General features: G+C 40.9%; 1 protein-coding gene across 11 annotated transcripts; it reads left to right on the top strand.

Moving 5' to 3' along the window:
• Window positions 1-16101: 16101 nt before the first annotated feature.
• Window positions 16102-43734, top strand: LOC147611845 (cyclin-T1-3-like). 11 transcript variants are annotated; one of them, XR_015263609.1, is made up of 7 exons: window positions 16106-16720; window positions 28262-28343; window positions 39089-39223; window positions 39319-39494; window positions 41914-42610; window positions 42707-43107; window positions 43314-43734. XR_015263609.1 is itself a non-coding variant. In XM_086783720.1 (6 exons), the coding sequence occupies exons 1-6, from the start codon at window positions 16299-16301 to the stop codon at window positions 43346-43348; spliced, it is 1002 nt and encodes a 333-aa protein (XP_086639846.1). In that variant the 5' UTR covers window positions 16117-16298; the 3' UTR covers window positions 43349-43734. The 11 variants fall into 11 exon arrangements, 2 of the variants coding, with proteins under 2 accessions (XP_086639847.1, XP_086639846.1); XR_015263606.1 differs by lacking the exons at window positions 41914-42610; window positions 43314-43734 and adding an exon at window positions 39630-39821 and having other exon boundaries at window positions 16102-16720; window positions 42673-42978; XR_015263605.1 differs by lacking the exon at window positions 43314-43734 and adding an exon at window positions 39630-39821 and having other exon boundaries at window positions 16102-16720; window positions 41914-42978.
• The last annotated feature ends 28355 nt before the right edge of the window (window positions 43735-72089 follow it).

Below are 72089 nucleotides of genomic sequence, written 5' to 3'. Positions count from 1 at the left end.
CAGTGGTGCAAACTCTTAAGGATGGTCAAATTTTTATTTTGATTTTGTTTTAAGGTTTGGGTCCTAGCAAAAAGCTGTAAATTGGACTCGCGCGTGAGATCTCCTGGTCCGATACATCATCCCTGAATTGAGCATCAAGATTTACATCACCAAACTCGAACTCATTCAATCTGTGCTCAGATCTAATAGTGTATTCTCAGCGTCTATGCTCGGATCCAATAGTGTATTCTCAGCGTCTGCAGACTCGTCGACTTCAGTGGGGTTGTGTTTAGCCTCTACGGATGGAATTATGGCCGGCCCACGTTGGATATAACAGTCGGCCAGTGTTCACAGAAAACCCGCAATGAAACTGTGAACATTTGGGGTTCGCTTGTAATTATAAAATTTGTAATTTTTAAAAAATTACATAGGTTATGGCAAAAAGTTAATCTACCTTAATACTACTTAATACTAGATAACTCAAAGGTTTTAGATATCAATAAAAAAATACTAGAAAGTTTTAAATAGTATCATATATTAATTGGAGGGTTTTCTAAGGTGAAAATAAGGTTCTTAAGGGCTGCAAGATATTTTTTTTAAATAGTTTGCATATTAAGATCGAAGGCTTTTTAGTTAATTCAATTGTGTTTTTTCCACTCTTGTTTGTTGGCTGCAGAGCCTAATTAAATTATGGTTTTATTCAGTTGTTTTTGTTTATGATTAGGGGGTCGCAGAGTCTAATGACTCTAATCAATTGTTGTTTTAACTACGCACAATATTTCATCGTTGCAGCAAGTAAGGGGTAGGTAAACTAGGTAATTTGTAGGTAAACCAAGTAATTTCTTTTAACCGGGCGCTAATATATATTATGTTGTTTCATCATTGTGCAGCATGTAAGGGGTAGATAAACCAGGTAAATTTTTCTCAATAGTTTGCTAACTTTTTCGATAAGGGGGCACTGGCTGCCGCGCAGAGTTTAATCGAAAGTTTTTTATTCAATTGCAAATTTTGGTGGTCAACATGGTTGGTTGTGGACCATGGGCAAAGCAATTAAAGGTGATATGTACTATGGGGTAAGGATTGAAAGATGTGATGTTGGGAGTGACTTGGCTGCACTGCAGCTCTTGACTTTCAAATGGAGTTTTGCAATGAAGTGAAGAATAACTTGAATACTAGATTTGCTGATTGTTCTATAATGAAAATTTTTAATATTCTTACTCCTCTTGGATTCCGTCATCCAAAGAGTTGAAAAATTATGTCATCCAAAGAGTTGAAAAATTATGGTGCTATTGAGTTGGATGCCTTGGTTTTGCATTATGGATATGCTGTCACATTGCAAGATGGTACACACATTGATGCAATGTTAGATGAGAGATGCTTAAGGAAAGAGTTTCATCTGTTCGAAATTCAAGGTGCGTCAGATTGGAAAGGTAAGCCACTCAAGGACACTTGGAGTTTGATTGGGAGAAATGATGTGTGGCGTCAAAAGTATCCTACATTGTTCTCTCTAGCTCAAATTGTAATGTTGCAATGTAGTAGTACTGTAGTGTGTGAAAGAGGTTTTAGTGTGCAGAACATCATCAAAAGCAAGTTGAGGAATCGGTTAGAGACGAAGAGCATGGATGTACTCATACACATTTCCGTTGAAGGATTGCCACTTGTGTCCTTTGATTTTACAAATGCTATTGGTTTATGGAGAGCACGAGCAAAGACCTCAAGACATGTTTATTCATATGTGTCTTGGGATACTTAGTTTATTGAAAGTACTTTGTAAATGTTTTGTAATTGTGTCATGATAGTCCAAATCACTTCTATGGTTGACCAAAATCAATTCTATGATTGTTCTTAAATTGGCTTGACCAAAATCAATTCTATGATTGTACGAATTGACAATGTAATGCTTCATCAAGTATCAAGATATATTGTTAGATACTTTTATACATCATTGTGTAATTTTTTAATTTTTCAACATAAAAATTTTAAAGTTTTGTTTTACATGTGAAAAGGTTTTGTGCTATTGTACTTTAAAAGTTAAAGTTTATTTCTCTTGAGAATATTAAAATAAGAAGTTTTGGACTGTGGAAGATTGGGAATTTAAGGCAAGAAAATATGCTCAAATATTCGAAGATATATCTCGTAGGTCAAAATTTGCTCCTAGGCAAATGACAGATTAGATTCGGGGTGCAAAATTTAAAAGAAAATTCTTTCAAGGCGACAAGGGGGAAGTTATCTAAAAAACCACAAAAAATTGAGAGAAAAATTCTACAAAACTCCAAAATAGTAGCAGTACACGAGAAAGCAAAGAAAGACAATATGTGCTTTCACCGCTTTGAGGCAGGGCATAGTAAGGCAGCTTGTTCCAAGCTGCTTGTTCCAAGCTGCTTGTTCCAAGCTGGGTGTTAAAGCTGGAGGTAGTTCTAGCGATGCCAACAAGAAGGATGGAAAATCCTCTCGAGACGAGTGACAAGTTTATACGGTGCAAGTGTTACCTCTCTGAACCACAGAGTTTAGATTTAGAGAGATGACAGTTTGCCATACGGACAACAGCCATGCTGTTGTGTTTTATAGGCAATGTGGCAACCATCTTTCAGGCCACGTGACTTGGTTCATTTATATGGAAATTTTTGGTGGAAGTAGAGTCACCATTATGATCGATGATGTAGCCACACACAACTTTCTTAACTTACTCATAAGTCAAAAAGTTGAAGCTTCCCAAGACCAAGAGTGACCATAAGTACACAGTTTCACTTGCTAATGGCTATGACAAAACCATAACTATTTAATAATAGAAACTAAAGGAAAATCATGATAGAAAATTAAATGCATGAGCATATGTATTAAGGATCGAGCAATTGGGGAGTGCCACTTGTTATGCAGGGTTACGAGACTACACTTGATTTCCAGGTCATGCATTTAGCTAGGGCAGATGTCTATCTAGGTAGGGAGTGGTTGTATAACAGCCTAGAGTTCATGCATGAGGGTAGATGCATTACTTTGTATGGTGAGCATGATGTGCTAACTATGCCTTTTATATCGTCCATAAAGTTGTGTCATGCCTCTATGAGCTCGATACAATTCAGTAGGTGTACATTTATAACCTTCTACACAATTTTGTACAAAAGTGAATAATGTTTTCGTAGATGAAGCAATAAATTTAAATGGCCTAGGATGAGACCCCTCTTTTATGAACCCTATTTTGTCTACATGTGAGCAAAACTTGAAAAAATCCAAGGCTGAAAACGAGACAATAAATAATGGTAAGTAGAGTATCAAGATGTTTTCCTCAAAGATTGTCCTAGGATGAAGATGAAGCAATAAATTGCCTTTTATGAACCCTATTTTGTCTACATGTGAGCAAAACTTGAAAAAATCCAAGGCTGAAAACGAGACAATAAATAATGGTAAGTAGAGTATCAAGATGTTTTCGTCAAAGATTGTCCAGATGGTGTCCCACCATCTAGGGAGGTGGATCATTCCATTGATGTATTGCCAGGTTCCAAGCCTATAAGCAAGCTTGCTTATAGACTTAACCACTCTGAAGCACAAGAGGTGGAGCAGCAATTGGCTAATTATGCGAGAAAAGGTTTCATAAAACCTAGTTCTTCATCATGGGCTTCGCCTATTCTTTTGGTAAAAAAGAAAGATGGTTCTATGTGCATGTGCATAGATTATCATAATCTTAATCAAATTATAATTAAGAACAAGTATCCAATGCCCTGCATTGATGAGTTGTTTAACTAACTCAATAGTGCACGTTATTTTTCTAAAATTGACCTTAGGTCGAAGTCTGGATTAGGGAATAGGATGTTCCCAAGACCTTGATTTGGACATTATGAGTTTTTTGTCATGCCATTTGGTTTGACTAACATGCCAGTGACATTTATGATGCTAATGGACAATGTTTTACAATCCATACTTAAGAAAATTCTTAGTGGTTTTCCTAGATGACATACTTTTTTACATTAACTTAAGAAAGGAACACGTAGAGCATTAGTATTCAAATTAGAATAAGTTATTTGCAAAGGAAAAAATATATGAATTCTTTGCTGTAAGGAAATTCATTATCTAGGCCATATTATATTTGTTGAGGGAATGCAAATGGATCTTAAGAAAGTGAATGCTATTCTCAAATGGCCTAAGCCAAAAAACTTAGAACTACAAATTTTTCTAGGTTTCTTGGGGTTTTAGTGACATTATGTGAAGAACTACGCGAAGATCACAGTCTCACTAAGACAGATCAACTGAGAACCAAAGGCAAAACTGTCCATTGGGAGAATCTACAATGAAGTAGTTTTGAGAAACTCAAGGATACAATCGCAAACTGCATCTATCTTGAGTATAGTGGATCCTAATGAGCCATTTTTCCTAGAAACAAATGCTCGTGGGGAGGCCATTAGGGTTTTTTTAATGCAAGGGTGATGCCCAGTTACATTTGAAAGCAAAAATCTCAATCGTGCCCAGTGTGACTACTTGACCGTGCCCAGTGTAACCATTCTTTAACCTCACTCTTACTTGTAAATATGTTTTGTTATCCTTACATCTCTTAATAAATCTATATATGTTACAGGTGCATTAAGAGATTGCTTTGTGCCCTATCAACAGTGTGTCCAATTAAAGGCTTATATGATTCAACTATTAAGGATATTGCAATGCCAGTATAGACATATGGATATTCTTGTGGCTAGAGGAGTCTGTATCATGCAGAGTTCATTCTTGATAATTTTTACAATCTTTCACCTAAGTGGTGACCTACACTCTTCCTTGATGCTAAAGAATTTGTAAAATGTTGTGTGAAGAGTGTTAATGCTCTAGATTCCCAACCATCTAAACTCATTTCCCCTGGTGTCATAGTAGTGGTATGACCATGTCAAATTTCATCTTCAGGAGACCCTTTACATTCTCAACCTCTTATTCACTATCACCCATGACATTCAAATCATCGACATAAATGGTAATGACAACAATTCCCTTATCACTCATGCACACATACAAGGAGTGATCAACATAATCCATACAAAAACCAATTGTGACAAGGTATTGTACTATCTCTCATCCCATGCTCTAAGCACTTGCTTCATCCCATAAAAGGCTTTATGAAGCTTATATACATGATCCGAGTGACCCAAATCCTCATACCCAAGTGGTTGCTATAAATACACTTCCTCTTGCAACTCACCATGCAAGAAGGCATTCTTTACATCCATCTGATACAACACCCAATCTTTTGATGCAAGCAGCAGGATTCCATGTCTCCTCATAATACATTCCATGAGTCTATGCATAGCCTTTGGCAACCAGCCTTGTATTATACCTGCTAATGCTTCCATCTAAGTTGTTCTTTATCTTAAACACCCACTTAAAACCAAGCAGCAGGATTCGATGTCTCCTCATAATACATTCCATGAGTTTATGCATAGCCTTTGGCAACCAGCCTTGTATTATACCTGCTAATGCTTCCATCTAAGTTGTTCTTTATCTTAAACACCCACTTAAAACCAATGGCCTACTTGCCCTCTGGCAATGTAACCAAATCCCAAGTCTAATTTATATCTAATGTAATCATTTCCTCATCCATGGCATTGTGCCAATGTACATTATCGATTGCCTCCTTATAACATGTGGGCTCAACATCCTACACAACTTTGGCCATGTATGCATAATGGTGAGCTACATAGCCATCATCATAAGTTAATCTTTGAGCTGGATTTCTAATATGTCCAGACTTGTGTGGACCTCGATCTCTCCCTAGAGCTTAACTTACAACCTATGATTTCATCACACCAAGAGTCTTGAAAGCTGGAAAGCCAAGATCCTTATCTAGGCTTTGCTCTAAGCCGCTAGAATCTCCGTCAACATAATCATGTCCAGCTAACAAATGAGGCATATAACAACACCAAGTGTAGATAAAGATACCGTAGGCTTTGGCATGAGTGATTCGGGCACATCGGTTTCACTGTGCCAAAAGAATTGCAAAAATCAGAGATGGTAGCACACTTACCTGCATTTTCAGAATTGCAGGAACCATGGGAAGCTTGCATGATGGGCAAGTAATAGAGAAATACTTTTCCACATGAGAATAGTAATCAATCAAAGACTCCTCTTGAGTGAAAAGAAAGAGAGGATAAGAGAGCTAGAGCTCTGACAACAAGCACACACACAAAACCCTAGAGAAGAACACACACAAAGATGGAGGCTGAAATCTTCTTATTCTTCTTCTCTATTAACAAGATAAGAAAGGTCTACAAAACATAAAGGTAAATACAACATAAGTATGTACAATGGTCATAGTATGAAACTGCTAAGTGAGTGAGCTGGCAAGATAAGTGTGCCATCACTCTTAGTAGGTAGACGAGTCGATGTAGTCCAACTGTCAAACCTACTATTGCATGTCAGTGATGTGAATGCGATGCGACGTTCATGTAGGTGTATAGTGGATGCCAACTCATGTTGAGCTTGACATCTCAACACTCCCCCTCAAGCTCAATGCCATCTCATGTATGCCAAGCATCACTTGAAACTGACGCAGATGTCATTGGCCAAGATCCTCTCTCTAATGAACTGGTAGCGGACCTTAATGTGTTTCTTCCTCACATGAAACACTGGATTACATGCCAATTGGATGCTACTAAGGTTTTCACAATATATGACAATTTTCCTGTCAATCTGCAGCCCCAAATCTCCAAGTAGATTGCATAGCCAAGATACCTCACATGCTGCCACCCATAGCAGCACCCTTGTACTCTCGCGGGGGGGTGGCGCATGTCACTTATAAATATGTAAGCATAGCACATGGGTTCAACAGAAGGGATTTTTAAAATCCTTTTTTAATACATTTTTTAAATACAGAAGGGTACCATTTAAAGGGGGTATTCACGGGTTGAATAACAAAAGGGTGTGTTTTATTCATGAAAAATTAACAAATAAGGGGTTATTAAAATGGGCCTTGAACGCATGTGATATAGAGGGTTTACATATAGTGAACCCCCCAAACCTGTACTCTACCTCTATACTCGACAAGGCCACTATAGGTTGCTTCTTGTTGTTACTCCATGTCACAATAGCACTCCCAAATGAGAACATAAATCTGTTGGTAGATCGTCGATCTGAGACACTACCAGCCCAATCTGCATTAGTGTATCCCCATATAGATCCAAACCTGCACCCACAGCATAGAAGAGACCATATTCCAATGTAGCACTCACATAACGCAAAGTGCATCTCATAGCATCCAAGTGTGGCTTCCGAGGAACCTGCATAAATTGACTCTCTAGGTCCACAGTGTAGTTCAAATCTACTCATGTGATAGTCAAGTAGATCAGCTACACACAATCTTCGTGTACATTGTTGGATTCTCCAACCCTGCACCTACATGTGCACTCAACTTCAAATTCTAATCTAAGGGTACCAAAACAGGCTTACAATCAGCCATATCATAATTGGACAGCATGTCCAGCACATACTTTCTCTATGTGATTGCCATATGCCCTCATTAGTGTGTATCACCTCAATTCCCAAGAAGTATCGCATCTCACCGAGATCTCACCCAAATCCTTTATTTCAAATTCTTGTTTGAGGAGACTCTTCACACTTTCCACTTCTTCTAAACTATCACATCCAATGATCAAATCAGTGATACTATGGTTTCATTAAAAGATTGTTTTAAAGATAGATGAATATGTGAAACAGGAAATTTCATATTGGGTGTATAAGTGGTGTGACTATCTTGAAGTTTGCTTGAAGTGCCGGCTAGGGGGCCTGGGAACTCTTTTCCCTGGTACCCGGGGCAAAACATAACCAAATTCCTAAATGGATCCTATCACTATAGTGCTTGGGCGGTTGGCTAACCCATGGGACTGGATGGGGTTAGGCTGGACTAATGGATCCCTAAAATGAGACTCAATTTTGTTATGGTATGATAGATGAAGTAAATGCCGGATAGTCTTTGTTCTATGGAAAAGAATCAACGGCTGTGCCTCTTGATGTAGAAAAAAGCATTGTTATGGTATGATAGATGAAGTAAATCCCGGATAGTCTTTGTTCTATGGAAAAGAATCAACGGCTGTGCCTCTTGATGTAGAAAAAAGCGTTGGTATCTATGATCCAAGTGTAAGTATTTTCCTTGATCTGATCATGTGCATTACGGGTTCGATCGGATCAGTTTAGTTAGTTAAGGCTCTTGACTACGTTAGAATAAAAATATCCTGGAGGAATCGCCCATGCTTTCTGGGTGCGGGAAGTTTTTTTGAGTTTGGTTTTGGAAGAACCGAGGGATTAGTCTCTTGTCCGGATATCCGTGGACGAGGCCCCGAGTGAGAGGCTCTGCCTTGCACAAGAAGTGCTACTTCCGCTACTAGCACCCCCGATTTCGTTGCGCAGAGGGGGCAGCGATCTTTCAGCTGGTATCAGAGCAAATTGACTAAAGTGGATCAACCGAGAAGCAAGAAATGTCAAGAATTTATGAAGTACCAGTAAAAGATTATAATTGTGTGATGAAATTCATACAAATTGATATTCAAAATAAAAATTCATAAATTGGTAATTGGGTGTTCAGATGGAAGTACCACAATTGTATGGAATCCCTGACTTGCTTGAGGCCTAGATATGATGGTATTTACCTTATAATAATACCGTTAATCTCGTGGATATATCTGCAGCTCTTTACCGATAATATATACGAGCAAATCTAAGACCTTGAAATTATAAGCAAAAATGCTATCCAGATAATGAATTCGAATGTTGGTTGATATGATTTTAGAATTCTTATTGAGAATTGATGAGTTTATTTGGATTCTGATTGAAAGATGATGATTGAAAGATGATGATTCCTTTGGATTCTGATTGAAAGATGATGATTCCTGAATTCTGGTTGAAAGGAGATAAGTTGAACAAAGCCACAATGAGGATGAATGGGACAAATCCCAGTGATGATATTGGTAACTGGAATGAGGATTATGACTTCAGCAAATCACTATGAGATTAGTGGATTGTGCTGAAAGATTGCTGTTAATAACCCTTGACCTAGTGGATCTAATTAAGGGATGACAAATTGAAAACCTGCATAACTGAAATTCCCGTGGAGAAATGATCAGATGGAATTTTCGGTCTAATGGACCATTACTATGTTAAGAATATGAATGAATTATTCTCTAATAATGAGTTTTGTATGTTCTTCTATTAGAAGGGATCTTTTGACCAATCTAAAGAACCCCAGAATCAATTGGATCTAAAGTCGGATTTAAATTATAAATAAAGAGACTTAACAAAAATTTTCGTATATTGATAGCATCATGGATCGAGGTCATCGTGGTAGGAATGATAACCCCCAACTCGATGAGAAAGAGATCGACTTGGATGCTCGTAAACCCTTCATAGATCGTAGCCTAGACCTTTCAAGGGTGAAGGGGAAAACTTGGGCGAGGCTATGGAGATGGAAGAATACTTCGATGTCACTGGGTACAATGAGAAGAGTAAAATGGCTCTTGCAAGATTGAAGATAGTAGAAATAGCTAGAGTGGCATGGAGAAACCACTGCGAGACAAACCGTCTGGATCAGAACACCCAGACATGGAATGATCTCAAAATTTACCTAAGGAAGAGATTCTATCCTCCCGGCATTTTGGAAACCAAGATGAACGAATTCTTAGAGTTAACCCAGGGGAGCATAACTATTGAAGTGTATCGCCAATCCGCTCTCCTCCTCAAATACTCGCCACCGCTGTGGATAAAGAACAGCTGATGGCCAGGTTCATTTGGAGACTAAACGAACCTTTGAATATCCTAGTGAAAAATGCCAAGCCAGTTTCCATGGCCAAAGTAGTGCGGATGATGAAGAATTTCGCCAAGGCCTTTGATGTCAAGGTCCCGCCAGCACCATCATCTTTCAAAAAATTTCTACCACCAGAAGGTGATTCCAACTTTCCACCGCCTAAGAGACAACAAGGTCAAGCTTAGGATATGGAAAGTTCCAGAATGGAAGAAAGATCCTTTTCCCGGAACTCAATCCCCTAGAATTTAATTTTAGAAGTTTCACCCTGGAACAAAGAAGTGAAATGCTATAACTATCAAGGATTTGGACATCGCAGTATGGATTTCCCAACTCCTTTGGATCAAGGTTTTCAGGGAGGGGAAATCAGGGACCAAGATTCCAGACTCCAGCTCCTTCCTTCCAGAGTAATCAGGTTCCTTTCCGTCAAAATCAGGGAAATCCTAGAGGTAGACCCTCTAACCAACCCTCAGTTTCAATCCAAAGTAATGCCAGACCTTCGTCCTCTCATAATAGGGGAAGTCAAAGAGAGATGTTTCCAAATCGGCCGTCCACTTCCAAGGCAGTAACGCTGAAAGTGATTGAAGAAGAAGAAGATGAAAGAGAATATACTCCACCTGCGAGATGAGGACATCTCGCATTTTTTAAGTGGGGTAGGATGTAAGATTCCTCCCTCCAGCTTTTGAGGTGTAAAGGTGTAAAAACCTCCCCTTCTTCTCTTGTAATTATTCCCCTCTCTGAAATAGAAGAAAGATCTTGTTTTACCCTGTTTTGGCCTAGAGAGAGAAAAAGTCTAGAGAGAGATAATCCTAAATTAAGATATTTTTGGATATAGAAATCCTCCTAGTGTCTAAAATGGATTCCCCTGAAACAGAAATTAAAAAATAACTTTCCAATGTGCATTTGGAATTAATTGACAATGTGTATAAAGGACCTTAGCCTAAGGGTCTACATTTTTAGAAAATTTTGGATTATGGTGGTCCAATTAAGGCTCCAATGGGCCAATTGGATTAATCCAAGTGTTGGGATGAGATAAATCCAAAGAATAAGATAAAATACCCAAAAATGAGTAAATGCTCACATAAGATGAAGAGTTTAGTGAGTACAACGTTTAGTGAGTACAACGTTTAATAGTTAAAAACTAAGAGATATTACTAAAAAAATGAGATATTTTGGAATAATGATGCATTTTTGACACCTTGGTAAGGAGAGGGGAACTCCTGAGGTAGGCGCCTAATTCACACATGTGGATGAGTTTTTAATTCAAAAAAAATTTAATATTTTTATCTCTCCTGAATCAAACAAAATTAAAAAGGGAGCCAAACTGATCCAAATCTTGTCCAAATTGAGTCAAACTGAACCTGGAAAACTCTAGAACCCAGTTGGACTTGGTTAGTGGCCTCCCTCACCTATAAATAAATCCTTAGTCTTTTGTAAAAAAAATAAGTGAACTATACCATGCCAGTATTACATTAAAATAATGATATTTTAGAATAATGATGCATTTTTGACACCTTGGTAAGGAGAGGGGAACTCCTGAGGTAGGCGCCTAATTCACACATGTGGATGAGTTTTTAATTCAAAAAAAATTTAATATTTTTATCTCTCCTGGATCAAACCAAATTAGAAAGGAAGCCAAACTGTTGAAAGCAACAAGGATGAAAAAGAGGGAAGGAGGGGGGGCAATTTTATGAAGTAGGCTTAAGCATGTAAAACTCCATTAAAATGTGGAGAAATTGGTTTATATACAAGGTGATAAGATAAATGAAGATCTTTTCACACATGCCATCATCCCATAACTCACACATACCTTAGTCTAGTCTCTAATTCTTCTATTCAATAATATTATTGACAAAAAATGTTAGCCTAGGCCCCTCCTAAGGCATACTATCTTGTGCTATCATGGGCATCAATTGCTAAATTTACCTGCTACTTTGAATGGCTAAGTCAAAGTGACTTTTCATCATGTAGTTAGGTTTTGCGGATCCACGTCTAGTTAGTGTGACCTTGTACTCCACCTTGATTTTCTAACTATCACCCTATTACATTGTGCATCCTTGTACTCCACCTAACTATCACCCTATTACATTGTGCATCTGTGTACTCCACCTTGATTTTCTAGAATGTTCAATCATTGATAAGTTAAGATGCATGTACTTGAACCCCCTTACTATAGCTTCCAAAACACTTTCATTGTTGCTTCTTACTATTATTGCACTAGCATCACTAACTTACTATTTCATTAAATGCTATTCTTTCTTAAGTGGTTGGTTTTTCCAACACAATTGGTTCTTGGTGGAATTATACCTTTGGTCCCCATTTGTCATCAAATGAATGACTAATTTTAGATGATAAGAGTTCCATCAAAAAATTAGTTGATGATGTGGTTCTTAAGCTTTATTGATACATGGTTTGCATTGACTAACCTAACTAAGTTAACTAAGCTAAGATCATCGCTTTCTACATCTCTCTAGAGCCAATAGTAGGTGGTGGGAACCTTTTTTGGCACACAATCTATTTCTCTACCACGCAAGGAAAACATTTTTGGTAAGGGGAATTTTTTTCTTATATTAGAGTCTCCTTCTTTTTCTCCTCCTCAGCCAACAATTTAGATATATCATGTGGCCCTTCTTTGTATAGCAATAATGGTGCCCAAGTACCCCCATGGTTATGGTTTTGTTTAGGTGAGGCCATTACCAAGAGAAACCTTGCAGCATCCCACATGATAACCCACATGACTCACTAATAGTAGCAACAACATTGAGGTGAGGGCTCCTTTATAGGTTGTGGAATGGCTTGATGATTACTTGGTCAACATTAATTGGTCCAAGCTCGAAGGGAAAAGCATTCAATAAGGCTTTAGAGTTTATGTGATCTTTATGGTGAAGATGAAGACAAACTAGTGGAAGATAGCCATGCCTTAGTTTTATACAATGCCTATTGCCTACTTATGCCTACTTAGAGGGCAAGCTTACATGCCTAATCATTAGAGGAAGAGAATCATGTGCTACTTTTACACAATGCTACCTACTTAGGGTGAGATTGCATGCCTAATCATATAAGGCAACTAGAGGAAGAGAATCGTGTGCTACTTTTACACACTGCCTATGTACTTAGAGATTGAGTTCATATGCTACCGCACATAAAGCTATTTTTGTGTTTTCAACCAATAAATTATCCTTGTTTCAATTTAAGGCTATTATTGAGGATACTAGGGCCTTAGGGAACTTGGATTTCAGGTGACTTAGTAGAAGTGAATATGACTTTAAGAGATGTGGGTGGCTCCTGTTGAAATATACAAGTGAATAGGGTGTGTGTGGGAACAAGCTCTTGGATAGAGGCTGTAAAAGAGGAGATGTAATTGTGAAAGAACCTGTGAAAAGGTGAGAAGAATCTACTGGGAGAGAATAATGGGTAGCATGAGGGAATTTAGGAGTGTGGAGTTATTCTGGGAGATAATCAGGGAAAAGAGAAGAGGTGGAGAGAATCAGGCAAAAGGTGGAGATATTCAGGGAGTAAATCATGGAGAAATCAATGGGATTTAATGCTTGATGTAAACTCTATAAATTGAGGCATAGCCCTAATGAGAATTTGCTAGTTTTTGAGTATCCATGCCTACATTAATCTATGTGCTAATTATTCACTAATTACGTCTTAATCATTTCTTAATCACTTTGTTAATCATGTTGATTCTAGTGTATGATCCACCATAGCTCATCATTTTGCTCAAATTTCAACATGGTATCAGAGCCATGCCTAGAATCAACCAGATTTATGAGCCCATTAGTGAATTAATCAAGATTAGTAAGTAATTAGCAAAAAAATCAGTTTGTAGTGAGTTTTTCATCTTCCCGTTCACCCCCAGCCAGTGGAGGGTCTCTAGCATCTAGCACACTCAAAATTAGGGCACAAGCTTTATACACAAGCTAGCTAACATCCCTAGCTTCAAGCCCATCTACTCCACGCAGCAAACCGCCAACGGACGAAGCGAAAATCAACGTTTTAGCCGGCGCGTTTTTTCTGAAGGAAACTGCAGATTTCTCTTTGCTCCAATCAAATTACTTCAATTCCTCTTAGCCCAAGGGGTAATCAAGCATGCTCTACAAGCTGGTGAAGACAGAAATAAATTTCATCAAGTCTACAGTGAGATCCAAGCTCTTCATCAAATCTGCAGGTGACTTTGGTAAAACAGAGATTAAGCTTTCATTATTTGGTCAAATCTTGTGTTTCTTGGCTTAATCCTCTACTAGACTCATTGCTATTGATGCCTTTGAAAGCATTTGAGCTCATTTGAAGTGGAAGGCACCAGATTTGGGCTCCCCGCATACTTTGTTTTCTGCACACAAACCAGAGCATTAATTTGCTAATCAGTGATTAATCAGTGCTAATCACTGTACTTTGGTGCAATTGAGGGTTCAAATTAACCATTAGGTATCTGATACAGATCCCTAAAGCTTCAGATTGCAAATCGGAGTTGGTTTGATACTCCAACCATCCCGTACAAATTGGTTACCCTTGATTTAGTGTAATTTCTGGGAAAATTGTACTGATAAATTTGTGAAAATCATCATTTTGCATTCAACCCTTGGTTAATGCCTGTAAATCTCACTCAAATTCAAGATTATTCACAACCAGAATTGCATTTGGAATGTGCATGAGAATGAATGCTATACACATTATGTATTGGGCACATTGCATCAGTGTAAAAATGGGAACAGACACTGCCCTTGTCCAGATTAAGGCAAGAGGTAAGACCTCCCGCATAAATTTGGGTTTGCATTGCATAATGATACAAAATAAACATAAAAAGCCCAAAGGAACTGTCAGCAAAACATTGAAACATGTTGCTCACATGGAGCAAAATGACCTGACGGACGAGCTCATGGCCCCAACCATGAAAGAAGAAGAATATCTCTTTCCAAGAAGAGGATCCACACCGAGAAGAAGATCTGAAGGAAGACATGGACACGAGAAGAGAAGCTGCCACAAGAAGAGAAGCTGCCCCGAGAAGAGAAGCTGCCACGACAAGAAAACTAAAGAGAAGAGAAGATGTGAGGCTCCAAAGAGTGAGGAGCCATGTGAAAATCTCTGAGAGAGAGAGAGAGAGAGAGAGAGACCCCACAACCCAATGTAACCTGCCCCAATAAAGTAAAACCACCTCTGAGCCACCGATGATGTAGGCCACGTGGTAGATGTATGTGTGAGCACTTTAGTCAAGGTCGCGGGCACTTATAGTAGCCTTGGACACATAGAGAGAGAGAGTGTCAAGGACTATGGAGTTTAGGGACTTGAGGCACTGGTCGCGGACTGTCAAGTAGGAAAGAAACTTGATACAGGGTCCAGGTGTGCTGAGATAACTTGAGGGGAGGAGTAGACACTGGTCGCGGACTGCCAAGTAAAGGGAGGCAAACTTGGTATAGGGTCTAGGTGTACTAGGAGTATTCACTTGAGGGGAGGTGTTGAAATATACAAGTGAATAGGGTGTGTGTGGGAACAAGCTCTTGGATAGAGGCTGTAAAAGAGGAGATGTAATTGTGAAAGAACCTGTGAAAAGGTGAGAAGAATCTACTGGGAGAGAATAATGGGTAGCATGAGAGAATTTAGGAGTGTGGAGTTATTCTGGGAGATAATCAGGGAAAAGAGAAGAGGTGGAGAGAATCAGGCAAAAGGTGGAGATATTCAGGGAGTAAATCATGGAGAAATCAATGGGATTTGATGCTTGATGTAAACTCTATAAATTGAGGCATAGCCCTAATGAGAATTTGCTGGTTTTTGAGTATCCATGCCTACATTAATCTATGTGCTAATTATTCACTAATTACGTCTTAATTATTTCTTAATCACTTTGTTAATCATGTTGATTCTAGTGTATGATCCACCATAGCTCATCATTTTGCTCAAATTTCAACAGCTCCAACATCAGTGAATCCAACATAAGAGAAGAAAGTGACGTGAGAAGAGCTCAAAATTGTAAATATTGATCTTCTAGTTATACAAGTCTCTCAAAATTATACATTCATAAGATTGTAACAAGTCAAAGAAAGAACATCGATCAATGGTTAGGACACATAGCTTGTCCAACCATCAAACGCTATAGTACACATTCATATGAAGGTACAAAGTCAAAATCAACATTTCAAATACTAGATTATGCATTTTAGCTACCACATTCTATATTTCCATTTAAGATGCAATTCTAACATTTTTGCTTCTTGAAGCATGAATGCAAAGTCTGTATTTATTTATGGATCCACAAAACCAACCCCATGTGCACACCTGTTCCGGGGCCTTGTGTGTACACCTATAGGTTGGTCATAGAATGGACGGACAATCTGGCTTTACAGACTTGCCCGGCACTTTTCGGATGGGCCGTTTTGGGACAGCTCCTGACCCTCCATCGTACATCCGCCCGCCCAATAGTAGAAGCTTTTAAAGCCAACTTGGGAAAGTTCTTTTTGTCTACAACCAACACGGTCACCCCTTCTACCTGCAACCACTCAGAGGACGGGTATCTGCACGCCTCAAAGTTTCTTGTTCGGAGCTTTTGCTGATTTGAATGGCTGCAAGGGAAAGGCATCCTCTTCCTACGCCTCCCATTCCTCTCCATCTCTACCATCACGACCGTCATCAGCACCATCAACATCATCATCATCATCATCATCATCATCAACAGCAGCAGCAGCAGCAGCAGCAGTTTCTTCCTATGCTGCTACAATCTGGACAGCATCAAGACTCAACGGATGCAGCAGGAAGGTGCTGGCCGTTGATCGGATCCGCAGTAAGAATGGAAGCCCCTGGTTCTACTTCCTCTAGCAGCAGCAATAGCAGCTCTTCTGGCTTTTCCGAGATGTATTTTTCCCGAGAGGAAATTGACAGGTGCTCGCCATCCCGAAGGGACGGTATCGATGCGCAAGAGGAGAGCTTTCTCAGGCACTCTTATTGCTCATTTATCCAGAACCTCGGAATGAGGCTGCAACTGTGAGTACTTGCTCTGAATCATCAGAAAGAAAAATATGAATTTTCTTGGTAATTCTTTGAATTAGCTTTTGTACGGGGATAAATATAATTGTGTGTATATACATACGTACATACATATATGTGTGTGTTTATATACACATGTATGTGTGTGTGTGTCATACATATATATACATGTATATGCATGTATATGTGTGTGTATGTGCATGCACATTTATATGTATACATGTACCCATACATGTGTATTCATATATATGTATACATGTACACATACATATGTATTCATATATATAGATATGTACACACACATATGTATTCATACATATATCTGTAGATATAAGAATACACACATATATGCGCGCGCTTGTGTATGTGTATCTATCTACACACACACACACACACACACACACACACACACACACCAGGACTTGGACCTACTAAAGATCAATGTGAATTTCAGCAGTATACACCTGGCAAATGTGGCATCAGTCCAGATGAAGCTGTATTCCTTATTTTAGTTATAACTGTGGTGCTGTGCATGGCATGTAGAATTTGAACTGTGAGAAGAGCCTGATTGTGCTTTGAGTTTTGTTGTCATCAGGGTAGGCAAATATAGATCTCAAAAATCAAATGGATAAACAGAGTTCATGTTTTAGTAGGTTTTTATTACCATTTAAATGCATTTACTTCTCTTATAGATTAAAGTTTTCCATGTCAACAGCCAGTTCAAAATAAAAGGAGAAAAGATAGTTTGCTGTCTGACAGTTTTTGTCATGAATCTAATGCCCTAAGAACATAGCATCTCTGTTCTGAGCATTTGCGGGGTCTTAGAATTGCTCTTCTGGTCCCTGGTCAGCGTAGCCCCAAAGTAACAAGGCGCCCAGCTTTTTAGCTTTCTTTTTTGGCATAAAAGCCACTTATGGCTAAAGATGCCCGAAGTAACCTATGCACATGCTTCTTTAATGAAAAGCTGTGTGTTCCTGTAGTGCACTTATGCGCCCATGCTCTGTAATTTGGTTGAACACAATGCTAATAAATACACTTAAATACATTAAGATTTGATGGACACTTGCTCAAAATACAAGAAGTAAATTGCTGAATTGACAAGAGACACACAATGAGCCGGGTCGGCCAATACATTAAGATTTGATGGACGCTTGCTCAAAATACAAGAAGTAAATTGCTGAGTTGACAAGAGACACACAATGAGCCGGGTCGGCCGACCCGGCTCATTGTGTGTCTCTTGTCAACTCAGCAATTTACTTCTTGTATTTTGAGCAAGCGTCCAGTGTATTGATTAGCATTGTGTTCAACCAAGTAACATGCTCTCAGCCATATGTCAATCCCGCTGGCCATCTCTCACACACGTGGGTGTCTGCCATTGTACGACCAACTAAACGGCCTGTTACATAGACATCTGCCCATCGTTTGTGTGAAAACAGTGCTGACAGCACGTATAGAGCATGCCCAGCACGCTATTGTAACGTGCATCCCGCACTTGGATAAGGGCTCAATGCCCTTGCCTACTCATAGGGTAGCCTCTAGGGTCACCCTAGGCACCAGGTGCAGAGCGGGTAGCACGCACGTGCAAGTAGAGGTGCAGCATACGGACGGAGGCTTAGACCCCAACCCACTATGTGGGATAATGCATTGCCACATGGCAACGTGAGTGAGGAGGAGGGCAAGAATTCATTCCAACGACCTAATCGAATGTACCTTGTCTTTGTTGTTGTTGTTCTTCTCTCTCTCTCTCTCTCTCTCTCTCTCTCTCTCTCTCTCTCTTTTATTGTAAGCCTAGCGGGGCGTGCTATGGCAGATTCAATGCGGCGGTAGAGCTTCAATTCTTTTCGCTGCGCATAAAGAAGAGCCTGCATATGAGTAAGTTCAGTCCTTAAGGCTATGGACTCTTCTTCGTATATTTTCTCTTTGCCATGGGACGGCTGTCCCACATGTTCCTGTTCCCTAATGTGCACCACATGAGTTTGTTCTTCGTGTAAAGCATTGGAAGCATGCATTTCATTGTCCTCACCTCTTGTGTTAGCATCTCCAACATTCATTGTATGGCTGTCCATAGTGTTGTAAGTGTAGATATAGCTAGTGTTTGCAGCGATCGTCTTTCATGATAGAAGTGAGAGAACCGTATGCTCTGATACCAATGTAACTTGGTTGAACACAATGCTAATCAATACACTTAAATACACCAAGATTTAATGGACAACATGCTCAATACAAGAAGTAATTTGTTGAATTGACAAGAGACGCACAATGAGCCGGAACAGCTGGCCTCTCCCTCAAATAAAGTATCTTGATCTTGGGAGAATCAAGTACATAGTGTCGTGGACTACTTGAACTTGGACATAGAGCTTGGATATGGAACATAGAGCTTGGTCGTGGAGCATAGACATGGAGAACTTGGACGTAGAGCTTGGGCATGGAACTTGGACATGACCATGGAGAACTTGGACATGAACATGGAACTTAGACATATAGCTTGGACATGGATCTGGACTTGGACTTAATCTGATTTGGATTTGGATTCATTGGATTTGGATTTGGATATTAGATTTGGTACTAGCCCGGTGAGAGATACTTGTGGGTCATCCCCGTGGTGTGCTCGACATCAGAGATCTCGTGCCTTGACATCGACATCAACTTGGATATCCTACATCGGTATATCTATTTGTTTTGGATTTATTGATTGTATTGATCCTGGCCAGTGTGCATGTGGATTGTTCCTGAATAAATTCCTAAAAGGGGGCGGAGCCTATTCCCCGCTGAGTGTGGTGTATTGTGGAAGATCCCCATTCCCTTCTCTTTCCCTCCTCTCCCTATATCTTTATCTCTTGGACACGTGGTTGAGTCTGTCATGGCACGCCCTGCTGGGCTTACATGAATGACGATGATAGTATGGCTGATCATCTTACGAAGATCCAGGATCTTCGGGAGCAGCTGCTTAATATCGATGAGGTCATTTCTGAAAAGGAACTGGTTTCTAGGACACTATCATCTCTGCCAGAAACCTACTTCCACACATCGCTCACTCTATCTATGCGGGGAAACCCGAAACCAATCTTGTTTGAAGAGTTGGTTGGCTTGTTACTAAAGGAGGAGCAGAATAGGAAGAACAAATCTGGTAGGATGCGTGGTAGTGATGGGGCTTGTGTTGTCCAAGACAAGGGCAAAGGAAATTCCAAACATAGTTTTCAGCCAAAGGCTGATTCAGGACAGACAAAAGGCTAAAAATGATACAGGCAAGCCCAAGAAAAAGGGTAGATGTCACTACTGCAAGAAGCCAGGTCATTACTTGAATGAGTGCAGAAAAAGGCTTGCAAAGGAGAATAATAAGGAAAGTGGCATGGCTGTAGATTCTTCTTCGTCACTTGTAGGGAAAGATGACGCATCAGTACATCTTGTGCAGGAGGAATGGATTTTCCTTACTTGTTGCATCATTGGAGCATATGTCTCTCAGTGTCAATGAAAGACACGGGCAAGCGGGTAACATGTGCAAACAATTTTTCTCATCCAATTCAGGGTGTTGGTGAGGTGATCCTTACAACAACAGATGGTGTAGAATTATGTCTTCCAGGTGTATTGTATGTGCCAAGGCTTAAGACAAACTTGCTGTCCGTTTCCCTTTTTGCTAAAAGAGCATATGGAGTGAACTTTGAGAACGACAGATGCACAATGAAAGACCGTGAAGGTGGCTATACATTGGTCACTTCTGGCATGTTGTACCATGGGTTATATCAGCTTCGCAGGTTTGATAGGAGAGAGCATGATGCTCATGTGGTTACCACTCTTACACCTGCCATGTATGAGGCAAAATTGTGGCATGCCAGGTTTGGGCATGTAAATTATGGCAGTTTGATGCTATTGCAAAGGCATAAAATGGTACAGGATATACTCATGTAGAGCTGCCACCAAAACATGTATGTGAAGGATGTATATTGGGTAAGATGCACATAAATGCATTCCCAAAAGATGGATCAACAAGGAGTGTTCACACATCATTAATGATGGGCTGGACATTATTATTATTTTGGGCATGAACAGGTAGACAAAAGGAGGCGTCTAGAGGAAACTTGGGCTACAAGGTGGGAAAAGCACAAAAGTTGATATTTTGGGCACACCCAACCACTTTTGGCAAAAAGGAAAAGCCCAAGGCCAAAAGTAGGGGCTGGTTGACTTTATAAAAGCAAGGTAGGGGGGCTGTTTTTATCAGGAAGCGTTCACATCTCCTGGCTGGCGGCAGGCCTTTCCCTCTCTCTTCTCAGTACCGACCATACAACTGACCACTTGTGGTGGTACTCCTTGCACTGGCCATACAGTAGGCAGCCAGCTTATCGACTCTCTCTCTTTCCTGTGCGCTGGTTGTACACAGGCGGCTGCAGACTACTCAGTGCTGGTCGTACAGTGTTGGCCATACAGAAGACTACTGTTTTTCTCTTTATCAGTTCTGACTGTACAACGGGCAAGATTCACGGCTGATTTTGGGATTGTCTTGAGACAGTTTTGGACAGGCTTCGGTGCTGTTTTTATCTTGGCTCTAGAAAAAGAACATAAATATTTATGATTGTTCATGCATTTAATGTCACTAGCTTGGACATTTCCCAATGTTCTCACATATGGACGGGATCTAGAGAACACCAGGACACCCGAAACATCAATGAAGCACAACTTTGGGAATGGGAGGCTATCCAGTACAAGAACCAGGCCCCTGGAACTTGGTCATGGCACCCGAAATAGGACACTGGACATAGAGATGACCAATTCTCGCATGGGAAACATGCCCGCCAAGCCCCGAAGGCAAAAGGAAGGATTTGATGCAGAAACAGGCTCTTATATGGATGTCCACACTCACTCAGTGTGTGGGAGGACAAGTTATAAGTTGGGCATTGTCACTAGCCTGGACATTTCCTAGTATGAAAGGTGTCTGGTGGACTCCAGGATGTCTAAATATTTGGAAAGTACAAGCTTTGGGAATGGGAAATTATCCTAGAATACGAAGGACCACGCTGCTAAAGTTTAGGAGAGTTGCTATTTTTGGCCCGACTCCGATGGAAATTCTGTTCGCGTCATTACATCTGGAATTGAGCAGATACCAAGAGTTGGTAAAGTGCCTATGACAGAATGTCTACCAGTTGGGATATTTTTAGAGTTAAGGCAAGAAAGTGGACTAAAGTGAGACAAGTGGCCTGACACTTGTTAGAAAGTGGATCAAAGTGAGACAAGTGGCCTCACACTTGTCACTTCAGCTATTGTGTGGCTCTCCACTTGTCATTGTAGCCTTCTCTTGCCATTTTAGCTCGTGGGAGGCCCAAATCTATAAATTGGAGCCCTCTCTCTTCATTTAGAGAGGCTCTCTTGCTGCACACTAGCCTCTACCACCGTTACAGGCTGCCCTAATGATGGCTACTCTCTTTCTCTCTCTCTTGAAGGCTGCCCATGAAGAATACCGGCTGTTGGGGACTGTTTTGGAGGCTTCCATCGCGAAGAAATACTGAAGGCAAGGGTATTTAATCATTTATTATGATTTCTAGCCATTGTACTAGTTGTACCAGGCCTTGTACTTGCTGTACCAGCCACTGTAATGGTTGTACAAGCCCTTGTACCTGCTGTACCAGCCACCGTACTGGCTGCACCAGCCCTTGTACTTGTTGTACTTGCTGTACCATCCATTGTACCGGTTGTACCAGCCACTGTACTTGTTGTACCAACCATTGTACATGTTGTACCGGCTGAATGGAGAGTTGTACTTGCTGTACCAGCTCTATTGCATGAAGACCCGTGATTTTTGGTTAAGAATCAGTACCCACACAGAGGTATATGGATTTTATTGTTGGCTCGGCATTTCTACAGCCTATGTTCCGGCTTGGTAGCCTCGTGTTGGGCTGTGTTATGGCATTTGTATATGGATAATCTGGCATCTCCCGTGGGGAGAGTAAGGCCCTCAAAGCTTGTACATGAAATTATTCTCCTTGGGTAATAAAATACTCCAAGGGGGGGGGGGGGGGTCGGCTCATTCCGGCCTCTATGCGGTGTCACACGTGCAAGCTCCATTTTCAGCATTTGTGGATGTTTTATCGCTTTTATATTTTATGCAAAGTGATGGATATGTGTTAAGGCTGTGGTTATGTTTAAATGTTTTAATATGCATTGATGGTATCAACAAGTGTGTCAAAGGTCCTAGTCCCCCGGGCGGCGCCGCGAGTTACATTGGTATTAGAGCATAGGCTTTCTTGGAAGCGGAGGCTTCCTTCTATCAATAAGGAAGAGAAAAGATCTCAAGTGGGGACCACACTTACCATCATTGCTGTTAAGCATGGCCAGCCTCTTCATAGCTTATGAAGCAAGAGCATGAGCAGTAGACAGCTTGTTGATCTAAGGATTTATGAATTCACAAAATTTTATCTTGGAAGTGTGGAGTTGGCTTTATGTACACACGTTTAGCACTCTTTCCATATGGATATTGTGGATTATATTATCAAGCTTATAGGCAAGCTATATGGAGATATATCTCGGGATATCTTAAGGATATGGTGAGGAGATATTTCTTTTGGCTTCACGACCAACCTGGCAAACAAAAGCTAAGTATACTTTGAGTTTGCAAAGTTAGTGCTTTTGCTATGAAGTGTTTTTGATGTTCACTAACCCTTGTATAGCCATGCAAGGAGAAAGGTGGTGTTGTTTGCCTTGAGATGGTTTCAGGGAAACATTGTTTATGGCTCCCTTTGTTGGGATGGATTATATCTATGGAGATTTCTTTCTTGGACGAGATTTATATAGATATTGGGCTTCACAAGCAATTTCTATGGACGAATCTGTCCGAGTTTATAGAGAAGAAATCTTTGGATATCTCATGGATATGATGCTTTTATGGATAAAGTCCACCTCTACTCCAAGGTGTGTGGTCAGCACGGAGTATGCGGTAAGAGTTATGGTATACAGGTCTATGGATTCCTGGACTTCTTTTATAGGGATTTGGATCTATCCTCAGGTTTATGGATTATTCTTTTTGGCTCCCTTTATTTGGGATGCATTGGACTTATGAAACTCACGGTTCACATACCCTGTGTAGTGTTCTCTTGTTCTACGTGCTCTCCTGAAGATTGTTTCTACCATGTGAGGGTGGAACAATAGAGAGCAGATGGAAGGGAACATGGGCACTTCAGAGGGTAGTGTCAAGCACAACATACCCTGTGTAGTGTTCTCTTGTCCTACGTGCTCTCTTGAAGATTGTTTCTACCTTGTATGGGTGGAACAATAGAGAGCAGATGGAAGGGAACATGGGCACTTAAGAGGGTAGAGTGAGTTGGTGGCCGAAATGCCTATAAACTATGTGCAACACAAATGCTTATGGAACACCAGGCTATTTATGCCTGCGAGTGATTGTTTTATCTTGTTACTTGAGCCCACCTCTCATCCAAGGTGTGTGGTCAGAGTACCAACACGGAGTGCAAGTGGTAAAGTGGACATGATACCTGGTTGGCGAGGGACTTATGTGTACGCCAAGAGTCATGTGGATTGGCACATGTTTGTGTGCTTTGAGCTTGGATTATGATATCTGGACTTATGGGACTGATTTGTCTCGCCCATTTACTTGGGACATGATTATGATATCTGGACTTATTGGAATCACTATCTCCCCATACAGAGGCCAAGAGGTTCATTGTTCATCTCACCATGCATGTGGATTCATGTTGGGATTGTGAGAGGACAATTCAATGAACACTCCACCATACACGTGGATTCGTGTTGTGATTGTGGAGTGAATGTTTCATTGTTTCCACACCATGCTTGTTGATCAGAGTTGGGATTGTATGGGAGAACATGGGAACTGTTGGGATTGGGAGAAAGGATTGCCCGAACTATGGAGAACTAGTTTTTCTGTCACCATGGTTTGTCCTCTTGAATGGCACCAGTTTGTGTGTATAGCACATGTTTATGTGCGAGGCACTAGTTTCTTGTGCATTGCACTTATTTAAGTGTCTTAGCACCTGGTTGGTGATTTTCATTGGCATATGATTATCTCATTGATATTGGTAATTGAGACACAATTGGCTCTTATGCGTGTGTCTAGCATATCTTCCACGGAATTCTCACCCATTTATTTTGGGACATGATTTTGATATTGGTATTATGGAGACTTATTTAGTCTCATCCATTTCTTTGGGACATGGATTCTTCAGTTATATTAATTTTTGAGACTGTCTCGTCTCGCCCACTCGATGGGACATGATTATATCTTGAATATATGGCTTGAAGCTTAAAGTTGCGGATAACTTTTAAGAAGTTGGAGAGGATGTCACCAGCCTGGACATTTCCCAGTATGAAAGGGGTCTTGTGGACTCCAGGATGTCTAAATATTTGGAAAGTACAAGCTTTGGGAATGGGAGATTATCCTAGAATACAAAGGACCACACTCCTAAAATTTAGGAGAGTTGCTATTTTTGGCCCGACTCCGATGGAAATTCTGTTCGCGTCATTACATCTGGAATTGAGCAGATACCAAGAGTTGGCAAAGTGCCTATGACAGAATGTCTACCAGCTGGGATATTTTTAGAGATAAGGCAAGAAAGTGGACTAAAGTGAGACAAGTGGCCTGACACTTGTTAGAAAGTGGATCAAAGTGAGACAAGTGGCCTCACACTTGTCACTTCAGCTATTGTGTGGCTCTCCACTTGTCATTGTAGCCTTCTCTTGCCATTTTAGCTCATGGGAGGCCCAAATCTATAAATTGGAGCCCTCTCTCTTCATTTAGAGAGGCTCTCTTGCTACACACTAGCCTCTACCACCGTTACAGGCTGCCCTAATGATGGCTACTCTCTTTCTCTCTCTCTTGAAGGCTGTCCATGAAGAATACCGGCTGTTGGGGACTGTTTTGGAGGCTTCCATCGCGAAGAAATATTGAAGGCAAGGGTATTTAATCATTTATTATGATTTCTAGCCATTGTACTAGTTGTACTAGTCCTTGTACTTGCTGTACCAGCCACTGTAATGGTTGTACAAGCCCTTGTACCTGCTGTACCAACAACCACTGTACTGGCTATACTAGCCCTTGTACTTGTTGTACCACCCATTGTACCGGTTGTACCAACCAGTGTACTTGCTGTACCAGCCACTGTACCTATTGTACCGGCTGAATGGAGAGTTGTAGTTGTTGTACCAGCTCTATTGCATGAAGACCCATGGTTTTTGGGGAAGAACCAGTACCCACACGGAGGTATATGGATTATATTGTTGGCTCGGCATTTCTACAGCCTATGTTCCAGCTTGGTAGCCTCATGTTGGGCTGTGTTATGGCATTTGTATATGGATAATCCGGCATCTCTCGTGGGGAGAGTAAGGCCCTCAAAGCTTGTACATAAAATTATTCTCCTTGGGTAATAAAATACTCCAAGGGGGGGGTCGGCCCATTCCGGCCTCTATGCGGTGTCACATGTGCAAGCTCCATTTTCAGCATTTGTGGATGTTTTATCGCTTTTATGTTTTATGCAAAGTGATGATGGATATGTGTTAAGGCTGTGTCTATGTTTAAATGTTTTAATATGTATTGATGGTATCAACAAGTGTGTCAAAGGCCCTAGTCCCCCTGGCGGCGCCGTGAGTTACAGGCACCTCTGGTTTTAAAGGCATTCACACTCAATTAAAAGAGGCTGGCCCAGGACAAGTTTACAGCAAGAAAAGCAAGAAAATTAATGTGGGCTTCAATTTGGGCGAAAACACAAATGTCGACTTGCATTTATATGTGGCAACACATCATTATTTCAGCATTTGTCTTAGCCTAAGGTGTAAACATTAAAAATCGATCACCACCTTCTTCCTTGGCTGGAACAACTTGTGCATCATGTTCATACAGCCCTGCATTGTTTTATTTAGCCATACTGCCGTCCATACTAATATGTACCTGCTTTTCATCTTTTGTACTTGCTGTACGTGCTGAAACATCATGTGTACCCTCTGTACAAGCACCTGTACGACCCGCTGATCACCCTGTACTTGCTGTACCGCCTGGAGTACCTGCTGTACTGGCTGTACCAGTTAATGTACGAGTTGTTCCAGCACTTTTACCAGCTGTATTGGTTCTTGTACTTGAACTTGCTGTACTAGTGATTGTACCTGCTGTACCAGCTTCTAAATCTGCAGTAGCAGCCTTCGTACCTGCTGTACCATCCATTATACCGGCTGTTGGGCACTCTTTACACGCTTTGGGCACCCAATTTCCTGTAAGAAGCTGCAGCTTGGTTGATGAACAGGCTATGCCACATGTGTTTATGAGTTAATAAGCAAGCAACATGTGACATGTCCACTGATGTTGGGCTTTAGCAAAAGCCAGTTGTGCATATGCGCATATTTGTATTTTCTTTGATATGTTTGGGCAAGTATTGGTCGCCTTGTGGTATACACTCATCAACGTTGTACTCAAATAAATCTGCTATCTCCAGATAGGGACATAAGAGGCCCACCAGGCTTGTACCCATAAAATACCCCTTGGCAATATAAAATTCCAAAGAGGGGGGGGGGGGGTCGGCCGTTTCCTGTGCCAATGTGGTGTCCTTGTGCAGTATCTCTTCTAATTTCTAAACTTTTGTGTGGTAATTGGCTGTGGCCATCATTAAAAAGTCCAATTACATTAATAATTAAGTGTGCAACCCTCTTGCTTTTGTCACATTGGTATCAGAGCCAAGCTTCCTCCTAGCTAAGTTGGAAGATGGCCTTGACTTGGGCACATTGATTATTAGTGTGATTAAAACATGGCTTACCAGTCCATTGGATTGTTCAATTATCTGGTGATGCTCTTTTGGTTGACCAACCTTTAGCAAGATGCCCGAATATTTTAGCCGTTTTTGAGACGTTTTGTCATTGTGTTTCTTGACGACATCTGGGTCTCAAGTAAAGTCCAAGGAGGAGCATCATGATCATTGGGAGTTGGCCATACGGGTGATTTAGGCAAACTGGAAGAAAAGGGTTCTGTACATTGCCCTGAGAGGAGTAAGAGACCAGGGGTACCCTCCAACAATGGCTGATTTTTGGTCTCATTATTATTGTGTTGTTTGACAGCTGCCAATTCCTAGGGCCTTGTCCCAACTTTTATGCTTCCTCATTTGTCTCCAGTAAGCCTATTCACCACATTGGAAGTTCTAAATTACACATTTCACCACCTCAAAGGTTCAAGAATTGTATCAGCTGTGCAGCTTTGCTGCAATAACTGGAGTGAATGGAGGGAATTTTGTAGATTGCACAAGCAAACGGTCATCACTAGCTACTTTGTAGCAGTATTGCCTATTGATGCCACAGTTCTTAATTTTTCAATTAAAGACTTGCTAAAGCATTTATGCCACAGTTCTTAATTTTTCAATTAAAGACTTGCTAAAGCATTTATGCCACAGTTCTTAGGTGGTGCATGTGTAAATTATTTCATTTACATATACTCAGGCGCATACGTATGTTTGTGTGCATATGGAGTATAAATTTTTAAAATATAGCCAAGAGCATCTTCTTTTTATTGTTTTGACTAATGGTAATTTTTTTCCCTCTTTTCAGACCTCAGACAACAATAGCAACAGCTATGGTGCTTTGTCATCGCTTCTTTCTCCGACGATCACATGCTGCCTATGATAGATTTGTATGTTTTCTTATTTTTTATCATGTCCAATCATTAGTCATGTTTCTCTCATTGTAGGGTGTGGCTTTTTTAAAGCCAATGTTTTACTCTTGTACTTTTTACGGAAGGGGTGGCCTTGCTAGTACAAATCGTATACTGCTGTCTATTTGGTTGTGGGAGGTTAAGTGGGTTGTGCATCACTTGTGATGGAATTGATGGTCTGAAGCCCGTTGACTATATCCTTGTGAATTTTAGATTACTCCCTTTTGTATTGAGTTTGGTTTATGTGTGTGCACGTGGACTAGAACATTGAAGAACCAAATTTTAGATTACTCCCTTTTGTATTGAGTGTGGTTTATGTGTGTGCATGCACGTGAACTAGAACATTGAAGAACCAAATTTCTTTTATTCTCTCTCTCTCTCTCTCTCTCTCTCTCTCTCTCTCTCTCTCATGAATATGCACGACAAGGGAGGTCGAGACGGAGGAGCATTACATGTTCAGATGTCCATCTTACTATGAGATTCGGGTGAGATTTCATTTTCTCTTCTCATGGGTTATGCATTATGAGGACTAGAGATGTTTGAGTCCACACCTACTGGAGCTTTGGTGCCACCGGGAGACCATGCTTAGATAGCACCTAGGGAGTCAGCCAACGAGATGCCTCTCAGCAGACTTCTTCAGATTGTACTCACCCACAACAGAGAGTACAATCCAAGCTATACAGGGTCCGAGGAATCATACAGGTCAGAGACTACACCCCATTTGCTTGCGGCACCTGCGGCGTCACTACTAAGAGACAACAATCCCTCCAGAGAGCCTGATGCCTCTGCATCTTGAGACTTGGGCCTACAGTCTATTAGCAGCATATCCATGACATTCTCCGCCGCCATGGAGAGGTCACTCCACGGCAAGGGACGCTATCATAGCTCTACACTCGCTTATGGAGGAGGATGGTACTATCATGAGATGAGGAGATCTGAATATCTTTTGTACGACATGTACATGGTAATGGTATTAGGGTTAGCATAGAAGCAAGAGCTATGGGGGATGGAAGATATCCATGTTGTGCTTGTGCACTGAGAGAGAGAGAGAGAGAGAGAGAGAGAGAGAGAGAGAGCTATACACTTAGTACATTAAAAGTACTAAGTGTACTATGTACTATAACTTATGGGCTTGTACACACTATAAGGGTGGGCATAGTGCCTTTACCCCAACACTAACGTCTACTAGAGGCCGAACTCGACCTATGAGACAAATCAATGTACAACTGTCAATGTCTTTTGGATGACCAGAAAAAAAAAGGACAAAATGAACATGAAATAAACTATGAAAGTACTGAGCCCTCTTTCCGGGCCTGTAGGACTCTCGGTATGCATGTTTTCCTGTGTTCTATTTGCATCCTTGTAAGGTCGTCATCCAAATAGATGGGATCTCCCTGTAATCCTTGTAGAATCAAACCACACACATGCACACACGTGCACACACGCACACCAAACCTGTATCTGCATCCACACACGTGTACAAACTTACACATGCATATACAGGATTAAACATAATCACGCTTAAGAAAAAAAGTAAAATACTCAGTCTTGTAACATACCCCCCTCTTAAAACAAAGCAATCGTCCTCGATTGTTCATTCAAAGGATCTGCCAAACTGAAACAAAACCTAAGAGACCAATAAGAAAGCTATGTCCTGCCAACTGAAACAGAACATCTGAATAACATAAATCAAGAGCATCCACCTCGGGAATAGTCATGTCTCCCTGGATGCTTTACCTGCTCCGCTCATGGCCATCCCACAGGACCCACAATCAGCAGTACAGGAAAGGCACATAAAGGTACGAAGCCCAAGGCATCCTTTTCTTGTCCTTCTCCTAGTCCACCTTGCCACTTCTGCACGTTATGCTCCAAATCTTGGTTCTATTGATCTTTTTTTGGCTGCCCCTTCCTGACTAGCGTCAGGATATGTCCATGGGCAAACATGCACATGACAATCCATGAATCAAACCATGTGACTAGTACACATATATCATAGAAATCCCATAGCTGATATACTGTCAGTTCAGTATCTCGGGTGTGCTGATAAGAACACCAAGCGACTTCCAGATCTCATCCAAGTGAACTCTGTGACAAAGGAGCGGAGTCACCCCCCTCCTGAGTAACAAGTAGTACTCCAGAATCCACAGCCGAACCTGTTGAAGCACTTTATAAGGTAGGCTCCAAACCAAAAGCCTCGAGGTAAAGTTGTAGTATCCTCGGTGAATCTGCCAAGTCACCCTCCTCCATCCACTTCGAATCCATAGGTGAATAGTTCACAAACTTCACTAGATATCGACGTGAAACTTTTCCTCTGACTTTTCTTTCTTTATGTGCCTTTCCTGTAATGCTGATCGCTGATCGTGGGTCCTGTGGGATGGCCATGAGCGGAGCAGGTAAAGCATCCAGGGGGACATGACTATTCACGAGGTGGATGCTCTTGATTTATGTTATTCAGATGTTCTGTTTTAGTTGGCAAGACATAGCTTTCTTATTGGTCTCTTAGGTTTTGTTTCAGTTTGGCAGATCCTTTGAATGAACAATCGAGGACGATTGCTTTGTTTTAAGAGGGGGGTATGTTACAGGACTGAGTATTTTACCTCTTTTTCTTAAGCTTTGTGATTATGTTTAATCCTGTATATGCATGTGTAAGTTTGTACACGTGTGCAGGTACGGCTGGCTGCATAGGCTAGACTGCAGCTGACATGGCAGGCACAGGCGCACGTGTCGCTAGCTCTAGGCGCTGCCATGTAGGCGACTGGTGGTACGGGCACCCACATAGGCGGGTATGCGCTCTCAAGCAAAAGAGAGAGGCGAAGAGAAGGCGATGGGCAGCAAAATGAAAACGTGCCAGCGCAAGGAAAAACGCGCCGAAGAGAGAAGCATCAGGCAGCTATGTGGATCTTCAAAAAAGATTTAAGAAAAACGCTAAGCGCCACACGTGTAAAATTTTTTTATTTTTTTTAAAAAAAAGAGAGGGAAAAGCTATTCGAAGAGATTTTAATAAAAGCTCTTGTAGTAGTTTTTTTCCTAAGGGGGAGAAGCATAGCTTTTTATCCCAAAATTTGTATAAAAAGGGGGCCAAGGCTCTTGTATCCCACAAGACAAACTGGGTGAAAGACTTTAGGAGATCTCCTCCACGTGAATCAAGGAGGCATCTTCACGGGAATTGTACAAGGGCTACATCGACCTCGAGTGATAAATAAATACCTGCGGGGGCGCCACGCTTTGGGGCCAATTGGTCTTTTGTGCAGGAGCACTCTAGCTCCACTTATTCTTTTTCTTCTTCTTCCAAGTTCATTATTCCAGTGCGTAAAGAGTTTTAAGTGTGTTCACCGCCCGTCAAATTTTTGAAGGCCGGTTTCACTACCATATGGTGTTGCATTTCCCATAGCCTGGTTGGCCCTCTAGAGGCCCATCTCAGCCAAGTCAATTTCTGACAACATAATGGCATCTCCCTGGAAGTGATATGTCCGCACTTGTTTCCCTTTTGTCTGTGCATTAAAGTCTCCTAATAGGAGGACCTCTCCTTGTTGGGAGAACTTTGCAATGTGTGCAAATAATGGCGCATACGGAGTCTCCCCTTTCTCTGTCAACTTGCATGCATATTCTGATTTCTCTGGTGGAAAGTAGCATACTACAATATGCATCACTCTCAAGCCAGGCTTGGCTAATCGCATCCAGATAAAGCGAGCCTCCTCATCGTGTCTAACCATTGTGAGCATGCCTCTCAAATAAGGGCGAAACAAGCATGCCACTCCTCCCGAGCCACGCATGCCCCTAGTGGTGTGTGTTTGTCCTTTGAAAGTTGATTCTCATGTGTAACCCCCCACTTTGGGTAGCCCTCTCTCAGGGCTTTGATGTGTTTCTGTGTAGAAGATAGTATCCCTATCTCTGTGAGTCTCTTTGAAGCCTCTTGTGTCTGACCATAGAGCTCCATTGCAATTCTGTACTCCCATCCTCAAGGCATATGTGGTCTCATAGACCCCGCACCGTCATGTGGAGTGTTTATCCGTGATGATGACTCGGTCATCACGATAAACGCCCCATTTTCGTGCCTTGTGGGCGTCCATAACTCGGCTTTCCTGCGCTCCACCTGTTGTGGGGTGAGGTCATCTCCAAGGGAGGGAGAGAGAGAGAGAGAGAGAGAGAGAGAGAGAGAGAGAGAGAGAACAAAGCTGTAGAGAGAATATGTTGCACAACCCAATGAGACACTTGATTAGATATGATTTTTTGGGAAAGATGCACTGCAAACCATGGAGCTGTTAGAGTTGAAAACAAATTACAGCTCATACATAGTGATGTATGTGGTCCGATGCAGACATAGTGATGTACGGAGTTGTTAGAGGTGAAATAAATCACAGCTCATACATAGGGATGTATGTGGTCGATTGCGGACACCATCCATGGGGGCATCTTTACTTTGTCACATTCATTGATGACTACTCAAGGTTTGCTTGGGTATACCCTTTGAAAGCAAAAGTAAATGTGTTAACATGCTTTCAATACTTTGTGCCAATGGCTGAAAATGTCTGGCATAAGGTACATACACTCCGCTTAGATAGAGGGGGAGAATACATGTCTAATGCATTCAAGGATTATTTGCTTGAGAAGGGCATCAAACGTCAGTGCATTATGCCTTATATAACCACAACAGAATGATGGAGTTGAGAAAAAGAACATGTATTTCATGGGGATGACAAGATGTATGGTGAAACCACAGAAGTTGCCTCAATACTTTTTGGATGGAAGCCATCGTGTGTGCAACCCATGTGTTGAACACGTGCTCAACAAAACCTTTTAAGACCATAACACCTGTCACCAGGACGCCAATTGGATAGACGTTCACACAACGGTTTTTTAGGGAGCAAACGCAGCAAACCTTTTTCCATGAGAGGCATCACACCAGAAAGCCAGGCATCATTAATCATGCGCAGTAAAACAAGGCTCAAATCATCCCAAAACTCAGCAAAGAACTCAATTGTAAGCCCATCCCATGCTGGGGATTTGAAGCGACCCAATCGGGCCAAGGCAGCTATCAACTCCTCAACAAATTTGCCTCATCCGCGGAGAGAATAGGATGCACTCTGCGTAAGAACACATCACGTGCTTCAATTTCATCTGAGGTGGAGGGTCCAAGAGCAGCAAACAAATCAGAAAAATACTATTGGATAACACCATGAAGCTGCCGCTTATTGTCGGTCTAAGTCCCATCATGTTGTGGCACCCTATGAAGGGAATGCATACATCGGGAAGTGTGGAGGCTTTTGAAAAAAGTCTTATTAGAGGAGCAGCCTTTATCCTGCAATGTTTTTTGACGTGAATGGACTTGCCATTTGTGGAGTTTATGGTTATCATTGTCAGCCAAGCAATGATGCGTGGATTGAAGGCAGGATTGCTCAGCAGCAGAAAGGGCACGTTGCTGACTAAGATCTGTAAGTTGCTCACCGGAGTTTGTAAGCCTCCCATGTAGCATTTGCCATAGTCTCGGATAATATCCTGCATGCCCATGGAAAAACGATCCCATGCCGAGTCGGCATCAACAGACACATGTAAAACAAGGCGATCAATGAGTCCATGTACCATTAACTGGAAGCATTGGTGCTTGAGATAACTATTATTAACCAACAAGAGCCTCTTGCAAGGCAGTGGCACACCCTGCGGTGGGAGACCAAAATGCAACGTCAACAGACCAAGACATGATCTGACAAGCGCATCGAGAAATCCAAGCTCATTGCGTAGGTAAAAGCATCAAACTGCACTGCATTCAACATGTATCATTGGTCCAATTGAGCCCAATAGCTAGTGAGAGCATTGTGATGGAAAGTATAGCGAGTGCATAAGATGTAGTCATAAATCACAAGCGTGCAAGGAATCAAGCATACAACCCCAAGCGTGACGTTCCCTTAAGAGCACATGAGATCGATGCATACTATTGTCCCTCGGATCAGGTGCATTATTAAAATCCCCGCAAAGAAAAGCATGTCCCATCCAAGGGTAGGGTGTCAAACGGTGCCACATTGCAGCTCGCATAGCAGAAGTTTGCGAGGCATAAACCGAGGCAAACTCATAAATCTCCCCATTAAGAATACATTGAACAACAAGGAAACGGTCCTACGGATCATTGTACGCAACATGTGGCTACAACTCGTGATGTACAAGCATAGCAACACTTGAGAAAGTAGAAGAATCAGCATAGAAAGTTCGAAACCCAGCAAAATATCCTTCACGGCCCGCCAAGGAGTGTTGATTGTGCTCCTGCAAACACACTATATGCGGCTTAGTGCTATTAATGTAGTCTCACACTAGCCTCCATTTATTTACATGGGAGAGGGCCTTTACATTGTACGTAATGCATTTGAGCGGTATATACATATGTACAAACTTCAAGAAAGTACCACCACTCAACTCTCAACTTGCATGGTTGCACTAGGCTGGGCCGTGACTAACTGCTCATCAACATTAGCAAGTTTTGGAAGGTCAGAAATAGGGGCATCAACAGAAACATGAGTACCCGATAATGGATGCAAGGAATCAGCTCCACGACCACTGTTGACCAAAGTCACCCCACCCCAAATCCATCATCAGGCATAGACTCCGAGGAAGTAGGAGGAGTTTCGGTCCAATTCCTATTGACCTCTTACTTGGCTTTAAGTGGTTTCTTTGGCAGTTGCCAATCCGACGAAGCAGCAGCCTTAACTGCACCATTCCCCTTGTCCCAAGTCTTGACTGGCGGGGTAGACACTCTAGCTTTGCCTCTCTTAGTTGCTGTGGGTGGCGAGGCAGCTGAGGGACGAGACTTAATTGCACCATTCCCCTTGTCCCAATCTTGACTGGCGGGGTAGACACTTTAGCTTTCCCTCTCTTAGTTACTGTGGGTGGCGAGGCAGCCGAGGGACGAGACTTAGGTGCAGAAGAGGGCCCGGAAAGAGGAGGGTCTACCAGCCGGACGGTAGCCCAAACTTTCCACATTGGAGTCTGCAAAATTTCCCTCCTGAGAGGGCATACCAGGCATATCAATTTGAAATACCACATGGGGAGGAGTGGCTTTATCTGTGTCCCACAGCACTAAAAAACGATTAACATTGCCATTTGAAGGAGGTGGACATATAACTTTCCCTAGTGCTTCGGCTAAGAATGGTAATGCAGGTTTGCAATACAAAGGCAAGTCTAACACCTCCACCCAAATTGGGCATTTGTGCCTGACATAGTCACAGGGGACGGAGGGGACGGATCCTTGGAAACGGGGGACGCCGTCCCGGGAACACTCTGGGATGGGGACGGACGGACGTCCCCAGCTGGGCGTCCCTCACAAGGGACGGCGTTCCAGGGACGGATCCAAGAGGGGACGGTTGCATGGGAACGCCTGCAGGTTACTGTTTGGGCAATGGTCACATTTTTGACCTTTTCTTTTGGCCGTTTGGGGGGGGCTTTTCATGGGCCTTTAGCCTTGGCCCATAGGCCTTGAGCCTTTGAGGCTTTGGGCCTTTCTCTTGCCCCATAGGCCTTGAGCCTTTGAGGCTTTGGGCCTTGGTCTTTCTCTGCCTTGAGCCTTTGAGGCTTTGGGCCTTGGTCTTTCTCTTGCCTCCCTCCCTATAAGAAGACACACACACACACTCCCTCACACTTCAAGCTTTAGCTTCACACACACACACACTCTCTCTCCCTCAAGCGGCAAGCGGCAAGCCTCAAGGGCCAAGGTCTCAAGTTTCAAGCTCTCACACAAGCAAGCTGTAGCCTCTCAAGACACACTCTCTCCCTCTCACACACTCTCTCTCAAGCTTCACACACACACACACACCCCCACCCATCCTCACACTCAAGTTCTCCCTCAACTTTCAAGGCTCAAGCCTCACTCTCACTCTCTCTCTCTCTCTCTCTCTCTCTCTCAAGCTATCAAGTGACAAGGAGGCATCCATCATCCATGGCATCCTCCTCGTGGCAGTGGCTCTTCAAGTTCCAACTACCCGTAGAAGGACGACGGGATAGACATGGTGGGATGAGGTCAATCACACCCCGTCCCCTCATGGAGGTGGTGCACAGCCATGGACATGCAAGCTTTGCCCGTATAGGCGAGTGGGTGGTACTGACAAAGTAATTTTTAAGTGCGTTCCTACCCCGTCCCTGTTCCCTACATATGGCCGTCCCCCGTCCCGTCCCCCGTTACCGTCCCCCGTCCCTTGTGACTATGGTGTCTGATAAGATTTTGATAATCCTTGGTTGGCATCCAAGGAAAAACATGCACCAATTGGCAACCATAAAACAAGGGAGACTTCTCCAAAAGCATTTGCTTATATGGTGGCTCAGTAAAAATAACCTCTTAAAAACCACGGGCAGCTTTGTAACAGCCTGCAACAAAGCATCCTTTAAGCAAAGACTTAATCCACTATGCAACATCCCCCGCATCAGGCATGCGGCTTGGAAAGATCAGCACAACTGCTTGCTGTGCCAAACTCATTACTGGAGCATACAAGACCTGTCCCCGGATAGAATTGCGAAAGGCCATCTTGCTGAATTTCAGAAAACCCTTCTTGTAAATTACAATTGGCTATTGTGCTTGTATTATGGTTTATTGCTGTTAGTGAGTATATGGCAACACCAATTGGAAGTATGGATGATTATCATGGACTTCCTTTATGGATTCTTGCCTCTTATGAGCCTCCTTGTGGAGATATGATTTTGCATTGGTCAATTTCAGCCTGACCAGTGTGTTGTCTATTATGGACTGGCATTGTGGATTTTTGGATTTATTTTTTGGGAATACGGATCCAGCTATAGGTTTATGGCTTGGCATTATGAACTCCTGTTTTTTTTTTTTGGGGAGAATGGATCTGTCTTGTGGAGATGTGACTTTTCTTTGGTCACTCTTAGGGAGACCAATCCTCTATCTAATGTTTTGTGGAAGTTGAGGACTCTTGAATTATGCAGATTTTGATGGTCTTGGATCTCTGGATTATGCAAGAAGTTATTGATTATATGACACTCCTCTTAGAGCTAAGGAAAACTGTTTTTCAAAGAGGGGTGATGTCACCATCTTCGGAATTTACAAGCATTTGGTAGTACTTTACTGATTTTTGAAGATTTATGACATTTGGATAAGCTTTGGGAATGGGAGATTATCCAGGCTTGAGTTCCTGCCACCCAGGACATCATTCAGGACGCCTAGGAACAAGACTTAGGCTTTTGAACTAAGCAGGTCGTTTGCCCTACAAGTTATTGGATTGTTTCGAAGGCCAATTGTGTGGAAAGCAGGCTTAAGACAGGTTCTTGGAGCGTGTTCACATTATTATTAATGAGGGAGGACACGTTTATTAATGAAGGCCAGGCAATTTAAACTTTGGGTCCCTTGCGAGTAAAATCATTCACACTTATTATTATTTGGGGTGCCCAGGAAGCTTGGACATTGCACAAATATTATGGTTTTTGACTAGGCTGGTCTACGGCTAGGTTGATTCTAGGAGGCATAAATCGATCATTACTGCTACTGATTAGCATCAGTGTAGTTGCATTGCTAAAGCCAGACTAGTTACATCTTTTGGGAACATAACAATTGTGTTGCAAAACTATTGGAAGCTACGGGTTTGTAGAGTTGGGAACAGTTTGGCCACTGTCGGCCCTGTTAAAGTCTTGCTTGTTGGGCCAGCAGTGTTAAATGATCATACACGCAGCTCTAAGGATATTGAAGCCCCATTATGCCCCTGAATTTTCATTTTCTAGATGAATGGATGTGGGCATCACAGCTGAGTAACTGAAAAAGTAGTGATTTCAGCAAAGGATGATCCCATTCATCATATATTTCATAATATTTCATGAGATTCCTGATGTATTGCAGTCCCTTGCAATAGTGGCACCCATATTTTCATTAAAATCTTTTTAATAAAGAGCTTTATCTGCCATGCTTTATGCTGTCCTTCTACATCTTCTTGACATCTGGCTGCTTCTTCTCACACTCTTTTCCTTTGCCTTTTTGACTTTCGAGCTTGGTTAACTGTATCCTTGCCCTTTCCCTGGCCTTTTTCCTGTGTGCTCACATTGCAAACTTGTTCTCTGCTGGATTTAGTGAATCCATTCCTAGGATCACTGCGCATTGTACTGAGCTTAAATGGAGAGTAGAGTATCTCTGTCACTGTCAGATCGTCTTAAGCTCATCGTACTTTGACGAGTCCTGGACCTTTTGATGGCTGCCTGTTGCCCTTGATTGGAGAGTGAAATGCCAGCTGGCTTCTCTAGCTGCTGTGGATTGGGAACCTTTGATGGCTACCCCCTCTCATGCTGGTTTTCCAGAGCTGTCTAAGGGTCAACTGCACTGAGGGTATGAATTACCGTCAGGATGTGATCCTTTGTGGTGGTTACCAAAGCACAATGTAGACTGGAGATCTAAAATGGATGACAGATGTGGAGGTGTACCATTACTGGTATCCTGTTTACATTCATTGTCAGGCAGTGGCGGCCATATATACTGTATAGTCTACTTGCTTAAGTGCAGTTGCACCAATGTGGTGAAGAAAATGGCCACGCATCAGGTGTACTCCAGAATAAAGAACCTTTAGTCGCACATTGGATTTTTTTGGTTCTGATTTCATGTGGGGTGTTGGGTGTTCGGCGAATCAGGTTTGAAGGGAGCAATGCTTCTTCTTATTGTATATTGTAGAGTTGAATGGTTTGTGAGTACATGTTTTTAATGATGGGTAACTAGTTTTCTTACACTGTGTCTGTCTGTGTGACAGGTCATAGCCACTAGCTGTTTGTTTTTGGCTGCTAAGTCAGAGGAAACTCCCCGACCGCTTGACAGCATGGTCCTTATTTCATATGAGATGTGTCACAGACAAGAACTGGCTAAATATCATTTCAGGATGCCAAACGTAATACTCTTTTGCATTGTGTATGAACCTAGTATGTATTAAGCCAAATGGATTCTGCTGTGTCACTGAAAACATTTTATTTGTGTCTTTCTCAGGACTGGTTTGAACAATTCAAGGATCAAATCTTGGAAGCTGAACAACTTCTCCTAACTGCATTGGACTTTGAGCTCACAGTTGAGCATCCATACAAGCCGTTGATGACAGTCTTTAATGAAAATGGACTTGCACAAAGTGCTCTTTTCCATGTGGCATGGAACCTTGTGAATGACGGGTAAGAGAGTTATATTTCTTGCATGCATGTGCAAACAGCCCTCTTTTCTGTTGTATTGCATTGAAGGTGCAGGACAATGACAGATTTTCCATCCTGATTGTTGTGATGCGAGATATTTTGAAGTGCATGAAACAGGTGGTCTGGTTTTATTATTTTGGTGGCAAAGCGGAAATTAAACTCATGTCATCAAAATGGATGTCTTTGCACACGTGGGAGCTTGATCAAAGATGCGTGGCATGTTTTATTTGGCAGTCAACTCCATGCTGACATGGCATAGTTGGCGGTGGCTGACTACGCCATGTCAGTGCCTTATCATTGCTAAGAGAGGTAGGCAAATACTTTGTGGTTTCAGTGAGTGCAGTAACAAATCACATATATGTGCGAATCTTCACATTATTCAACAGAAGATTTTCAGAATTAGGCTAGTTCTGCTAGTCCCTTGTTATGAAGCCATGTGCTGGCTTTGAAAAATTAAATACCCAAGGAGCTTGTTTTGCTAACTTGTGGGGGCTGGAGTAGTGATATATGGTATGAGCAGCTGAGGCTCAAGAACTAAAAAGTTTTGCATTTAAGCAGTTGGCTTGTAAGAGTCAGGAAATCAGGAAAGTGTGAGGGATGGGGGTAGTAAATTAAAATGAGTCTAAAAAAAGTGGAACGGATGAAGATAGTTATAGTGAAGCTTACATTCAAATCACTTCTTTTTAAAATAGGGACTTCTATAAAGTAATAATTTGATTGAATACTTTTCTGCCAATACAGAAACCATGAGTAAGGGTCTATATTGACATGATTCCTGCCTGCTAAAAGGGGAGATCTCACACTCTCGTCAGTTCTCCCCTGTCCAACCCCTGCTCCTCCTATGGGCAGGGGAGTTGTACGCGCAGACCCTAAATTCCAGTTTGGTGTTTTAAAGAGAGGAAACAAAGGAGGTGCTTAAAGTGTAGGTGTGAAATCTGCGAAAGTGATTTTTGTGCTTGTAAAGCAGTTAATCTCAAGAAATTGAGGGCTTGTCACATCACCAAAACAGCAAAAGGTGTGTGCTCATTAAAGTGCTTTGCTCTATTGATAGAGGCAATGAAGTTTCTTTGACTTGCTATCAAGATTAGACTACTGCAAATGTCGACTAACATAGTAAAAGTGAGGTGGTAGCACTAGCATGTGCTTGTGTGATGGTATCATACTTGTACGATTGGTGAAGCAAACGTTTGCTAATGTATGGTAAAGCGGCGTATGAAACTGGCCTATCATTCTTGCCCTTTTTTAATAAAAAATTTGAGACTTTCTTGCTGAAAGTGACACCGTGGCTGGTCTGCACCCAGTAGGTACTAGGCTCGGGCTGTAAAGAACCTGGGCCTCAGGTTGGGCAAGGGGCACTATACTATGAAAAAGCCGTACACTGGAGCAATGTACTGCAGATACTTATTAGTACATATAGTACACAGTATGTACTATGTACATTCAAGTTTTCAGCCTTCAACTTTCAAGTTTCAAGTTTCAGCCTTCAAGTTTCAAATTGTCAATATTTTCAAGTCCCAACTCCCACATGCATATATAGCCCCAAATTTATGGCCACGTATGAAACTCCACCAGGAGCTCAATCATACTTTATCATACCTATCAGTCTCCCTAGCGTATGGCAGTATGAAATGTATGATATGAACTATGCGTGACAGAGGCCATAACTTTTCTGGAGATGTAGGTGGGTGTTGAGGGGAGGCCTGGAGAGTTTCCTTTCTAGAGCCTTGGTTAAGGTAAGCTGTTACAATGTTTCTTTCTGTTGTTTTTGAAATTGGGGAGAGCTCTCATGGTGACTAACAAAAAGCGAGAAGTTTAGAACTGGAAAAAAGCCATTTTGATGAGCTTGTTTAATTAAAATGAGAGCATACATCCCTGATTCTTCTATGGAGTTGGATGGTTCAAACTCCAAAAGCAGAGCTTTAGTTTTTTCTTTGAGTGGAAGATACACGACTGCCAATGAATAATGTCAAATAGCTTCATCGAATCTCCCGTGATTTTTGGCATGGCTCTCATGCCTCTGTGAAGTACTCTATATCAGTGATGCCTCGTCAATTGTAGACAATGGTGGTACCAAGATGAGAGTCTCTAGTGGGTCTTTATGCTGGAGGTCTTTGTACTTTGTCTATTATCTTATCCATGTAGGTGCACTGCATTACACATACACGCAGTGTTGCTTATTGTGTTTATGAAGGCTGACAGATAGTTACATGTAGGTAGGTTGTAATTTATGCTCCTGCTGTGGTTTTTAGCTGGCCATGTCTCCTAATTGTCTCTGTTTTGTGAATATCTGAAGTCACGAGTTTTAGAACTCGGGGATTTAAAACTTTTCTTACTCTATTCAAGTCAATGCTACTATCTTTTAAGTGGCTGGTGATCAAAGTTTTGTTTTGTTTTCTGGTAGATTGCTGGTTATACTGCTGAAAATGAGCCAGTTCTGCCTTAACAGCATGCTTGGGTAGCATCAAAGTTGCAATTTTATTCAGTCTCTTAGGAGACAACATACCCAATTTTACATCTTCTTGCAGCAGGAGATAGTTGCAAAGATGTCAAGTCAAAGTAGAAGATTATTTGGTGCTAGGATTACGTGGTTTGTGTGGCTAGGCACAATGCTTGGGAACTTGCAAATCAAAGATCAATCTCTGCACTTGAGTTTTCCACGATGCTAATTCTTTTTCCTTACTCTCTCCTGCAAACCCCTCTTCTTTGTCATCGCCATCACGAGCTCTTTGCCTTCCCCTCCCTTCTCTTTTGACTTCGTGTGTTGAAGGTTTTGTAATGGCAATTTTGCTTTTTATTGGCCAGCCCCTACTTACAGTTTTGTTCTGATGACCATTAACACAGCTGCATATGTTGAGCACAGTGACATTTACAAGTAACACAGGCCTACTGCCTACGGCCCTAGAGAGGGAATGATACACACAGACAGACACACACATGGCATTTCTCATAAAAGTAATATGATGCTATTCGAAGTCAAGCCAGATAATAGCAAACCACGTATGGGGTGGGTTAGCTTGGGTACTTTCCATGTGTTGTGGGCCTCTCAAGTGGCGGCTGGTTTACGCTAGTTTTTAAGAATTATAGCAGTGCTCATTTCTGTAAGTACTCCCATCTTGAAAGTTTTGTGCTTTTCAAAAGTAACTCTTTCTTGAGTGTGCAGTTTATCACTTCAGCCTAATTTTGATGGATCTTAGGATATCATTCTCTTGTTGCTGTGAGAAGATCTCTTGCCATTTGAAGAAAAATAAGGACAGTTTCTGTTCATATAGTACTTGAAGAAGTGCGATAGCAGCTTGTTGAAAGTGTGCTCTCATGCAGATTGCAACCTTTCTTGTAATCATTGTCTTCTTTTAGAAAATTGAGTTGTTCTAGGTGACTTGGGGTATTCTGCCCTTCATGTACATATCTTCACAAAATGAAATAAAGCAGTGGAGAGGTTGCAGGCTTCGCAGCTCTCTCTGGCTTCAGTTTAAACCTCACCACATTGCTGCTGGAGCTGTCTTTCTTGCGGCCCGGTTTCTGAATATTGACTTGCTATCCAACGGCGCTCCTGGGTGGTGGCAGGACTTCCAAACAACTCCAGCTATCTTGGATAGTAAGTATACACGGCCTCAGAACACCAGAAATACATAGATTTTAACTGTTCTTTTTGTGCATCACATACATGCAAAAACGTTACCATTTGGTATACTTGTGTGAAATACATAGATTTTAACTGTTCTGTCTGTGCATCACATACATGCAAAAACGTTATCATTTGGTATACTAGCGTAATCAGTGCTAACAGATGTTGTGTGACAGATGTTGTGCGACAGATGCTGGAGCTTTATGGATGAATTTTAGCACGCCATCTGTTGACACTCTTGGAGAATGTCCTTGTTCCAGCTTCCATGTGGCATGCAATTCTGATAAATATACCGATGCTTAATTGGAGTAAGTGGTGCTGGTCACTTTGTTATTTCTGTTAGTTGTACCAAAAGTGGTCTACCAAGAGAATGAGACCTTCAGCTACTTGCACTCTGAATGGATTAGAAGTGCATGCAACCTAAGGTATGGCTTTAGCCAAGGTAAAAATCATCCAACCCAAAATATGGCTTTAGCTAAGGTCAAAGGCATTTTAAGGGTTTTGAGAAGCCTATGCTGCGCTGTTGTATGCCAATTGAATGCTTAGTTTTCCTTCACTTTTTCTAATGATCAAAATAAGTGGCTCGCATTTTGAGAATGCAGGTTTTAGATCGTCTTTCTTTTGTAAGTAGAGAGGAGTATCCTGCTTTGGGAAAGGAGGTGTATTTATGCTCTCTTTGTCGCACAAATGAGCGTAGTTATGCGGAAGGGGGAATTTTTTTTCGCGAGCTTTTTATAGCGTGCATCTAGCGAGCTTTTGAGGAAGGCCTGGTATTTTTCTTTCAAATATTTTAGTGGGATATCTCAATTCAATAAACACTATTTAACACCATGGTACCTTTGAAGTAAATATATTTTTGTATATTGAAAAAACGTGGCAACGGCCAATGGATATCTAGATCTTATTATCAAAAACTTAATAATAAGGCGTATGTTATCTAAAAAATCATTAATACGATGATACCTTTGAAGTAAATATATTATTTTCATATTGAAAAAACATGGCAATGGCAAGTGGATAAATGTACATAATCAAAAACATAATAACAAGACTGTGTTATCCTAAAAATTATTAAACTATAAGTGTTGCAATATCAACTCGTAAGTTATCCAAAAAACTATGTAAAACTATAAGTGATGCAATATCAACTCTACGTTATTCAAAAATCTATAATCCAAGCGTAAGTGTAAGCGTCATAAGAGTAGACGCTTTCTTCTCCATCAAGTGCAAAATCACGAATAGGTCCTTGGACGAGATAGATTCGTGACTTAAGAATCGTGTTACGGATAGGTTTGCGGAGAGCTTTCCTAACATTATGATTATCTTTGGTTGGTATATAAACATGTTCTCATTGTGTTGAAGTCCTAAAACTCGCATAGATATGTTGTAAATGGGTTTACAATTCTAGGCATGTATACCAAGGCTGAGATTGTATGTACATTTCATAAGACTCCTTATATGGTCTATTTGCTTCTATCTCAAATATCTCACTCTTACTGATTAATAACCTTTTCAATCTGTACGGCTCGGTATATTGTTAATGCATAATCATTTCTTTCTTCCGCTTCTCTTGAAATGCTTGTTTTTGCCATTTTGCGAACTCCACTTCTTAAATTGACTTCATCCCATCTTGTTGATGTTTGATGTTTCCATCTAGGGATGTAGTGACAATTCAATCGGTATGTCATCTACAGTGGCCAACCTAGCATGGACCAATGTATTTATCTTTCCGTGTAGTAATTTTTTTTCTCGTCAAAGGACCAAATAGAAGGTAAAACTAGTATTGTTGAGATATTTTTGTGGGTGCCAAAGAGTGCATTGAATAATTGGGACAAAATCATATGAATTGTGGCCTCTTGCCTCTAGTTCTGGGTGATATGTTTGAAAAGAAACATGGACATGGCATACCACTACAACAATTATGACGATAAGAGGTCGCACCATGGCGGTCATGTGTGATAGATCACCAAGCACAAAATATACACCCTAAGTTTTATTACACTTTAACCTCCTTGATCCTCCAATGATCCACCCAAAGCATTTCACATGACTATTTAAAGGTATTCTCCTAATTGTCCATTCCGTTCGATAAATAAGTGGGTTGCTCCATCATACACCTTCCATTCACCATACTTTAGAGTAAAGATGTGATGTTGAAGTGTTGTATCTTGCTCTGTAAAAAAGATTCTCCTTAGTTGGTCCCAGGTTGTATATTTTTATTTTTATGATTATAATCGAGATGATGGAAACTATCATCCTCCACATTAACCACATGAGATGGCCTATTTTTTTGACACATTTTTCCTAACACCACCTAATAGTCCAGTGTCTTGATGCATTGGAGTTTCACTAACTAGGTCTTGTATAAGGCGAGCGACTTAAGTTACATAAGGAACATTCTTATTAGCAATCTTGTTAATCAATGTCTCTAGAGTAGGTCCATATCCTACATGCTTTCCTAACACATATTTATATTGCTTTGCACTTTGCAATAGAGAGTTGGTCATATTTTATATGCATGCATCATATAATGCTATCTTTATATAATGACCCTCTCCCTCCATTGGGCTCCCATGTTTAGACAGTGCAAGATTTATCCTTGGTGTGTTTGTTAGCTCCTCTAAAGAGACAATCAAAAATTTTGACGTGTAAGTATTAAGCTTGACTCTTTATACATCTAGCCCTTATTCACACTTGGGCGCCCAAAACCTAAAAGACGTTATGGTAATCACATAAACAAGTAAGTGAGAGTGCCTTGGCATCATTTTTTCCTAAAGTATAATATGGATTTCCCACCAACTAAATCAACTATCTAAGGTAGGGACGTTTGATTGCCTCACTTGCTACCAGTTATAAATAAGTTTCTCTAAGATATTATCTCCTTTTTTAAGCGTACGGTTCTCCATTTCTCACACAATTTCTTGTGTTTCATTTAATCTTATTCTAACATATCGGGTACTCTGATTTATAAAACTCTATTCTCGATTGAAAAGACATGATCCTTCACGACCTTCCATCTTCTTATTAGTCTCTTCGTCATACATTATTCTTATAGGATTGCAATTATCTTGTGCTTCATCTGCCATGAAGCCATGGAAATCTGCTCTTTCATGGCCACGCCTTTTCATCGTTTAATTAAGCAAAGTTTAAAAAAACACTTAGAATTCCATATCGTCCTCTTTCATCTCACACATTGCAATAGTCATCAACTCTTAAACCTTGTGTATTATATAACATAGATAACTATTTACTATTACATAAATTAGTAATTTATTTTTAAAAAAAAATAAAAAATAAAAAATACATAATAACTAATTACACTTATGATAGGTTATAAACATGGCATGCTATTGGGACCTAATTATTACTATGTGTGTGATCAAATTGCACCCATGCAAGATGGAGGTTGCTACGACTACTTCGTCTCATTCGCTTCACCAAGTCTACACTTGAGACTTTGAATACAACATACCTTTCATTAAGCAGTGCCATTGTTCATAGAACCTACTTCCTTGGAAGAAATTATAATTGACTTTCTCTTTAATAGCAAGATAGCTGGAAAAGCCTTATTTCTTTCATGTGCAATAATACTTATCAATCTACAATCAAAAAATAAATTATAAGTACCTAAAGAACTACACCAAAAATTTGATGTTACTCATATAGTAACAAGGATATGTGTGGTTCTTCAGTAGAGGAACTGTATTTTAAAACAAATTATGCAATTCAATATTTTTGACTATATCATCAACCCTATCCTCTTTTAGCACTAACGACATTATGAATTCTTTGGCTATTGTCATCTAAACCTTCCTTGGTCTAGCATTCCTATCGAACTAACATTCAGGTCTTCTCAATGGCACCTTTAGATATATCTGGTTGTACTACATGCTTATGTTTTCCACAATGAATCATTAATCTTGTATAACTCTAATTTGAGGGCATGACATAATATCCTAAACATTGGCACACCATAATGCATGTAATATGTATCCTCTAAAAGTTATAAATGGCTTTAGTGTATCCATCGTCAGCAATCATACCCATTGCCAACTTCCTAGCCAATGAACCCTTAAGTAGACTCCATTATGAGTGCGAATATTTTGATAATTTGGGTAAGCCAGCCTTCTGCATTGTGACATTCCAAGGCATTGCTTGACTCTTATAGTGCCACATTAGATGATTATCTACTTGTATTTGCTCTTGTCCGTAGGTGGCTATCATATTTGTGCTCCATTGAATCCATGATTATATACGTTCCAAATGTTGGAGGGGACACCAATAACACAACTCCATCATATTGCCTAGGTATTTCACTTTACGATCTTTCTTTGCTTAATCATGTTGGCAAGTTTACACAACAAGCTTGATGGAGGTAATTGTCCAATGACTAGTGGAATGATCTGAAATGTGTTGCATCTCTGCACCTCTCCTTATTCACCTTTGTATGTGTCATCTACCAATATAGGAGGAGTAATTGGACATGTATAATCTTTATTCTTCTGCTTTGGAGGTATAATTTTCACTACTTTATCAGTTGAGGAGGGATTGCTACCATCATCTCTGAAGAGGACTCCAATATAACAGATGAAGGGCATGCAACATTTGAACTTTGGGGAGCCTTACTATATAACTATTTTTCTACCAACATAACATAACATAAAGAAAGAGAGGATTCCAACATGTATTGGTTATTTTCTTCTGCATCCAAATAATAATCTAGCTTGATTAAAAATGGCGATTTTGTGTGCTCATTGACAAAGTCATCCAAGCTTTCTATGGTTTGGATGTAGCTTATATTGCAAGGAATTATTTTGGGATGATAAACTTACGCGCTCTCAATGGAACTCTCAATGTCTCTATTGTGTACCCTGAGAACTCAAGATAAGCTTTCGTACTTAATATGACTATTTGTGTGAAAGAAGTGGAAAAAGCTCTACTAGAATAAGTGAAGCAAGGTCGAGGTATTACTTAATTAGACTAGAAGATATCATCCACACATTGTTGCATGAAATAAAATCATAAAGAGACTTATCATGCATTTCTCTCCCTTACTGAACATCCCCCATGTTCAATGCTCACTTAGATTAGATGATGTTGCTGTGAAAGAAGGGTGCACCTATATATGGATTTGGTGAGACCTTGTCCGAAAACTAACTGTGATAGATTTTAGGATATTTTAATAGGACGTTTCTTTAACTCTTTGTAAATGCACCCTTAAATTTTGAGTGGACCAAAAAATCCATGCACCTCACAATTATCATAAATCTTATATATGGGTTACATATACACATATGTATATGTGTGTATATTATATATATGTGTATATATATATGTCTATATATATATGTATATATATATGTATATTTATGTATATGTATATGTAGGTGTGTGTGTGTGTGTGTGTGTGTGTGTGTGTATAGAGTATGTATGTATGTATATGTATATGTATATGTGTTTATATATATGTATATGTATATATATATATATATGTATGTATGTAGATATATATGTATGTATATATATATGTATGTATATATATATATATGTATGTATGTATGTATATATATATATATATATATGTATGTATATATATATGTATGTAGATATATATGTATGTATATGTATATATATCTATATATATATATATATATATATATATATATATATATATATGTATGTATGTATGTAGATATATATGTATGTATGTATGTATATATGTATGTAGATATATATGTATGTATATGTATATATATATATATATATATATATATATATATATATATGTATGTATGTATGTATGTATGTAGATATATATGTATGTATGTATGTATATATATATATATATATATGTATATGTATGTAGATATATATGTATGTATGTATGTATATATATATATATGTATATATATGTATGTAGATATGTATGTATGTATGTATATATATATATATGTATATATATGTATGTATGTATGTATGTATGTATGTATGTATATACATATATATCTACATACATATATATATATATATATATATATATATATATATATATATATATATGTATGTATGTAGATATATATGTATGTATGTATATATATATATGTATGTATATATATATATGTGTGTGTATATGTATATATATGTATGTATATGTGTATATATATATATGTGTGTGTGTGTGTGTGTATGTATGTATAGATATATATATGTATGTATGTATATGTATATGTATATATATATGTATGTGTATATATATCCCAAGGCTACGAATCTCTTTTGGAGGGTTCTCATGGGCACAAAAGTTGGAGTTGTCATCGATGTACATCTTATCACGTGCACACAGATGGTCAAAGTGGGGATGTCAAATTAGCTAAGTTATTGCACCTTCTCAAATGCTATATTACAGATCAAAATACTACATGAAAGAAGTATCTACCACATGGGGGGGGTCAGGTCTAGAATAGGAGTCAGACACTCCTAAGGAATATCTAAGTCGATGTCGATGCTGAACCTGTCTCTACCCCGGATCCTTGTTAAGCCTCTCTCCTACTTCGCCTGTGGTGATAATTGCATATGTGCAATCCAATCTCTGAGAGACCTGGCTGGTCCCATGCTCAAGGCGCCCCAGGATAAATGTGGTCGATCCCCTAACATGTGGCCATTGGGTAAATGGATTAGGGGGTTCCATATCAAAGGCTGTCGAAGCTGCTTCTCTTAGGCGCTGGAATAATCTGTGTGAGGTTGAAGTAGACTAGCTGTGCAAATTTATCTCAAAGGCAGGACTAAAACCATGGGCTCACATCTTTGTGAAGATCCATCTAGTACTCTGCGACCACCACGAGACTCCAAGGCTCGGAGTGCAAGTTGAAATCCGGGCCAAGAGGAAATCCTTCCAAGGCTCACCACCATTAGGTAGGAGTCCTTTGACAATCAACTTGCCAATAGGGCATGACTTTTTATAGCTAGATCGATGAGACCAAGCCCCCCTCTTCTACGTGGCTGAATGATCACTCTCCATGCCACCTTGGCCCTGGCTTGCCTCTCCCATCACTTCTGGCCCACAAGAAGTTTCGGATCAAATGCTGTACATGGCAAATACATGCCCGAGAAAAAGCCCAGCATGAGGTGATGTACCACATGGTGGCAAGTAGCACCTGGTTTGCCACCACCACTCTGCTTGGTAGGGATAGCTGCGTCGAGCTCCAGTATAAAAGCTGGTTTCGAATACTGAGAAGAATCTGAGTGAGTTGCTGCTTGGGAGAGATATCAATGCCAACCTGGCAATCGAGGTCTCGGACTGGAGTGCCCCTCGGGATCCACTAGAAAGCCTCAACTGATCGCCAAGTCCGGGTGGGTGTGCTGAGCCTACCCAAAAGCCACACGACTTGTGCCAATTGATCTGCACGTTGATGCACGACAGAAAATCTCTATCTCCTCCGCGAATCTTTGGAGATTCCCAACATCTCTAGCAAGGTAGGCTGTTATGTCATTTGCAAACTCTGAGTCCAGCAGCTCCTCCTGTGTGCAAAGGGGAAGGGGAAATCCCTGAAGTCCAGTGTCTTGGGTGGAGAGAAAACTACTCATGGCCTCGGTGACAAATAGAAAGAGGTACGGTGCCAGAGGACAACCCTGTCGAACCGAGCGGGAAAGGGGGAATCTGTTGCCTCGGTCTCCTTGAATGAGAACCTGGCTATGAGATGCTGAATAAAGTCCTGAGACTCCACGAATCCACTCCATGGGCAATCCCATCCGTCTCATAGTGCCCTCCAGAAAGCTCCAATCCACCCTGTCATAAGCTTTCTCAAAGTCTAGTAGCACAATGAGGTCCTACTCATGCATCTTGGTTGAAGCTATCACCTCCCAAAAGGTAAAGATGTTGTCTAGAATGCTCCAATCCTGAACAAAACCAATATGAGTGTTCTGGATCAAGTATGGGGAGAGAAGGCAAAAGTTACCTGCTGCTGACGGTCTTGGCCAAAACCTTATAGGCCGTCCCTAGAAGGGTGATGGGTCTCCACTGCCGGATCTCCAATCTATCACCGCCCTCCTTGGGAATCAAATGTATCAAGCCCTCTGTGAGCCTCTCTGGCATGGCACCTATGAGCATAATCTCGTTGAAGGCAGTGCAAAGGCCACCTTTCATGAGGTCCCAATGGTGAAGAAAGAAAGAAATAGGATGCCCATCCACCCCCTTGGGCATTTCCCCCTTGGGCATTTCCCCCTAGGTAATGCCTTCATTGCCTTCTCCAGCTCCTTTGAAGTGAAAGGGGTCAATAAAAAAGACCAAAGGGAGGGGGAAACCACCTCTCTTGTGTGCCTCTAGGCTCTCTCGTGCGCATCCATCACCTGGGGGGATAGTGGAGCACTTGTCTGAGAAAACATCCGAAGAAATCCGTGGCAATGGCTCTCACATGCGGGGATCAGAAACAATAGCTCCATCATGGCCATGCAACCTGCAAATACCGTCTCGCCTCTTGTGTGGGCCAGCTATCTCAAAGAAGTCTCCAGTAATTCTGTCACCAGCCTGAGTCCAGAATGAAGCCCTGGCATGGTATCTATACTCCACCCTTCTCTCCTCAATGGACCGAATCTCCGTGCAGGCAATAGCAATCTGACTCTCAATCCATGGGTTGTCTGGGAAACTCTCTTGAAGATGCTATAAGAGGCTAGGCCCCTCCTCCTCTCAGACTCCTCTCCTGCTCTCAAAATCCCTCCAATCTACTATGGGTTGCCTCTTGTAAGAAAATACCTATCTCCCCAAGGCCATCATCCAAAGTGCATGCTGCAAAGCCCGAGGAAAAGTGCAGTCTTGCCCATATCTGCTCGATTCGGTTGTTGTAGATCTCGGGGTCCTGAATGCGGCTGTCTCTGGAGGAATCCTCGAGCTCACGTGCCTATCATGCCTCCATGGGTCCTTTAGGGAGAGAATAATTGGGGCGTGATCTAAGAATGTAATGCCTCCCAGAATACCAACCATGCCTCCACGGCTGCTTGCTACAAGCCCACTCGTTGTTGACATAAAACCTGTCCACCTGAGAGAGGTTGGGGCCAGTGCTTCGCCTATCTGATCAAGATAAGCTAAGACTCCCAAAGCTACACCTGAACTCTGGAAGATGCCAAGGGTCTTTCCCATAAGAATTAGAATCATCTCCTCTCCCGTGTAGACTCTCCCGTGTAGAGTACTCTGCTCCTGAAACTGTGGTCGTCAGGTCTATCCTCTGCTACCTCTATCATGTTGAAGTCATCGCCCATGCACCAAAAATCAGCCTGGGGCAGGGCTTGTCCGACAATGTTCCAAAAGATAACTCTATCTATAGAGCAGCATTCAGGGCATAGATGTTGAGGAAGCCAACACTATCCTCCCCAATCAGAATGGTAACCTATTGAGCACGTCTTGGAACTAGGACTCCCGATCTTGTCACAGACGGCAGAAGCTACTCACTGACAGAGAGACACACTTCTCCATGCGTCCTTGAAGGTCCGAAGGATGGAGACCAAAAAGTATGACTCTTGCCTGGTAGAATCTTCCCATAGCGAGACGGGTATGCCCCTCACTAAGATAATGCTCCTAGAGGAAAAGAATGTCGATAGGTCCCCCCACCATACCTCACTGTAGCTCTCCTCTAAGGATGCCTTGTCCTTGAAAGCACTGAGGCCCCCCTAAGCCCTGAATGTTCCATGAGACAATCCTCATATCAATCTCTGTATGAGGCAAAACTATCAGAACTACCCTCCACTCAAAGAGTCTTGGACACGAGCTTCGATGGGAAATAGTTACAATCTGTCGTCCTGATGCAAAGATGCGCCAAGTGGGCGTGGATCCTGCCCTCCATGTACTGCCGCTCTGCCGCCCCGAGCGCAGGAGAGTATGCATACTCCGTGCTCCATCAATCTCACGATGGAGATATCTGTAAGAAGGGGGGAGAGGTACAACGATAGAGGTATGCATGAACACAAAAAGCAGCACCTCCAAGCTGGAGGTCACCGTCTCCTCTCCCTGGTCTCTATGGGCTAATCCACCAAGCTCCATCTTGGCTAGAGGCCATAAATGAGTAAGAAAATTAGTGATGTGGAGATCCTATAGATGATGCGATAGCTTAATTGCCTGATCCTGTGGTAGCGGCTACTGACTCTGGATCCCACTATGCCCCGGGGGCTACGCTCAAGGGGAAAGAGAAGATCATTGCACCATTCTCTGGTGTAGAGCATCTAGAGTGGTGGAAGACCACACATACCCAAATAGGGGCTACAGTCTCCTCAACCTTGTTTGTCCCTTTCGTCCGAAGGCACCAGAGGAAGAAACTATAATCCACAGGTTGCCCTAAGATCCTGAGGGGCCCACCTGGAGACTCAGGTGTGGGGGAGTCCTCATTGGTGAGGCCGCAATGGTCATCTCCATCATCGGATCTGAGAAACGATGAATCAGGTGACAAACGAAACTCGCCAACTGTCTCCTCTCCGGATAAAGGGCTGCAAGGGGCCGACGGGAATTCTCTGGAGAGGTGGAGGGGGGGGGATGGTATGCACGGAGGAAGAGGAAGGGGCAAATGGAGCAACTGCAGGTAGAGTCGGAGGCGAGGGTGGGGGAGGAGGCGAGGGGGAGCAGGGAGGTGGAGAGGCTGGAGAGGGACGCTACTGAGAGGTATTCGTTAGAGAGGAAGGCTGCTTGGAAAGGCTCGATTAAGAGAGGATAGGGTCAACCTGCCTGCCCCACTGGGCACATTGAGGGCAGGAGGAGAAGTCGCACGAGGAATCAGCCCACATTCGGGGGGCAGAGGGTCCCTCTCCATGACTGGGGGGCCCTCCATCTATGGGCGAGTGCTGTGTATAAGTGCTCAAAATGGTTCTTTGATAGAACTGTATCCTCCTACATGCTGCCAGCTTGGCGCGCGCACGGCGGCGATGCTTATTAGCTCTGGTGCTCGTTTTTGGCGGCCTGGGTGGGGGCCAACCATCTGCCACTCTCTGGCTAATGGGTCATCCATGGTTGGAACCTGGTGCTCCATGGCCTGGGAACCTGCTCCTCCCTCGACCCCCTGATGAGGATCTTAGCGACCACCAAGGGGGGTCTCCTAGTCTGACATCGAGGGAAAGCTCTGGCCAGATGACCCATCTGGGTGCAAATAAAACATTGGCCTGAACGGTCAAAATACTCCACTCTCTATAAAATGGGATCGCCCCCCCCCAAAGGCTGGGAATCGATATCGTGTGAGGCACACAGAATCCGATGAGGCAACATAGATGCAGAGAGATGGAGTCCTGGTTGCTCTTGTGAGGGCCGAGGCAGCGGTGGGGGGATTCCATCACTCTACCAGAATGGCACCACCTATCAATGGGAGAAGAGGAAGGTATTCCTTTCTTGAGGCCTGGAAAGCAGACTATCACGAGAAAGCCTGAAACTCTAGAAAGAGGGTTGGATGCCGGGTCGAAGCCGTGCTGCCACCGTGAAAAGAAGGCTTGGACTGTATGCAATGTAACGGAGCTCAGATGCATGACAAAATCAGATGCGAGTCAAACTCAACCTGGTAGTAGTAACATCCCAAAGGATGAATGTTTGTAATGTTTGTAGGCGCATCTAGGAGGCTAGCCTGAAGAAGATCCATGAGTTGGCCATGCGTGAGGCGGCTACCGACAATCTTGCAAACCCGAGTGGAGGCCTTTAGTGCTACAATAGTCATGGAGAGGATCTGAAGGTCTGCATTGGAAAAAGATAGGCAAGCAACAACGGCCTTGGTCGGGGATGAAGGCGCAGGTGACATGGAGTCCTCCTAAGGGAAAGACCACAGTAAAGCTTTGGGCTTACTTCCTTTTCAGGATTGATCGGCCATACCCTAGACATGTTCACATCATCACTCTAGGGGGATTTATAGCATTATATGGTACACTTAGGACCGTGGGGGCATTTTTTCCCTCACGAAAAGCTTCAAACTTTTTATGAGGAAGAGCCTTTATGAATAAATCTGCCATGTTGTCATGTGTAGGTACATAGACCAAGCTGATCTTTACTTTAGAGAGTATTTCCCCCCTGACATAGTGGTTATGCACCTCAATGTGCTTAGTGCGAGCATAAAACACTAGGTTCCTTGACAACTGCTAATGCGCTCTGGCTAACAGTGAAAATCGTAGTGCTAGACGACTGTCTAACACCCAAATCAACCATAAGACGTCTGAGCCACACACACTCAACTGTAGTTGTAAGACTTACCTTGTACTTAGCTTCACAGCTGGAAGTGGCCACTGTAGGCTACTTCTTGCTGAGCCATGATATACATGAATCACCAAGGCGAAAGAAAAACCCACTAGTGGACACTCATGTGTCATAACATCCAGCCCAATCTGAATCACTGAAGGCATGCAACTGTGACTCACCCCCCTTTGGAAAAAAGAATCTTAAATCCTAAGTGCCCTCCTGTAAATAGCAAAAAATCCACTTAACAGCCTCCCAATGCTTCGTACCTGGGCTATGCATAAATTGGCTCAACTGTGAGACCGCATACTGTATATCTAGCCTTGTGTTGCACACATAAAGAAGGGATCCAACAGCATGCTTATACAAACTAGCATCAAAAGAGTCTCGTGCATCTTGAAGACTAAGTCGAGTGCCTATCTCCATAGGTGTAGCCACAGGTTTACAATCTTCAAGATTAAACCTCTTCAATAGCTTCTGTATATATTTAGACTGCAGCATAACAATGCCGTTATTGCGTTGCATAAACTGAATCCCCAAACAATATTAACGGCCCCAAATGTGACATCTCAAATGATGAGTGCAAATTAGCTTTAAAGGCTGAAATCTGATCTATATCGGGTCCCATGAACAGCATGTCATCAACGTATGTCAATGACATGTCATCAGATTTCAGCCTTAAAGGCTGAAATCTGATCTATATTGGGTCCCATGAACAGCATGTCATCAACGTATAGAATGATGACCAAAATGTGTCCTTACTCCTTTTCACATAGATGGTACTCTCTGTTGGACTGTTGCAAAAATCATTTGCAACCAAGTATGCATAAATCTTCTCATACCATGCTCTAGGAGTCTGCTTAAGGCCATAAAGAGCCTTTTTCAACCTGCATACTTTAGACTCTTCTCCTTTCACAGCACCAGGAGGCTGCGATACATACTCATGTAAATCACCATTCAAGAATGCAGTCTTAATGTCCAACTGATGTACATTCCACCCATGATGTGCTGCCAAAGCAATGAGACACCTAATGGTAGTCATATGAGAGGTGGGTGCAAAGGTCTCACCATAATTAATGCCCTTTTCGTGGGCATACCCTTTGCAACAACAAGTCTGGCCTTGTAGCGATCAATGGTACAATATGCTTTGCGTTTTAACTTCTCTGCGCACTTGGTGCAGATGCATCAGCCCCAGCCATGCCCGATTCTTTTTTTTTCTCCTTCTCTAGCCTTTTTTTGCACTCATTTATGTAGTGCCTTGGTTTCCTACAATAGTGACACTTGCCCTTCTTTTTAGGCTTATCACCTTCTTTCTCTGCATCCTTACTTGAGGATTTTGATTTTGGCTTATAGCTACCATGCAAAGAAGCTTTACCTTTGCCTTTTCTGAATGGCAACAAAATCTTGGTGACCAACTCGCATAACAGATCTGTTTTGCCTAGACTGCTCTTCCTTTGCAAGAGTACTGAAACCAGCTCATCAAATGTAAGGGCATTTGGATTTACCTTCATCATGAGTCTAAGGGTAGAGGTAAAACTCTGATAAGAATCCAGTAATACATTGAGAACTATGGGCACCAATGTACTATTAGGATATATCTCATCCACACTAGCAAGCTACTCCTTAAAATCTTTGATCTTGGTCAAGAATCTGTCCATTGAGTCTCCATCACTCATGTGCTCAGACTCCAACTAATTACGCAGATATGTAACACGTGCTTCATTGGTATAATGCAGCAAGTGCATCCCCATGCCTATTTTGAAGTCTTACATGACCAAATATGAGAAATAATGCTTCGCTTTTCACAGAAAGTGCAAGCAATGCATGTGCCTGTGCATCTCTGCAAACCCATCTCATTTGGGCAATAGTGCGAGGAACTGGTGGTGCATGCGGAGGAGCCACATCTGTATCAGATTCTACTTCACATGTACTTACAACACCTAGTTGTTGAAATATACAAGTGAATAGGGTGCGTGCGGGAACAAGCCCTTGGCTAGAGGCTGTAAAAGAGAATCTATAAATGTGAGAGAACCTATGAAAAGGTGAGAAGAATCTACTGGGAGAGAATAAAGGGTAGCATGAGGAGATTTAGGAGGTGTGGAGATATTCTGGGAGAGGTGGACAGAATCAAGCAAAAGAGGTGGAGTGAATCAAGGATCAGTGGGATTGGATGCTTGGATGTAAACCCTATAAATTGAGGCATTGGCCTAATGAGAGTTGGCTGGTTTTTGATTATCCATGCCTACATTAAGGGTAGCATGATTAGATTTAGGAGGTGTGGAGATATTCTGGGAGAGGTGGAGAGAATCAAGCAAAAGAGGTGGAGTGAATCAAGGAGAAATCAATGGGATTGGATGCTTGGATGTAAACCCTATAAATTGAGGCATTGGCCTAATGAGAATTGGCTGGTTTTTGATTATCCATGCCTACATTAAGCTATCAATTAATTGCTCACTAATCACATCTTAATTATCGTCTAATTTCTTTATTAATGATGTTGATTCCAGCATTTGATCCACCATAGCTCACCACATTGCTGTAATTTTAACATGGTATCAGAGCCTAGCCTAGAATCCATCAAGTTTATGAGCCCATTATCTAACTAATTAGGATTAGTAGATGATTAGAAAATAATCACTTTTTTAGCTATTTTTAAGTAGCCCACTGTACCCCCAGCCAGTGGGAGGGGCTTGATCTCCCTCCAGGAGCAACATTAGCTCAAGCCCTTCTAGGCATGCATAGCTATCTCACCTACGCTCCAGCCAAGCAAATCGGCGCAGCAAATCGCCTTCTACAGCTCAGGAAAATCGTGACTTTGCAGGCACATTCTTTTTGAAGAAAATTTGATACTTCTACTGCTCCAGATCAAATTGCTCTAATTTCTCTTGGCCCTAGGGGTTTTCAAGGGTGCTCTACAAGATGGTGAAGTCAAAACTTGATTTGATCAAGTCTATAGTGAGATCCAAGCTCTTCATCAAATCTGCAGAGGTGACTTTGGTAAAACAGAGATTAAGCATTCAATGTTTGGTCAAATCTTGTGTTTCTTGGCTTAATCCTCTACTAGACTAATTGCTATTGATGGCTTTGAAAGCATTTGAGCTCATTTGAACTCTAAGGCCTCAGATTTGGGCTCCCCGCATACTCTGTTTTTTACACACAAAACAGAGGATTAATTTGCTAATTAATGATTAATCAGTACCAATCACTATTTTTTTGGTGTAATTGAGGATTCAAATTAACCATTAGGTATCTAATACAGATCCCTATAACTTCAGATTGCAATTTGGAGATGGTTTGATACTCCAACCATTCTGTACAAATTGGTTACCCTTGATTTAATGTAATTTTTGGTGATTTTATGCTGATAAATCTATTGTAATCATCTCCTAAACACCAGATTGAGTTGTAAAAGGGTACACACTGCCCTTGAATCTTGAAATTGGATCAAGAGGTAAGACCCCCTTCACATTATCATGAGTACGACACAAGAAATAGCCAAATTTAATGGGGAGCAGTTTTACACATGGCAGACAAAAACCATGTATCTGCTCATGAAGAAAAATCTGTGGGGGCTAGTTGAGGGAAGAGATGAATGCCCAGAGGTGAGAGGAAAAAATTAGTGGAAGAGCAGGAATGAAAAAGCATTGGGACTTATCACACTCAGTTTAAATGATGAAATCATTCATCACATCACAGGGATACAATGGGCAAAAGATGTATGGGATGAACTTAATAAATTATTTGGCATACAAGCTAAAAATTCAAAGATAAATCTGTTAATGCAATTCTACAAATTGGATATGAAGGAAAGTGAACCTTTAATCACACACTTGAACAGATATAAAAGCATTAAGCAACAACTAGCAACTATTGGCAAAAAGGTAGAAGATGATGAGACTAGCAGTGCTTCTGAAGAGTGTGGACAAAGATGAATATGAAAACATTGTAGCAACACTAAAGAATGTACCTGAATTGAAGCTACATGAGATAGAAGGAGCTCTACTGGAGCAAGAGAGCAAAGGCAAAGAGAAGAAATGGCTCGACTCAACAGCAGGAGAAGAAAAAGCATTTTTCACCCGAGGAGGATTCTCTCGAGGACGAGGACGAGGAAGAGGCAGAGTAGGAGGAAGGACCTTCACTTGCCACAACTGTGGAAAGCCAGGACACATGGCAAGAGACTGCTACAGTAAACCCAGTGGAGAAGGAACGACATCGGCAAACTTCATGGAGGCTCCTAAGGAAGTGGAGTCAGATCATCTTTTCTGAGAGAGAGAGAGAGAGAGAAAGAAACCCCACAACCCAATGCAACCTGCCCCAACAGAGTAAAACCACCTCTGAGCCACCGATGATGTAGGCCATGTGGTAAATGTATGTGTGAGCACTTTAGTCAAGGTCACAGGCACTTGTAGTAGTCTTGGACACATAGAGAGAGAGAGAGTGTCAAGGACTATGAGTTTAGGGACTTGAGAGGCACTGGTCGCTCGCAGACTATCAAGTAAGAGGGAAACTTGGTATAGGGTCCAGGAGTGCTAGGAGTATTCACTTGAGGGGAGGTGTTGAAATATACAAGTGAATAGGGTGTGTGTGCGGGAACAAGCCCTTGGCTAGAGGCTGTAAAAGAGAATCTATAAATGTGAGAGAACCTGTGAAAAGGTGAGAAGAATCTACTGGGAGAGAATAAAGGGTAGCATGAGGAGATTTAGGAGGTGTGGAGATATTCTGGGAGAGGTGGAGAGAATCAAGCAAAAGAGGTGGAGTGAATCAAGGAGAAATCAATGGGATTGGATGCTTGGATGTAAACCCTATAAATTGAGGCATTGGCCTAATGTGAGAATTGGTTGGTTTTTGATTATCCATGCCTACATTAAGCTATCCACTAATCACATCTTTATTATCATCTAATCTCTTTGTTAATGATGTTGATTCTAGCATTTGATCCACCATAGCTCATCACATTGCTGTAATTTTAACACTAGTTGCATTGGTAGTTGTGAAATAGGATGAGTTTCACTACCACTGACCACATTCCAAAGGCCTTTAGCAACCAGTACACGCCTCATCATATATGACCATAATGGATAGTTAGTCTCATCAAGTTTTTCCTCAGTATAGACAACATGTTGAATACATCACCACTGCCAACCATGACTGTCTACCAAATGTAAAATATTTTAACACACTGCAAGCACTCAATGCAACCCTGGATGGCTGCCAAATGGCTAAATCATTTGCAAAGTGTATGAAAAATAACACAGAGTAGAGATTAGAGTGTTACTGGCAAAAGTATGATGGTCTATGTTGTTGAAGACACTGTAGATGCTGCTGCGCACAGAGTAGAGAATAGAGTGTTACTGGTAAAAGTATGATGGTCGATGTTGTTGAAGACATTGTAGATACTGCTGCACACCAAATCTTTGCCATGTTGCATAGCCCAAACACCCAAAATTGAGCAGAACCAATCCAAAATGACACCTTGCAGTGCCCAAAACGCACCCAAATCGCGCTGCGGACCCCAAAAAGTTTGTATACTTTTTATACACCACACTAAAATATATACCTTCTTCTCCTAACAGGGTATCTCAATTGGAGGTAGAAAAACAAGGTCGTGAGAGGAAGGCAGACTACTAGATTAAGTGTCAAGGAAGCTAGCTTTGATACCAATTATTAGAATTAGGGTTAGGGTTGAACAATGCACACACACAAGATAGAGAAGCTTGAGAGCACACAAACTCACTAGATTAGAATAAACAAATATGTGCCAGATACAAAAGATAAGTACACTAGATAGAGAAGCTTGAGAGCACACAAACTCACTAGATAGAGAAGCTTGAGAGCACACAAACTCACTAGATTAGAATAAACAAATATGTGCAAGATACAAAAGATAAGTACACACCCCAAAATGAGTAGATAAGAGGGTGTACATACGCATGGTGGGGGAAAAAACCTCCTAGTGAGGAAAAAAGTGCTCCGATGATCCTAAGTATGTTCACACACATCACTACCATATAATGCTATAGAGATGCGAACTGTATTTCATAAGACTCCTTATCTGGTCTATTTGCTTCTATCTCAAATATCTCACTCATACTAATTAATAACCTTTTCAATCAGTACCGCTTAGTCCATTGTTATTGCATAATCATTTCTCTTCTACTTCTCTTGAAATATTTATTTTTGCTGTTTCATATGCGAACTCCACTTCTCCTTACTAAGTTCATCACATCTTGTTGAAGAGTCTTTGATGCAATGCCCTTCTCTTGTGTCTTCACTTATGATGTTTGATGTTTCCATCTAGGGATGTTGTGACAATTCAACAGCTACATCATCTATACCTTGTATTTATGGGTTTCATAGGAAGTTTGCATGATTGTTTTCCATGTTGTTGGGTAAATGGTGAAGCTTCTTCTTGCTTGTGAGTATTCTAATATTGTTTAGCATGCAAGTTTTGGCTAATTAAGAGCCCAAGATGGGTTCAAAGATGTAGTAATTATTTGTTTATTTAGTTTACTTAGTGTTGGATTAATATTTTATTTAAAGAGGTGGAATCCTCATATCAAAAAGATTAAGACTTGGTTGGTTATTTCCTCTTATAGATAAATGATAAGCAAAACTACTTATTATAATCATGAAAGTTGATTAAGTTATTTAGAAAATGTTTAGAGGTAAAGATAACCTTATTGATTGGGTTCTCTTAACGAAGGTGATTAGAAGTTAAGCCATGCTCTTAACACATGCATAAGTGGATTGGATGCTTAATGACTTGTATAAGTTAAAGGGATTATGTAATATTCAAGAGGTGTGTGTGAGTGGAAGAAAAAAGGCATTTCAATTATGGGTGGTTGAGTACTTGACCAAATCTAAAGTTTTAGTGGTTGGTGGGTAGCAAACGGTTAGACCTATGATGATCGGATGGCTATAGGATCAACCAATGGATCTAGGAAAAAATAGGAAAAGAAAAGCGCATGGGAAAATGCATTCGGGTTAGAAATTGTTAGATTCTTAGTGGAAAAAATTGCATGCACTTTTTAAGTCGATCCTTGAGGAGCTGTTGGGATAGCCATTCGATGAGATAATATAGAGGAGGCCCCGAGTAAGAAGTCGCTCTACCCAACTATAATAGATCTTCTGCTATCCAATTAAAATAGAACGACAGGGTAGGGGTCTTACAACTTGTATCGAAGCATACATGGTTTAGGATTTGAAATAAGAAACTTGTATTTGGGTGGATGTATGGTAAGGTGCAGTCAAAACCTATGTCTTAGACATGGCTTTTAAACTGGTTTTTAGACATTTTAAAAAGTCATTTTCCCTCATTTTCTCCCTCATTTTGTATGTTTGAGAACCCTGAAAACAAAAAACAGTGACAAGTAGCTCGTGGTGCACTCATTTCACCACATCTCCCATGTCTGTCTGTCTCTCTCTCTCTCTCTCTCTCTCTCTCTCTCTCTCTCTCTCTCTCTCTCTCTCTCTCTCTTGCTTACCCATTCTGTCTCTTTCCATCTCCTTGGTACCCTAAACCTGCTGCCACTTTGTTGTTTACCTCTCTCTCTCTCTCTCTCTCTCTCTCTCTCTCTCTCTCTCTCTCTCTCTCTACCTATTGAAGTCCCCTTACTGTTGTTTCACCAACACACACATACGCATGGACCTTTCACCCATCATAGATTCCCAAGCATTTAGAGGTAGATGTAGAAGTTCAGCCTGTGTAGAGGGTTCCAAGTCATGCGTAAAGTTTTTTGCCAATGCAATCAAGGATCATCATGCACAGAGGAAGCAGAGAGGATTATCACGCACAGAGGATTCTAAGGTACAAGAAGAACATGAGCATAATGCAAGTCATGGTGCAAACAAGCCGAAGCATCAAAAAATATGCAACGACATTGTTCAGTACTTTAATCAGCGGACCAAGGGTTTAGATGAGAAGACCAGCTTTGATATATTAGCTCAGGTTCTCCAACATCGCTCCATGAAGGAAATTTCCAACAGTTTTCCACTATGGAACCAGACAAGTCTAATAGATAGCATATGAAATACACTTGAAGCAGTCAAAGTGCCTAGAAACTCTAAGGAGCTATTTCTTAAAGGTCTATTCCAATGATTCTTATGAATGGTGCCGGCACAAATACACCCTCTCTTAACATTGCAGATGCTTCAAGGCAGTCGAACATACACAGACGTAATTTCTATGTAGCGAGAGAGCATTTGCAAACCTCTGCGATGGTATTTTGCCATTATCTTCATGCCATTCGGCAAGCCCATGCAGTAGACATTATCAGTGAGATGAGGTGAAAGAGCTTGTTTTTAATTTTTGGTTAAGCCATACTCGTGTTTCACCCAGCAAAAAGGATGTATGTCGCAAGCGCCTTGGCAGAAAATCTTATGTTAAGAATCCGACACATGTTCTCGATCAATCTCAGGTAATAGTAACAACCCATGCTCCCAACACCTCTGCTGATTTGGTGTGCTTTTATACATTGCATATTCCTTCAGTATAGATTCAAATACTAGATTAGATGTTTCCAACCGTTATACAAACAAATGCCAAATTCTCTACTCTTTTATGATTCTATCATCCTTTTATGTGCGTTGTTTCCTTCTTTTATCATGTGTCTATGTGTATTATATCTGATTGATGTCAGATTTCCATTCAGTCAACCTCCTATAGCTCTTGGACTACTTGGGGAAGTTAAGGACTGGAAAATCCAGCAAATAAAAAGAAACCATCCTCCCTCACAAGGTAGGGCATGGTTCAAAATGGTTTTCAACTTGGGGCGGCAAAAAACAAAACCAAGAAAATCGGTAAGATATTGGTGTTAAACTAGTAAGATACCCGATCGAAAACAACCTTTATACACTTAGGCTATAGCAAAAGCAAGCTTAACATGCTTTTCACCAGTATTACACTGCTCCCAAATCAATATGATACCGGTTGTGAAATGATAGTTGTATACAACTAACACTACTCGCGATAGGAAAAAGATCTGTCGGTTAAACACTACTATCATACTGGATTGAGAGCATGGTCTCCTCTAATGTACTATGTATATAGAAAATTTTCTAACCGGTATTATACTTGTTGAACACTAGTATGATACCGGGTAAAGACCGGAAGGAGAACTTGGGGTGGCCATATGATACCAGTGTTTTGTACCGGTATGATACAATTGGAACATTATCTCTATGCAATATGCATAAGATATAAGGTAAAGATTAGCTTTGCTTTAGACAACACTAGTTTTGAAACAATATGCTACCAATGTTAAACCAATAAGATACCGGTTGGTGAACCAGCTACATACACCTAAGAACCTATAACTACAAACCAGTTTCAAACAAAATGTTTAACTTGCTATGATGGTTTTGTATTGTAGGTTAAACTATATTTGTTATTTAAGGAAATGCATCCACAAGCACCAGTTCATCAACAAGATTTTGAGAAATTCAAGCCATACTTTGTGCGCAAGCTTAAGGATCGATACACTTGTTGCTGCATAACACATGTTTAGATGTCATTCTTAAAAGATGCGTTGAACCAGATTAGAGGATCTAGTTTTGGGTTGCATGGCAAAGCATGTCAATGTGATTGTGTCATTTGTAATGTGGGTTCTCAGCCAGGTGGGTGCAAGGTTGTAGAGAAGTCCTACAAGAGCATCACAAGCGCATGGGAGTCCATCCCATGTCCCAAAGCTGAAGGTACTATTTTCCATGCTTTGAAGTGTTTGATGGGGATTTGCACTTTCTGTGGTCCTTGAAACATAGCAGTTTGTCCAACTGAATCTGCATATGTTGGTCGACTTGTCACTGTGAAGATCTTTCAGGACATAGACTGTGGAACCACTGATGATGGCAAGACAAAGAAGAGGAAAGAGTTAATACACAAGGAAATGTCATGCAAGGCACTGAATCAAATGTTCAACGACCAGCTCGAAAAGTTTATCAAACATAATTTTGTGTATGAGTGCCAAGCTGAGTAATACAAAGAATGCTTGTCCAATTTTCCCGAAGATGTGGTAATATCTGTTTGTAGACTTTGCTGAGAATTACTCTTTTAAGGAGCAAAATGAGATACAGTCAATGCACTGCTATTTAAGCCAAGTGTCTATGTTTGTGTATATTACATACTTTTGCATTGTAGGTGACATCCACAAAATGATTCACTTTCATATCTCTGATGATAAGAAACATGATACCCATTTTGTGCAACATTTTTTCATGCTACATTATAATTGGGTATTACCCTATGGTACTCCCCTACAACATCATTCAGTTTGGTCTGATGGTGCTCATCTCAATTCAAAGCAAAAAGGCCTTTCTACTTTGTTTCGAGGTACACTACCATCACAGGTTTGCAAATGACTTGGAATTTCTTTGGCTTTGGTCATGGAAAGGGAGAGCACAACGGTGTAGGGACTATGGTGAAGAGATCATTAAGTCATGAACAACTCAAGTAGCCTAATTGTGCTAAGCTCTAATGTGTAGTTGATGTCATAAAGTTTTTGCAAGAAACGCTCACCATTGGATGCGAGTCCACATATGAATCACAAGCTCGGTACGTTAATAGAGTCTTTTGGGAGATAAAGTTGGGTGATATAGATAGAGATGAGGCATGGAATGTCAAGGCTCTAACAAACACAAGATCCCTACATTCAGTCTCTGCATGCTCTTAGCACAATCCAACAGCATTGAGGGTGCATCGGTTATCATGTTATTGTAGTAATTATATGGAACACTTATGGCATAGGTGCAGCAATCAGTCTCATATTCATAGCTAGGAATACATTGCCCTTAAACCATTGGTAGATGGCACTGAAGAAGACAATGTTGACATTGATGTTAACATCACAAACATTGAGGAGGCAACCTACGAAGGGAACCATGATACCCTTAGTGATGTCCTTCTTATAGGAGACAATTTTGCGGTGACAGCTGAAAAAGGAAATCTAGAGAATGCGGACTTCTACATTCTAAAATGCACAAAGGAGAAAGAACTCTGCAAGAGACCTACAAAGGACGGATGGGGGAATGCCATTGCACGCTATGCATAACTACCTCAAATCATCAAAATCTTCATTCTGACAATGTTTACGTGCATCCAATCAAATATTCATGAGAATTGAATCATCAAAGCTACATACTACATAGTCCCTGAGCACTAAATTTCATGAGCATAGATATAGAAACATGTCAAGTATGCACACAATTAGATGACATACTATTTTACACAGCTTTGTATCTAACAAGTATGCTAAAAATTGAATGGCATAATATTGTACACAGCTTCATGTACCTCAGGGGATAGGACAAACAGATTTTTATTAACTGGGTGTGGGTCCATTAGAAACTTGATTACTCGTACAAGATGTGTCGCTATCAAGGCCTATACCTTATAATCCCACAACTTGTAGGTTTTCTCATCTTTAGTTGCATAGAAGAACCCTTTCACAATAAAACAACCAATTTCCTTTTCAACTCGCTATTCCTAAAAAATGTAGAGAACACTTCCTTTGCAAATGAGAAAATTAATCCTAAATTGGGGATTCCAGTTAATACAACATCGACACATGAAGACACTCAAGTAGTCAATAATCGTAGAGAATCTCAATATTTTGAGTCTAATTTATACATACATCCTGTTTTGTTCTCTTTATGATTGTAGCATATATTGTATAATCATACACCATACTTTACAAAAATTGATCTGCGTTGGGAGGAAGTGGTCTTGATGAGGAGGTGGGCTTCATCTTCTTCGGTGGTCTTCCTTCTTCTTTGTCTTCATCTTCTTCTTGGACTTCATCTGCTGGGAGATCTATTCTTGGTAGTTTCATCTCCAAAGGCAACAGTTATGGGAAGAACACATCGGCTCTTTCTTGTCCTCATTAGATATCTTTTTCCATAAGGAGGTAATGAGTTTGGTTCATTTATTACTGCCGCAAGAGCTTGGGCTGTGTATGATAGGTAGTAGGGGCATCTTAGTGCTTGACACCCATGCCCCTAACCAAACACCCGCAATGCAAACTGTTTCTCCACTAGCACCACTTTCTCAGCAAATTAAATGACACATCATATCCACACCACAAAACCTGGAGAGTGCTTTCAATGCGAATAAAGGAAATTTTGCATTATCGTTTGAGAACTCTTTATGAAATATAATGATCTGTGCATCAAAATTGTAAACATCATGATTCAAGTCAACTTACTATCAATTATAAGCAAGTGTCATAAAATGTATGCACCTTTTGATGATTTAAACATCTTATATATTCAGCGAGACTAGCATCCTTTCGATGACCTACTGATTTTGAACAGTTAGCACTAGATGATCTTGAGCCTCCTGCTCTCTTCAAGAAATCATCATCATATATACAAAAACTTGCAAGCAATGTAATACATTTAATTAACAAAATATATATAAAACGAATACTAATAGCTTAAGAAATTTTCGGTACTATTACCTATTGATTTTCATCACCTTCAAAAATTTTGCTAGATCATAGATTTACTATCTTCATGTACGATAGCTGCTATACATTTACCCATATCTACTAAACCAAGACGGTCTGTAATTACTGTAGCCTCCTCCTTGGAAGGCAATTGGCTTTCATATGCCCTAGCTTTATTGACCATGTCCCTTAATATATCCTTGCCGGGCAGATACTCAGAGTCTGGGATTGCAGAATCAACTAGGAGGTGTTTGTCAACTCCTTCCTCTACTCACCCCATGTTTGCTTCACTATAATTTGCTAAAGCAACCAAGCAATAGTCTTCAAGAATATTAAAATGATGCGTAATGTCTGTCAATACTACATAATCACACTGGTCTGCCATAGTAAAGCTAGGAAAAGAAGGAAGTGACAAGTCCCCCTATTCGTTCTCATTAGGTGGACTAGCTTCCAATGGGATTATACTCAAGGGTGCTGTGCATCAACACCGACAAGCGATGTACTAGTGGGAAACGTTTCATTTTTGGCCTCTGCCCTCTCCTATGCTGGATTGATAGCCACCTCTTCTTCAACTACATCATCCTCGATTGGCACTTGACTACTTGGTAAATCTGTTGTTTGGGGCTCAGAGTCTTCAGTAAGGAGATGTACAAAACAAAGAAATCCATAATTGTATTGGAGAAGGTGACATTTCTTTGAGTGTAAATTCTCCTCTACTCTACTACCGCAACTAGGGATCTTTTCAAGACAGCGGTTGAGCCTTCTTTTCATGACTATGTCTATTACAAAATCAGATGGATGAACATATCGTTCTCACCATCGGACGTCACAATGTTGCCAGAAACTATCTATTCATAATCTTGCTCCCAGTCATCGAGAACAATCCTAGAAATCTTGATAATGTTCTCAAAAAAAGGAAATTCTACATTGAACATTACAGACAATTCAGGAGCACGGTGGTGGGCCATGTGGATTGTATAGGAACATATACAACTTTTTTGCACAAGACTCTTCCGCCTCGTCTCATCAGATTCCAAGAGAATGTCTAACTCAGGAGCCAACATGCCTAAAGAAACATTTCAGTTGATTGGGAAAAGCATGCTTAATACACAAGGGGTTAGTACCAACAAGCAATAAGGGGCTTAGGCATTGCATGCGAGCACCTTGTCGCTTGGTACTGACCATAAAACAAAAGGATACAAAATGGGTTAGTATATCAAGCGATTAGGGGCTATCGCAATGCCTGCAAGCTCCCTAGTGCTTGATACTGACCCCTTCTATATAAAAGGATAGACATGGGGGAAACACGAGGCCATATGGACTATGGGACCAGTACCTAGCAGTACGGGGATTACACGATGTTCGAGCCCCTTACCGCTTCGTATTGACCCAGATAACAAAATGGAAGATCCCAAAAGAAAAAAAACAAAAGAGGGTTAGTATCAAGTGATTAGGGGCTTACACAATGCTTGTAAATTCCCTATCGAGCATGCATCATAGTTTAGCAGGCTATGGCTCATTAAAACATCATAACATTTTTTGTTTCTATAAGGTTGTTGGAGGGGGAGTATAGTTTTTTTCTTTCTGTATGTTGTGTCTCTCTGTGTGTGTGTGTGTGTTTAGAATGAGTGTTGTGAGTGTTTAATTAGAGAGAGAGATAGAGAGAAAAGAATGCTTGCTGTGTGAGACCCCTTGCCCCCTCCGCGCACCGGATTCCTAGTTGCTAGCAGCGGAAGTAGCTTCCTCTTGCGCGGGGTAGGGTTTCCCACTTGGGGGGGTCTCACCCTCGAATGTCCGGACATGAGACTAATTTGGTGGTCATTCCGAAACCGAAATCGAGAAAATTTCCCTTTCCCGAAAAACGGGGACGATTCCACCTTTTTGATTTTCTTAATGAATTTTCTAACGGGTTCAAGAGATTAAACTATCCTTCACCTGATTAAACCAGATAGAAGGAAAACTATCACTGACTTAATTTGAAGAAATCAACGCTTTTTTCCTAACCAAAATTAGGCACAGCTGTTGATCTAATCATTTGAGAAAATCAACGCTTTTTTCCTAACCGAAGTGAGACATAGCCATTGATCTACTCATTTGAGAAATTTTTGAGGTTTTTATTTAACTACTTGAATTTTAAGCGTATTCCTATTATTTTAATTTAATTACTAAAACTCCACTGATTCTAGCCTATAGCCACCACACAACCACTGGAATTGGTAGAACTAGACAATTACTCACCCACCCATAATTGAATGCCTTTCTTAACTTTTGCTTTCGAATACAGATATGCACACACTCCTTTTTAAACCTTCAACTTATAAAATAGTCCATTGACAAACAATTATTGGTTACAGATGTCATAACTCAAAAACTCTATCGAGTCCCTTGTTTCTCAAAAAACAGTATCACTCTGGACTCTCCGTTGAGACCAATTGGTCAGCCAACAAGATCTAGTAACAGATTACAATAATCATTTTGTCCATCATACATATCTTCCACGACATACGCATGGGTGTCCTAGGCACTGCGAGTCCGTGCATCGCATGGTTAGAACCCTCCAGGATTCTCCTTTGGTGTCGTGGCACTTCACTCAGGGATCACTTCGTCGGCCCTTGCCCATCGTACCGGAAGCGCACCATTTTTCAACCATACCGAGGCTGGTCAAGCTTTGCTGTGTGAGCCGTCCTTTGAACACTCCCTGCCAGCAGGTTACAACCGAACTTCCCTTAGAAAAACATATACCAAATGCTCCCTCCAGCATTCTGGCGTAAGACAGTCCTTTAAGAAAACAAGGTTTCTATGCAAGTTTTCAATTTGATTTCTTTTGAATATAAGGAGTATTTCTTGAATCAGTATCCCCAAAACTTCTTGATCGGAATTTTGAATTTCATACTAGAATTCCTCGAATTCTATAACCTTGATCCATAGATCAATTCGAAGGGTCTCAAACTTAGTTTTAGATTTGGCAAGAGTTTTGAGTGTATTTTTCTAAACTGGTCACACCTTCTTTCCTTGAAACTGACGAAAAAGTTTGGTCTTGGTCATAGTTTGATTCAAGGTTCGAGTCGGATAAGATTTTTCTTAAACTATCTTTCTCGAAAAGGTTTGATAATTCAGTTACTATTTTACTGAATTTTTTTCTTTGAATATTCACTTAACTGATTTCTAAATTAGTTACGAATTTCAATGAGGAATAAATTAATCATTTATCTGAATATTTCGATCTCGATAGATTTCCTAAATTTTCTTTTTACAATCCGTGTGAATATAAAACGATAGAAATTTCTCTCTTAGAGTATTTAATTATTCATTTATCAAATACTCATAGAATTTAAGAGAATTCTAATTTTGATATAAAAATTCTTTATGCATCTATTTATGCATAAAAATCAACTTCAATGGGAATAACACTTTTATAAAAAAAATCCTTTTATGCATCTATCTATGCATAAAATCAAATTTAATAGGAATAACACTTTTAAAATAAAAAGAATTTCTTTATGCATCTATTTATGCATAAAAATCAATTTTTATCAGAATAACGTTTTTATAATTAAAAAAATTCCTTTATGCATCTTTCTATGCATAGAAATTAAATTTAATAAGAATAACACTTTTGTAATAAAAAAATTCCTTTATGCATCTTTCTATGCATAGAAATCAAATTTATTAAGAATAACACTTTTGTAAAAAAAAAATTTCTTTATGCATCTTTCTATGCATAGAAATCAAATTTAATAAGAATAACACCTGTAGAAAAAAATTCCTTTATGCATCTTTCTATGCATAGAAATCAATTTTAATAAGAATAACACTTTTGTATTAATAAAAATCCTTTATGCGTCTTTCTATGCATAGAAATCAATTTTAATAAGAATAACACTTTTGTATTAAAAATAATAATCCTTTATGCATCTTTCTATGCATAGAAATCAATTTTAATAATTAATATCACTGATATCCATGCATATTCATAGGTGAATATGTACATGGAGTAATTAGAATATTTCCTTTAGATGACAAAATGGTGGGAATAACATGAAAACAAACTTTCTTTTTTCACAAAATTATGGAAAATTTTGCCATAACCTCCTTTGTATGGCTGACCATTTCTCATTTTTATTTTTCTTTATTTAACTTTATTAACCCAATTTAGAATTATAGAACTCTAATCTACATAATTTTCTAAATTCAAGAGAGTAAACAATAAGAAGAGTTTAATTAATCACTTAGTTAATCTTTCTAGGATTAAGAAAGGTTGGAATGTAAAGAAGAGAAGGGGGTGGCATTTTCATCAAAGGCATAGCATTTGAATTTAATTCAAT

The sequence above is a fragment of the Cibotium barometz genome, chromosome 46 (genome assembly GCF_041138505.1).
Source record: "Cibotium barometz isolate CiBa-2024 chromosome 46, ASM4113850v1, whole genome shotgun sequence".
In the NCBI taxonomy this organism is placed as follows: Eukaryota; Viridiplantae; Streptophyta; class Polypodiopsida; order Cyatheales; family Cibotiaceae; genus Cibotium; species Cibotium barometz.
The sequence above is the reverse complement of the archived record's forward strand: the minus strand, read 5'-3'. Positions and strand labels throughout refer to the sequence as shown.

What these genes read in the sequence shown, in the direction of transcription:
- LOC147611845 (XM_086783720.1), top strand. Translation starts at nt 16,299, where the DNA reads ATGGCTGCAAGGGAAAGGCATCCTCTTCCTACGCCTCCCATTCCTCTC. An exon ending in ATCATTTCAGGATGCCAAAC is followed by an intron (nt 39,224 to 39,318) that starts GTAATACTCTTT and finishes TGTCTTTCTCAG; the next exon opens with GACTGGTTTGAACAATTCAA. An exon ending in TGGAACCTTGTGAATGACGG is followed by an intron (nt 39,495 to 42,955) that starts GTAAGAGAGTTA and finishes GAGAGGTTGCAG; the next exon opens with GCTTCGCAGCTCTCTCTGGC.